Source organism: Talpa occidentalis, unplaced genomic scaffold (assembly GCF_014898055.3).
Source record: "Talpa occidentalis isolate TD23 unplaced genomic scaffold, MPIMG_talOcc4v2.1 talOcc4.16, whole genome shotgun sequence".
In the NCBI taxonomy this organism is placed as follows: Eukaryota; Metazoa; Chordata; class Mammalia; order Eulipotyphla; family Talpidae; genus Talpa; species Talpa occidentalis.
In genome coordinates, this window is record NW_023601653.1 from 16,214,751 (window position 1) to 16,271,202 (window position 56,452).

A 56,452-nucleotide genomic window follows, 5' to 3' on the forward strand; every position below is an offset into this window, starting at 1 on the left:
GGGGTTACTGTTTGTCATAGCATCTACTGGGTACCCAGAACGGTGCTGGAAAATGTGGGGTTTTCAGGCACCCCTGAGGCATGATCTGTAACCTTGAGATGAGTGCAACAAGACGAGTCTTGTTGGGAAGACAGGGCAATTTACCGAGCAAACAGTTGCACTTTCCTAGAGAGAGAGATTGTGAGCAGACGACACCTCTTCTCAAGAAAGACTTTTCACCCAGCACTTGCAAAACCTTGGCCTCTCCAGGAGTTCAGGCCAAATCTTCAAGATCTATGTCATCACCTCAGCAGCTGGTCTTGACCAGGGCTCTCATGGTGCCTGGATCGGTCCCCACGGTGTCACAAAGATGTACCTCACCTCAGTCCCTTAATTAATGACAAAACGCTCAGTTCAGAGTCAGGAGAGAGTAAATAATACATCTGATTGCCTAAAAGGAATTAGTGGGACCAGCGATGGTGGATCATGCTTTGTCACTTCCCTTCAGCTGCTCAAACACATTGCCACAAACTTGGTGGCTTAAAACAACAAACTCTTACTCCTTTACATTTCTGCAGGTCAGAAGTCTGAAATGGTTTTACAGGGCTAAATTGAGGTGCATTCCTTATGCAGCCTCTAGGGAGAGTCCCTTTCTTTGCCTTTCCAGCATGTAAAGGCTGACTGCATTGCTGTGGAGATGCATCACCCCACCTCTACTTCCTCATCACACCTGCTTTTCTGCCTTTAACGTTCCTGCCTCCCCCTTACAAGAATCCTTGAAATTACATTGGGCCCATCTGGATAATTCAGGATACTCTTGGTAGCTCAAGATCCTTAACCACATCTGCAAAGTTCTTTTTGCCATGTAAGGTAACACTGTGGCAGATCTGAGAGATGAGGACATGGAGATTTTAAGGGGCCATTATTTTGCTTAATGTAGGTATCAGACTCATGTGAGTCTATTTCTCCAAAAAAAAAAAAAAAAAAAATAAGAGAGACGTCCTCTCTAGCATTTACTTGATCTAGCTTACAAACAATTTGGGGATTTAACGCATTTTCGTAGAAGTATGTTTGTTGAACTTTAGTAAGAAAAAGATGCTGTGTTCTAGACATCACAAGAGAACAGCTGATGAAACCCTGGCTTTAAATACAACTGGTGGGGTACCATTTAACAAAATTTGAAAGTAGGACCTACACAGGGCAGTGTTCTGGCGTTCTTCACTCCAATGTTTGCCAAACAGTCATCACAGATACCAGGTCCTCTATCCTGTTTCTAACTTTTCTATAAATTGACTTTTGACACTGCATTTTTTTTTTTTTTTCGACATTTCAGTGACAGGCACAAATTACTTCACTGTTACTATGGTAATGAAGGGTCCTCAAAACTAAGGGGGAAAGTATGATTAAGGCAAAAGGAGGAGGGGCTAGTCCAAATGGGCTTTACTGAGTCACTGTCCAAGTGTAATGGGCTGCTGACTGGTCAAGCTTGGGGCCTGTTCTGTAAAGACCCTTCCTGACTCCGACGGCGGGGGAATGGCCTCTATGGATGAGAATATCAGTCCCCTGCTGGAAGCAGCGGTTCAAAGTTTATAGAATCTTCACTCTCCCTTACTCAGGCATCTCTTCTATTTGGATCGTCTCCTTTGTTTTTCATCTCCTCCTGCTTTTCCCCTTCTGAACACATTAGTTACTATGGAAACATTGGTGTGAATGTCAGAAGGCTCGGCTCAGAAATGCTTCATAAAGTCAATTTATAGAATGGTCTGACATTTATCTCATGTTTGGGAAATTTAAAGAATTTGTGATATTCATGACCATGGGCAGGGGTGGGTGGTAAACACAGTGCTGTAGATGGGTTTTAAAATTTCTCAGACACTGCCAAGACATCCGTTCTTGTCTTTTAGAGGAAGAATAGCAACACAAACATGAGTCTGGTTTGGGATTTGAAATTGGATTCATTTTCCATCAGTTCAGGAAAGATTTCCACTTTAAGTTTATAATACTAACTGGAATCTCTTGTGTCAAAATAAATGCTTTTTGAAAAAAGGATGGTTTATTTTTTTAAAACTTTAACCTGACAACAAGACAAATGGTATTATCCATAATAATGGACACAGGGCAGAAGCAATACTAGTTAAAGGCACAGAAAATGTTAATGCCCAGGCTGTAAAAATTCTTACTTCACTCTGGGGAATTTCAGTTATTGTTACCCTACAGAATAATAACAATCACAACAACAACAACTAACATTTATAATACACTTACTGTGGATCATGGTAAGCACTTCATATTGACAACTTCATGTGATCCTCAAAACCACCTGGTGAAGTAGGTATTATTGTGACAACCACAAACTGAGGCACAATGAAGTTAAGTAACTTACCTAAGCAAGTGGTAGAAGCAAGAATTCAAACCAAAGTAATTGAGCTCCAGAATTTATATTCTCAACAACTGTGGAAAATTTTCTGTGAAAAGTAAACTAATACGAACACCTTATCCAGACAGAGATCTTTGAGCTATCAGTTCAGGACAAAAAGGACAATCTAAACTATCAACCTTAAGTACTACTTTAGGGTGTCTATCTAGAGAATAGGAAAACACTAATTCAAAAGATACATGCACCCCTAAGTTCATCACAGCATTATTTACAAGAGCCAAGAGTTGGAAACAACCCAAGTGCCCACTGACAGAGAAGTGGATAAAGAAGATGTGGTATAAATGCACAATCGAATACTACTCAGCTACATTTTTAAAAGAGGTTGAAATCCTGCATTTTTAACAATATGGATGGAATTGGAGGGTATTATGTTTAGTGAAATAAGTCAGACATGGAAAGACAAACATATTTCACTCATGTGACGCATAAACAAAACAAGGCACGAACTGAATAAACTAAAAGCACGCTTTTAGACTATAACAACAAATTAGTGGTTACCAGAAAAGGAGGAGGTAAATTGGGTAGGTAAATTGGGTAAAAGGGATCAACCCTATGGTGATGAATGCAAACTAGAATTCTAATGATGAATATAAGATAGTATAGACATACTGATAAAACCCTGTAAAAATTATGTCATTGTGTTCTGTTTAGGCTGTTGTTTTCCTATTACTCTATTTTTCCATAAGTATTATTATTATTCTAGCCCATTTTCATCTTCACCCATTCATTTAAGTTTAATTTATGAAGTACTTACTACGTGCAGGCCCTGTACTGGAGATAAAAGAAGCCCTAGAGATATGGAAAAGAGTCAGCCATGATTCCTGATACAAAGAAAGCAAGGAACCAGGTCTATCAATAAATATCTACAAGCCCAGATAAAAGTTGATATGAAAAATATTTTTTAAAATAATCACAGGAATACAGAAAGTAATAGTTCTTCCTTAGAAATCATGTAAGCTCCACTACAAGAATGTGTAATGCAGCTAGGACTTAAAAGAGGAGTTGTAAAGGAAAGGTTTTCAGGGCTAAGCATGGTGAGTGCTTTGTACAATGAACGAGGGTGACTTATTTGGGAGTGGCAAGTCACCTACTTGTCTGACACAGAGGACCTGGACAGAAAATGAGATTGAAAGGCAAAGGTATCCAAACTAAAAGCCTATGCCGTTATATTTGGGACACAACTGACATCCACAACCTTTGGCAACTGTCCTTTTCCTTCACACTAAAAAAAATATTAACTATTGAATAAAACATTAATATGACAAGCGTGTTATAAAAGTCCCTGGTGGAATGATCCCAGGGCGACCCTAATGAACTCACTCCATAGTGTCACCCTGAATAACACATTCCCGTTGGGTGTGGGTAGAACCCACAGCTTACTTTGAACCAAAACAATATGATGAAGGTGAAACAATTTTGCCCATGTAATTAAGACCCTAAATTAGATAGCTTTGACAAATTAAAAGAGGAGTGATTTAGTTTGGGGGGAAGAAGCGACTGGCTTATTCAGGTGACATCGCTCAAATGAGACTGCTCTCTGAAGTGAGAAACTCCACTTGTGGGGATGATGAGGTAACCAAGCCACATTGGCAACATCAACAGGAGTGGCAGGCAGCCCGCACAGGACAGCCAGCAGAATGCTGGGACCTCAGTCATGCAGCCACAAGGAAATTAATCTTGCCAACAACCTAAATGACCTTGGGAAGGAAGCCTTCTCCAGATGAGAATGCAGCCTGGTCAATACCCTGTGAGATGTTGAGAAGAGGATCCATTGGTCCCTATCAGACCCCTGACCCAGGCAAACTATGTGATAATAAATGTGAGTTGTCTGAAGATGCTCAGTTTGTGGTCATTTGTTATGCAGAAATAGAAAACTTACATAGACTCTACGCAAGTGAAGATTTTGTTGCTGTTGCCGTTATCATGTGTTTTTTGTATTTTTGCCATAATAGTTTAAATGTCCAAAGGGACAACTGAAAAAATACACTGGCTAGAGCAACATTTAAATGCATTTCCAGCCAACTCACCCGAATAGGAAAAGACAATAGAATGTTTCAACTTGACATGCTCGACTGTTCAACAGGATATGTAAATCCCCTCTTTTTTGTTGGTGTGTTTTGTTATTGTTGGTTAGACTGATTCTTAGCAGGTATTTGACGTTTTTAATGAACCAGTTTCTCTCAGATGACGGGAAAAACAGATGCAGAAACATAGCAACTTTGAGGTTCAAAACACAACAATAAAGGAACAAATGGTAGAGCACATTTTCTACACAACACATAACAGCACATAAAACAGCTCACCGTCTCTCTCGGTGCAATGCAGTCCTTGTCTCTGCTACTTGAGTCAGTATCTTCCCATATGAATAATTTTATAATAGAGAATTGATGACCCGGTAGCAAATAAGTCATTGCAATGACTGATATGGTCAATTTACATATAATAAAAGCAAAGTAAGTATTCAGAGCTCCTATAATAATTTAAAATGAAAACATTATGCTTCAAGTTTTATAAAATAGGCATAAAAACTGTTCATCTTGATTATAAAATAAATTCAGAAGTAGCATAGCAAACATATATGGTATAAAATATAACTTTATGCCATCATTATTTAACTAATAATCTAGGCCACAGAAACATATCATTTAATTCAACATAATTTTGTTAAGAAGTTAAAATAGTCCCTGTACAAATGTCACAAAGATAATTAGAAACTACATTGCTTATAACGAGGGGTCTAAAATAGTTGAATTTAAACTCTAAAGTAAAATACAAGAGGAAAGATGCAACAGCAAATGAAAAAAAGTAAACTTCGCTGACCATGTAGAATGGGGTTATAGGTTAGTATTCAAAAATAAATCACAACTCACATCAATAAATAATAAAGGGGAAGATACGATATCAGAAACTATTGTATTTTTTTGGTATCTTTAATGTTTGAAACTTTGAACATTCGAGCTACTGAGATAATTACTAAATACAAACAGAGCCTTCTAGATGCATTTAATAAAATCTACCATCTTTGCTCAAGACCGCCTTCTAAATAGTTCAATATTTGATGGCTCAAATCTTCAGTGTCTTTTACATATATGACCGAAGTGCCCCCTAAATGACATCTGTATGGTCAGAAATTTTGTGTTCTCCCCAAATTCATGCACTGAAATTATACCCCTCAATATGATGGAGGTATAATCACTGGAGGTGATTAGCCCTAATGAATGGAATCAGTGTCATTATAAGAGGCCTCAAAGGGGCACTTGACCCCTTCCACCACATGTGGACAGTGAAAAAACAGTCATCAATAAGGAAGAGGACACGTGGAAGACACCAAATACTCCAGCACCCTGATCTTGGAGTTCCTAGTCTTCAGAATTGTGAAAATACACTTCTGTGGTTTCAAAGTCACAAGTCTTGGTATTTTGTTATAGCAAAATCACTGACAATATCACTGACCAGCTCTAATTCTTTTCAAAACCATTCTCTTTACTGTGGTAATAATCACCATCCTAAATTTGTTCATGCCACATTCCTCATTAGAATTCTTTATCCTTAAAAGAAGACCCTAGTTCCTTCGCATGCACCGAAGGCTTTTGGCAATCTGACCTGGCGCATCTCTACAACCCATATCCTGCCCCCAATACCTCGCCCTTGCAATCCTGCACGTGGTGTCTCCAGTCTCCTGACTGGGAGACACTCCTTCTTTCCTCTACACCTGGTATATTTCTACTTATCTTTAATCTTTATTTCAGGCATTTCACCTTGTTTTATTCCTGTGAACTCTAGGAAGCATTCTTTGACACTTCTCTACCTCTTCAGGTTGCAGTGAATGCCCATGTGTTGCCTCCATAATGTCCTGTGTGGATAACTACTCCAACACTTAGCCCATGGTTATTCAGTCCATAGATCTGCCTTTTCCTCTCAACGAGTGTGCTCTCCAATATTCTCCCCCTGGCTTAGCACATAGGAGGTGATTATTATTTGATGAATTGTTGAAAAAAAAAAAGAAGACAAAAGGAGAAAAAGTGAACCCTGTCAGATGGAACATGTCCACTGAAGCACAGGCTAGAATGGAATCTTTAGTAGGAGTTGACCAGACTAGGGGATAATACCTATGAGTACTATATTATCTAATATTCTTCTAAAATCTTGAGAGAAACCCAGGCAAAGTCAACCTTCCAAATCTTGTATATCTTACAGATCTGCCAAGATCACCTCATCTCCCCACTCACAGGATGTGCTGTTCCTCTTTCAAATTTATAAAATCAAATGTATATTACCTAACAGAGATAAAGATGGCCACATTTAAAGGTCTGCATACCTTCTAGTAAGAAGGGTAGGGACAGAGAATCATGTTCCTCATTCTGTAATGCAAATATTCCTCTATTCATTGGATGAAATCTAAACTCAGCTGTGTCTTTGTACCGGCTCCTTCCTATGGCCTATATTCCAGCATTTCCCTCCTATCAAATTCAGACAACTTTGTTCCTTGCCAACGTCAACTGCATTATTTAAAGAGTTCAATAACTATAGCAATATTTAGACATCCAGCTAATCTTCAGTCTCATTTTGGCAGATAAAGATTTAGTGTGTATAATCTTAAAAATGAGAAAATGTTTTCTCATTTCACTAGTATTCAAATAATAGAGTAGGTGTCTTTTGACATGTGTTTCAAATAAATTTTGAAAAGTTCAATTTGTCTGAATGCAAAATGAAGCATAATTGATTTTTGACATTTTAATTTTAAGTGAGTTGGTTGTCAGATTTCACTCAAAAAGAACCCACAATATCTACATCAAGGGCATGTCAACTAACTTCACCAATATTGTCAGTTTTCCTGTTCATAAATTTATCCTACAATCATAAATGCTATTATTTGAAATATGTGAAGGAAGAACTATAATCAAATTTCCAGTTTATTGCAAATATCACAAACACTATTTTGGGAATTAATAATTTATAACCATCTCTACATGTATTCCACATGAGAGGTTCAATATTCAGCAACTGGTAAAATTAGCAATGATATTGAACCTCTATAGAGGTCAAAGCATCGTGCTAAACATTGCATCAACAGAATTCACAAGTTGCCTATACCCAGTAGGGAGAGAGGTGGAGACAAATCATCCCAATTCATCAGAGGAAGTATACAGGAGGTAGGAAATTAAATTTTGGAAGCATAGAAGAGAGCATGAATACCTTTAGGACATGGTAAAAATACCACAAAGGAAGTGATATGTGAGAAATGTCCTGGAAGGATCTGTAGGCATTTGCCAGAAAAAAATGAAAGTGATGTCCGAGAGCCATGAAATGACACAATATTCTCAGGTTGACACATCTTATGTCAACCTGAGCTGGCAATTGCAGGTGCAGGCTGTGTAAAGTAATAGGAGACAAATCTTCAAGGACCAGGACACCACTCCTAAGACCATGGCCTTTCCATGGACAATGAGATTTGCCTTTGGGTCAGGTCAACTGTAGTAGAGGTGTATATAACAGATAAGAAGGGATAGAGGAAAACAGCTTAATAAGGAAGCCCTTCTAAAATCTGAGTAAGGTATGGTGAAGCTCTAAACCATAGTCATTGGAATATAGGTGAGTTAAAAAGTTTATCAGTAACCCCAGAGGGGGTGCATTTTAATCCCTGAAAAAAAGAAAAAATTAAGTATCATACAATGGAGAGCACTTCTGCTCACTGATCTGAAGTCCAAGGACCTGCAGTAGGCTGTTTGTTGCCAAAAGTGGGTCTGCTGCCTTCTCCTTTTGAGGAAAAAACATTTTTTACAGGTTACCTGGTAAGGTTCTCAAGTCAGTCTCCTTGAGAATGGGGTTTTAGCAAAATTAAGGGGTTGGGGGGAAAAGGAAGCTTTTTAAAAATGCAAGTTGGTTGAAATTAGATGGGTTGCTTTCTACTAAATCATAGCATAACTTGAACTTGGATCCTGAACTGCAACAGAACTGAGGACCCCTCACTTCTCAATGTTGAGATAAGCATATTTTACTATGTCTTATCTGAAATATTTTTGCCTGTATGTGCTGCATTAGCTGATTCCTACAAATTTCAACATTTGTTTTCAGTTGCATTCAGTTCAACAAATCTGATTTTAGTACTTACATAACCTTCAAAGTGGATTTAGTACACAGTTGGAGAAAAAAATGATCTGACAATCTCTACTTAATGTATTTATTGGTATTTAATCTATCATTTTACAGTTTCTTTTCTATTTGCTTCATCTATTTTTTGTTTGCCTTCTTTTCCTTCCTTATTTTGAACTGGGTATTTTTTATTGCTATATTTTATTATCTTTGTTGGTTTATCAGTTATAACTTTAAACCATTTGGCATTTTGTCAGTGTACTTTTGCATACTCAGAGTTTACTGTATACATTCCTAACTTGCAATAGTCTAGCTTCAGGTAATGAAACTACTTGTTAGCTTTAAGAGCCCTGGAGCAGTATACTTTCATTTCCCTCCTCTTACTCTTTGTATTGCCAGACATTTCACTTTACAAGTTAATTACACAGTATCTTATGTATTTTAAAACATTTATCCTTTAAGGATAATTTTTTTTAAAAAGTCATATATTTGTTCCCATATTTATCATTTTTTAATGCTCATTACCCCGCATAGAAGCAGATTTCTATCTGGTACAGTTTTCCTACTGATGAAACATTCTTTTCACACATTTCCTGAGCAACAAGTGTCCTTGTGATGAATTGCTTCAGCCTTTCTAGGTCTGAAAAACTTTATTTATTTATGCATACAAGAGCTGGGGTACAGGCCAGAGGTATGAGGGGTGAGAGGATTCACCAGAGACAGAGTAGGGAACAGAACAGGCAGACTGAACAAAATGGACTGCTGAGGGGAGCAGCTGGCAAGACAGGAGAGGTCTGCTGTGCATGTGGGCCACCTCCCTGGCAGGCTGGGGATCGAACTTGTGCTGCAGAGGCTGCATATAGCTTCACAGTGCTGTGCTTAACCCCTTGTGCCACCGGGGAGCCCCTTATTTCATTTTTGAAAGATATTTTTGCTGGGTATAGAATTCTAATTTGAGTTTTTCCCATTGCTTTAAAAGATGTTGTTCCATTCTTTCTGACATGATTATCTTTGTTCCTGTGTCTTCTGACTTCAGTTGCTTTAAGTTTTCCTTGTCACTGCCTTAAGGAATTTGACAATAATGTGCCTTGGTATAGTATATCTAATTCCTATTACTCCATCTTGCCCAGCAGTAAAAGTTTAATTTCAGGTTTCGCATTTTTTACCATATTAAAGTTTATTTTTGTGCTTACTTTACTTTAAATTCCATGACAAAATGTTTCATCTATACGCATAAAATTACAAAAACTGTTTTATTTATCCCACCTCTTTTAATATACTTTATGTACATTTATTTTTAAAAAGGCAACAGGAAAATGTTAATGAATTTAAATATAGCATGTAGGCAAAACACACTTGTCTTTTAAACCTGTTTGATAATGATATATAAGGAAACTTGTTACAAGTCATAGTTATGTTTTCATAATCTATCAGAAAAAAAAGTTCACATCAGCACCCCTTTATGCTTCAATAAAAATGTGTTCTCTGAGCCACACTGGAAAATAGTAGTATTTCTGTTTTTATTTCTTAAAGTAATTATTAGTATATTTACACATATTAAATATATCCTTAAAAATTTCCATTGTTTTGGAAAACCATAATATTAGTAAGCTAGCTAGATTTCTTGTTTTAGTAAATATTTTCATCTCAGAAGTCAAAATTGGACAGGAGTGCTGTATATATAAAGTACACAGTTTATATCTTTGGGACAAGAGACTACAAGTAGGTAAATGGGCCAGTAACCCTCCTAGTCGTACATCACTAAAACACAGTGGGGAGACGTACACATCCACCTACTGCCAAACAGGTATAAATTCGTTTGACATTTAACCTTTCTAAATTTAATGGTAAAGTCAATAATATAAAATTATTATACACAGCGCAGAGAGAATTAGAGAAAATTAATGATACAAAGCACAACACAAAATAATCCATACCTCATTTGGGAGGAAAAAAATGGCAATAATACTGTAATATTTAGTATTGAATTTAAACTTTTCATCAATTATAAGTTGAATCACATTGACTGAAATGTTACAGTATAATTTTACATGTTATTAATTTATGAGATAATCAGCATATATGCAGCTCTGGTTATATGCCAACTAACAGTAGAGATTTGTCAGAAGTATAACATAAATGCAAAGATATAAATGTCATCTGTGCAATTCAAAATTCCAAAATTTGTCTTATCAAATGTACAAATAAATAAGTCATACCTGACCTCATCAAGTTAACAAAATAATTACTAACCAACCTGTGTCTTATGAGTACATCGCTTAGAAACACCAATTGCCATTTAAAAGCTACTTTGTCCATAAAAATAGAAGGTATATCAAACTCTTTAATCCCCAAACATTTAAAAAAAATTTGGAAGGCAACTGTTAATCAAAATATATGTTTTAAAGTGATTAAAAAACACATGTAACCTATTTTTTTGCACAATTTTCTTATGAAAAAGGACACTTAGTGTATAGCTAAAGCTTTCAGAAAATAAAGATCCTATTGACTTTCCCTTGAGGCAGATGACCTTGTATAATTTTTAATATAAAAATATAAATATTTTTGATAGAGATGAAATAGTGGTTGGTGTAAAGCCCCATCACCCTGTACATGAAAAAAAAATTTTCGCTGAGGTCATAAAAACAATACTGATTCCATGCAGTTCTGTGTTGCGAGAAATGTCCCAAATTACAAAACCTTAAGGTATTCACAGAATCTTTAGAAGTGGGCCCGTAGTCTTTCATTTTCTTCTCGGAGTCTTTCAATTTCAGCCACTAAGCCTTCATTCACTGAGTATCTTTCCAGCAAAGAATGCATTTCATTCTAGAAAAGGGGAAAAATGCTTTTTAAATTATTGGTATTTCACATTTATTTGGCCAGTTTTACCTATCTTCAGCTATCATTTCTCTCATAATCACTGAGTATTTCTTGTAATTAACTACCTTTACTATTTTATTAATATTAATGAAAGAACACAGATGAAGTCTATATATTTGGGAAGTTTATATTTGCACATTACAAACTTCTTTGCTTACTTAGTGGATATAAAAAAGACTGTGAAAGGGGCCTCCCTGGTGACTCAGCGGTCGAGTGCTAGGCTGCGAAGCTGCCCGCGACCTCTGCAGCGCAGGTTCAATCCCCGGCCGCAGGCAAGGGTCCCACATGGCACGCAGACCTCGCCTACTGCGCCCGCTGCTCCCCTGAGCAGTGTATTTCATCAGTCTGACTGTTCTGTTCCCTGCTCTGGTGAATTCTCTCACCCTCCCGCACTTCTGACTGTACCCAGTGCTTGTATAAATAAATCAATCTTAAAAAAAAAAAAAAAAAAGACTGTGAAAGGTAGATTAACTATTACAGGTTATAAAGAAGGATGACTAACTAAAATCTGTTTTATTTACTAAATTTCCAAAACTACCTATTTGTTTTGTCTTAACAACTAGCTAAGAGTAAGTAAAAACAGGGCTTCCCCGGTGCGCAGCGGTTGAGCGCTGGGTTGCGAAGCTGCCTGTGGCCTCTGCGGCACCGGTTCGATGCCCGGCTGCTCCCCAGCCACCGGAGGAGGGTCCCACATGGCGCGCAGACCTCTCCTGCCGCCCGCTGTTCCCCTCAGCAGTGTACTTCGGTACTTCTGCCTGCTCTGCTCCCCGGTCTGGCTCTGGTGAATCCTCTCACCCTCCCGTGCTTCTGACTGTACCCAGTGCATGTATAAACAAACAAACAAAAAACAAACAAATAAAAAAAAAATGCCTCTTTAAAAAAAAAAAAAAAAGAGTAAGTAAAAACATATCACCCTTTATTGGACTTTTTAGATCTACAATTCCATACTCATTTAAAATATAATTTGTCATACATACCAATTGCATATGAAACTGTTTAATCATCTCCACTTGCAAATTCACAATGTCCCTATGGCATGCTTCTCTGGGGAAGAAAATACTTGTCAGAACTATAATAGTTCTTTTTATTATACTCAAATTTACTAACCTAATAATGCCATCAAATTTATCAATCAATTTTTATAGGTAATGTATTCCATTATATTTTCATAATTTCTCTATTCTGAAGTTATAAATCTTTTAACAATGTCCAAAACTTTGCCCTTTACATTTCAACTTTTATTCTATATAGAACTGATACTTTAATAGCATGGACTAGGGATCCATACTCATTTTTATATAAATAATCAAATGTCACAATACATTTTATTGATCACTTCATATTTTTATGCACAGACCTGCAATATTTTCTTTGTCATAATGATATTTCCATATATGCAAAAGGACAAAATGCCTTAAAGTGGGGAATAATCACAAAATAAGTATTTCCTAGCAGAGCACACAGCCAAATCAAGTTAAAAGGAAGGAAACAGGGGGCCTCCCCTGGTGGCGCAGCAGTTGAGCACTGGGCTGCGAGTCCACCCGCAGCCTCTGCAGTGCCAGTTTGTTCCCTGGCGAAGGTCCCACACACACACACACACACACACACAAAAAAAAAAGAAAAAAAGAAGGAAACAGGAAGAAATGAACACCAGACACTGACAGGTAGTTTGCTGCCTCCAGCTCTGTTCTTACACTCATTTTTAGTTGCTAATACATGAACCAACAAAATTTCCTCATCATATTATCACTGCCCTATTTGCCAATCACAAATGAATTAATTCACATTAAGGAAACAAACAGAGCAGGATACTTTGTACTTATCCTAATTACATTATCAGGTCTTTGTGAGCAGATCACTCATTTTTATATCCTTAGGATCAACTAATTAGGTCCACTGTAAATGTCAAAATGAAGGCTTTTATTTAAAATTGGATTTATTAACATTAAAAAATATATTTGCAATATTTTTAACATTAAAAAAAAGCAAGCAGCAGCAAAAACTGTACAACTCCAACATCCTTGCTCATGATAATCCAAATCTGAGCTACAATACTAAGTAACAAAGTTAAACAAGCAAAAAAAAAAAAAAAAAAAACGGCTAATACTTGAAAATAGCTCCCAAAATATATTGAGATGATATGTAAGGGTAAGCAGCATGCTTGCACACATTCTTACAATATTCAAAATTCAAAGAATGAGATGAAAAGGATAAATCTGGCCAAGATAACTTTTAATTATTACATTCTGATACATTCTATTTGAAAATACTCAGTTACTTTAAAAAATATCTTTCTTTACTACATTATCCTATGTGGCACACTTAATAGGAAATCTATAAATTCTGTTTACAGGGATCCTACTTGAGCTTAGCAGAATCTGTCCACATTTGACAATAAAAAAAAAAATCTACAATGGCATTCTGCCTGCTAGACTGTCCTGCCAAGTCATCTAATAATTACCGTGGGTAAATATGCCTTTTCCTAGCTGATATTCAAAAGATTCAGTACATCAAAACCAGTAATTCTCATCATGATTTCTATGGCTTTATGGACAAAAACAGCATAGTAGTAACCACCAAACCTACTTTAAATTCCAGTTTTACATCTAACAAAAAAAGCCAATTTAGGTAGAGAAAGAAAAAGGAATTTCTCAATTAATACCTAAAGTCATCCAATGTTTCCTGTATCATGTTCTGAATAAAACGGATTTGAATAGATGTCAATGGTGCATTTGGTAGATTATTTCCAATGGTATCAGCTATTTTTTCTGATAGTGAACTGGCAACTCCAGCAGTGACAGAGGATGCTATCTTTGGAACTAAAATAAAAAATGGAAAAATATTAATAGTCATCTTGGACAAAGAGACATCAAACCTTTCTAAATAAGATTTGGCAGGAGAAAACTTGAAATTCTAGTAAAGAACACGGTTCCTGTGACATTTAGAAAAATTCACTGGATACAAATCTCAGAAACTTTCTATGACATTATTTCTGATATTCATTTATCTGTATGTATAAACTGCCAAATATCTAATGTAATAACATATGACAGAGGGATTAATCTTGAAGAATCTCTGAACCACTGCCTTTTATAAAAGATGAATATGACAAGCTGCACCATAAACTAGATAAACCAAGACTATTAAAAACAAACAGAAGGCACATAGGAATAAAGCAGTGCTACAGGCAAAGTCCTAGAGTTTAAGCTAACGCAATATATCCACAGCAACTTTCAAGTAAAATATAGATTTCTGTATGAAAGAGTTGTTTCTATACAAAGAGTTGGTTTATATAGATAACTCTTACAGCAAAACCTAATAATCTTTTATATATGATCAAGTTTTTAGGTCTATGGCATGAACCCTGCAGAAAAAACTTTAATAAAGGGGAGAAAGACAATTTCAAGTAGTTATGAGTCATTTTCAAAGGGTTAAACATTATAATTCTATCTGTGCATTATTAGATCTAGAAACTTACGTAATAGATTGGAAATGAAACTGACACCAAGAGTCTTAATTCAAATTGGTTGAATTTAACTATTTGCATACATTTAAATGTCTTCCAATAAGAGAGTCACACTAAAGAAATGTCCATAAATTTCAAGCTCCCTGAACCAATTTTTCTAGTATGTAATCGCTCTGTTTATTCTTTTTTTTTGGCTTTTTGTATCTGGTTTATTTTACTAGGTACAGTATCTTTAAGGTTCATCCACATTGCAGCATGTCAGAATAGCCTTCCCTTTTTAAGGCTAAAATTCCATAATGTGTTTACGCCTAATTTTATTTATTCACTCATCTGTTGGTGGGCATTTGGATTCCTTCCACCTTTGCTTATTGTGAATAATGCTACTATAAACATGAATATACAAGTATCTATTTGAGTCTTCTTTTTCAATTCTTTTGGGTATATATGTAGAATAAAATTGCTCATTTGTAAATGCATTATTTTACATTTCTGGTGGTTTTCAAGTTAACACATGAAGAAATTTTATGTACGTACTTGGAGTTGAGGATCCATTGACTGGGGATTCATATATTACTTGTGTTTCAATTTCTTTCTCTGGTTTTTCAAATTTCTCAGGACTTCTTGTTTGGTTAGATGATGGAGAGGTGTTTAGATTTCCAGTTTCAGCACCGGAGATCAACTTTGAAAACTTCACATTTAAAATAAACAATACATGATTTCTGGTTTTACTCATCTTATTCATATACTTGTATCTACTTTCTCTTTTTTCTCAATAGATAGGATCAGGGAAAGGAAAATGAGGAAGGGATGGAGAAGGGAAAAACACCTGAACTACTGGCAAAAAAAAAAAAAAAATCAGGTTTACTAATCAAAAACAATCTTAATAACATGATTTAGGAAAAGATTATTAAGTATCTGTTGTTGAGTGGCACTTAAAATAGAAATCAGGGGCCAAAAAAAAAAACCCAAAAACAAAAACTTTCCCCTCAAATCTCATGTGGTAACTAGTCAGAAATTAAAAAATCAATCAGAAGACATTTTGGTACCTCTTGAACGGTGTCTTTTCAATATCATTCTAAAATACAAATATGGAAATGCAGATACATTGTACAAAAACTAGGCTTTCCTGCTTAACATTTGGTCATTTTAAACCTTTAGCACCATCAATTTCCTCTAGCACCATCAATTTCCTCATGACAGTGGATGCTGTGACCATCAACTGCCATGCTTGCTATTGCAATGGGAATATATATTAAAAGAATTCAGGGGAAAATTAATTTTTTACACACCATTAAATTGAGTACCTTGTCTTAGAAAACAGTATAAGTTCATGTTTGCTGTTTTTCAAAATATCCAAAGATAATAGCAAAAATATTCTCTAGTTTTTAACATGTGACATTAAGACTAAAGAACACTTTTCTACTAGGTAAGTACACAGCTCTGTCAATAATTAAGACACATCCGCTGGGAGCTGCCTGCCTTGTAGAGATGAGCTTCATTATGTTTGCTAGTGATAAATACACACAGGCAGTTCAGCTTTGTTTTCAGGCTGATACCTGTTTGAAGGAGTCTTTAGGTTCCTGTTTTCCCAAATACATTTTCTTAGATTCAGCTGTCAGATCATGATTTTCATTTTCTTCTTTCCCTGGAGATCCCATCAAGACATTAAGAGGACTAGAATGCAATACTGAAGTGCTTGAAGCTACTGGAGTTTTTCTTGGAGGAAACACTGAGTTCAACTGTGGTAGAAAGTCAAGGGCTGAAAAAGGAGAAAAAAAGCTTCATTTGCTCAAGATGTTGCCCAGTCGCGGATATTTAAGGAAAGCACTTAATACAACAGAGAGGTTAATATGGTAGAAAGACATGAGATTTGGATTCAGAAGACAGGTTCATTTATCAGCTCTACCCCTTACTTGATATGTATTATTGGAGGAAAATCACAAGACTCTGGTTCCTGATCTGTAAATGTGAGTGATGATATCCATGTCCCTTAAAGACTTAAAAGAGATTGTGTATAAAAATAGTTTAGAAACTGCAAAACATACTGTTAGTTGGTATTAGTTTTTGTCAACTAAAAATTGCAAATTTGGTACTTAACTATGGGGTTTCTTGGTAGGCAGATTCTCGGAAAGACTCCCAATGATACCTGTGCTCCAGCCTGGATCCAAGCCCTCAGGTAACCACCCTCCCATTGAATGTGGGTTGAACCGAGTAACTTGCTTCTAACAAGGAAAATACAGCAGAAGTAATGGGATGCCACTTCCAAGTATACTATATAAATCACTGTGACTTCCATGAGTTCCTTCTTTCACTCTTTTGTCCACCTGCTCTGAGGAAAGCCAGCAGCCATATTGTCAAGCTGCTCTGTGGAGAGGCCCACATGACAAGGAACATTTATGTTTGGTCAACAGCAACATGAATGACTTGGAAACAGACCCTTTCCCAATCAAGCTGACTGCAGTCCTACTGATGCCTGATTAATAGATCTGAAGCCAAAGGCACCCAGCTAAGCCATGCTCAGATTCTTAGCCCACAGTTTTGAGATAGTAAGTATTTGTTCTTTTAAACTTCAAAATGTTGGGATAATTTGTTACACAGCAAAATATCACACAATATCACTTTAAATTTTCTTAAAAGTAATTCAATAGCTCTTACCATCTCCTTTGCCTACAGACTCATCACCTCCCTTGTTAACTACTGCATCTAGAATAAAATTAGAAAATCAAATTTAAAAAATACGAAAAAGTCATGGCAACTTAGGCTTCCCATTCATTCCCCAAAAATGTTCTGAAACTAAGATTTTAAGAAAGAAAATATTGTGAAGTTAAAGTTAGTACTCATACAAGTTTCCCTTTCCATTCTTACAGTTTCAGGGACAGCAGCAAGTATGAAAAGATAATTCTAGGGTATACAGTCACTTAATGAGGCAAAAAGGTATAGTAGAAAAAGCACTAGGAAAGGCTCCTGAGAGCTATAATCTAGTTTTACCTATACCACTTAATAGCTTTGTGACTTTGGATAAAACTTTACTACAATTACATTTCAATTTCTATACCTACATAGTGAGGACAAGGTCCTCACCTCCGATTGTTTTGAAGATCATCTGAAATATTGGAAAAATATTTTGCAAGCAATGCAATGTTAGAAATAATATAAGGTCTTCTTAACATGCATTTCAATTTTAGAATAAGTATAAGCATATTAAAACACTGTAATACTCCTTACCATTTAATAAACTCAGTTTTAACAGATTAATAAATAGGCAAAGGTCATGAAACAATTCACCAGGACTTCAAATGGATAATATATTATCATACATGACTATCATTTTAGTAGGAATATCATCCATTCACCTATCCATCCATCCATCTCTTGGATGTATATATACCTAGTAACATAACTTTTAAAAGTTACTAGTATTCTCTTTAAAAAAGCAGAAACTTTCTTTTTTAAAAGATATACTGAGGCATAAGTCTTTTATCTAAATACTTTTATCTTGAGATTAAAACACAAATTGCTTGACAATGAAGACCAGTATTTTTTCTAGTATCCAAGTTTCTTATTAAAAACACTAAACTTTAATAAATGAAGAACATGTGACTCAATTTCTAATCATTTTTTAAAACATCAAAAGTAATTGAAGATGAATTTTTATCCTTTATTCATTTTCTCTTAAAAACCATGAAAGAGGACTACACTTATAACTTCAACACTTCTAAAAGGCTCTTCCTACATTCTACAATTTAAAAGTTATTCCAGGAGTTGTCATAAGCCAAAGCTCCCCACTGGGTACAGTGTTACCTGTATCATTATTGATATATAATGATACATGTTAACTATCATTAGCATAGACTGTAACAGGTATGTGGTACTTTAATACAGAGTTTAAAAGATGAGGCAATCTATAACCTAGTCATAGTTCTCCATGAAAACATTTAATAAATAATAATTACTTATAATCAAAGAAACTTTTTTTTAAGTGACGAAGATACGTTTTACCAATGAAAATATTCATGATTTTAAGATTTATGTAGAAAGAGAAATAGAAGTAAAAGATTGCCTACGGAGGTAAAACTTACTTTAAGAAACTTCTGTGGAAATTAAATGCTAGCTTGAGAGCTGTTTGCTGTTTCCCATGTGAAAATTACCAGAGTATATTTTGGAATAACATTGGAAATATCAGGGCAAAGGAAAAGATACCACTCCAGGGATTGAGAAAATTAGCGAACTGTCAGGAACACCATTAGACTGAAGCTATTACCCACATCTTTTAGCCAGAATAGAAATGTAATGACTAATAGCAAGGGAACATAATCCTCTGATCTGAACAGACTTACCATCTCTGATAGGTGAGAACATGTCACCTAAACTACTTTTTCTAGTATCATCAAAGCTGGAGAAATCCTGATTTTTTCCACTGTCTGTTTCCTTAGATAAAATATCTGTGTTTATATTTCGAGGCAAACCTTAAAACAATTAGATATAAAAATAAGTATTATATCTAAATAAATTTATCATCAGAAGTTAGGTTATAAAAACTAAGGCATTAACACATTGCTGGTAATATAACTGTGAGCATCAAGAAAAGAAAACAGAATGTAACAACAGCTCATTAACCATTATTTTCATGTAATGCAGGATTCTTAAAAAGCAAATAACTTATTCATACACCACCACTTTAATTTAGTGATTTTGATGGAAATTTTCTAAAATTATTTGTTTTAGATACCATAATTCCCTTTCACAGAACACAGTTTAACTTTTAGTATTATTTTTATTATATACTATGTAAAAAATATATAACATATATATGTAATAAATATATTACATATTATATAAAAGATATATATCACTCTTATCATCATCTACAAATAAAAAAAGAAGTCTGTAAGGTAAATAGCATGATTCAAGTAATGTTATTTTCTTTCCCCAACTTGCAGTGAATGGTTCTCTTTTCCCTATCTCCTATCTTTACGTTCACTAACTGTGAGGCTTAAAGTATCTCTCAGCCTTATACACCTCAAGGACTTCACTACCCTAACAGTAGTTTACCAAGAGGAAAGACATCAAAATACCAAACTCATAAAAAAATAGTATGGTAGACAACAATAAAGAGGCATGCAGGTCTACATTTGCCATGTCAGTATATAATGTGTGGCTTTAGGGCAGGAGCTCTGTGACACAAATTGAAGGCTCAGTAGCTTCTTGCTCATTTTAGCTAAGAATTAGTTCAAGAGATTCAAGAGCTTTAATGAAAGTCTGGCATTTGAATTGGTAGAATATTACTGTATTAAATTTTAAAGTGTTTTATTTGTTATCTTGGTCCCAAATGAAAATTAAAATGCAGGGATAGGAATAAAGAAGAGCTTAAATATCCAAAAATGTCCAAGTATGGCTAATGAAATAAACGTTGCTAACACCTGATAGAAAGTTATAATATAACCAAACATTTGCACCCCACCATCATATAAGTGACTGCTTACACAAAAAGTTAAACTGTGGTAAGAAGAAATCCCCTCTCCTTTATGGACACAGGTCCTCAACATTGTGATTACCTAATTCTAGCCTATAGAACTTTAAAAAACAGAAGCTTGGTATCATTTGAAAATGGGTATTTCTTACTGAAAATGAACACTAGCAACAAGTCTGTAGAGGTTCTTTTCAATAACTAAATCGGGATGCCTTCAATAGATCCAACATGAACTTTTTTCAAACCTGAGATTTATTTTCCAAGAAGCTTAAAATAACTTTGGTAATAGTAATAACGGTAGTGATGATAAAGGTATTAATAACATCATAATTTACTGAGTGGAACTCGGTATTTTTCTTGGATTTATACAATAACCTAAAAAGTTAAATATTACCTTTGGAAAAGGAAAATCTACAAGAGTCAGAGTAGTTAAAAAAACTGTCCAAATCACCCAGGTACTTAGCAGCAAGTGACAAACTTAAGTTTAACATACTTCCAATGTTTCAAAGGAGAAAAAGATGCCTGTGTCTGTATGTGTACTGGAGACAGAGGCAATGATGAAGCAAATGTGGCACAATTTATAAAATAGTGAATCTGCTAAGTGGTATACTAGAGCTCAGGAGTTCTATTATAGAAACTTTATAATCATTTCAAAATTAATAAACAAAAATTTCTAACTCTTTGTTACTAGCAATGGGTGTGTGTATGTGTGTGTGTTTGTTGTGTGTTGAACAAATATTCATTTTATAAGAAACTTTTCTAATGAGTCAAAAGTTATTAATTGGGACCCTACAGACCCAAGTCTTTCACTTCCTAATTAATGCTGTCATTCTTAAGCATGAGTCACCTTATTAAAAACTATGTAGCAATGAGACTTCAGAAAATTTACAGTAAATGAGAGAATAATTTGAGTATTATGAACAAACTAAATTTTTAAAATAGCAATTTTCATAATATAGTTAATTCAACATCTTAGCAAATATTCAAAAAGAGTATTACTATTCAAAAAGCTGTATTTCAAAAAGAATTTCTTCTAAGTAGATCATACTAGTGTTTATTCCAGCACTTCTTAAATAAGGACTAATAATATGGAGTGATTTTTATGTAAAGATGATATATAGGCAGAGAAAAATTTTAGTGACTATACTTTTTGAAAAAAAAATCATTCCATACTATCAAGTCCAACAAATTAAAGTTTTGATTCTACTGGAAAGAGTAGATCCATACTGAGAAGGCACCAGCAAATATTTCTGGCAAAGTCAAGAAGTTGTCCTGAAAATTAAAAAAGAGAGGGATACATCCATTTCTAATGAGAATATTTTAGAAACATACTGGTATATCACATAAATTGAAAAATATCTGCTGCAAGTTGACAATATAGCATAATTTCTTTAAATAAAAACAAGATTTTTTTTGGAATTTATGAAATGTGATCTTTACAAGGGACAAAGGATATCTTCCACAACATGTAAGGATAAGCTCATCGTATTATATCATCATAAAGTCTGAATGAATTCTTCCTCCAGAACCATTGTATCAATATGATTAGCAGTATAAAAGAAAGTATTTGAAAAACGCATACATTTTCACTTATTTTTATCTAACAAACTACCAATATACTGCTTAGTACGTGCCAAGTACTATTCAGCCCCTTAATGTATTCCTTTCAATACCTGACTTACACTCCATTCTGAAATGTGAAACAGAAGGAGCCATTCATTAATAGCTTTTTTTTTAACTCAGAGATCAAATCATAATGATAGCATCAAAGTCTCATATTCTCTACTGATTAATCTGAATTAATCTCAATAGTGAGTCATCTATTCTATAGTGGTAGTAAGGATAAATAATTTCTGAGTTGGCATTAATCTCTTTTTAGGATAATATTTCTTATAACAAAAATTTAGCTCAACAGAATAAGTGGTTTTCATTAATTTTTATAAAAATATTTAGCTTTAGTTAAAATTTTTACTTCTTCAATAATATCTGCTAAAAATTTTACCTAAGTATCAGGTGAATTTGATTTCTAGGTTCTTGATAAAGTGCTAATTGTATATATTTGGGGGTGGATAAGGAGGGAGATTTCAAATACTATCCATAAGCAACATTTACCTGTTTTGTCTTGAACAGCAGCTGTTCCTTTCCCACCAACTGTTGTCATGGGCTGTGGTAGAACTGTGGCTATGGAAGTGATGGCTGCTTCTCTGACAATTCCAGAATTCTGAACTCCTCCACCAGCAGTGCTCACATTAATGCTTCGTTTGTTCACAGTGGTGGGCTTGTTTGAACACCCTTTATTTAAACTTGACTGAAATATAATGGAATATTTAAGAGCTCAGGTTTCTAATGTTCCCTATTATATATTAATATTTTATGATTCCCTCTAAGATTAAAAAATACCTATATTTTTCCATGCAATCATAAGTTTGCTGGCATAAATGAATTTCCCTCTGAACAAAAAAAAAAAAAAAAAAAAAAAAAAAAACCCTTTTAAGATACTTTTGAAAAGAAACAAGAATTGAAATTGAATAAACAAAAGTTTTAAAACTAAATATTATGGCTTTGTGCTACAATTATTTACAATTCTTTTATATAAACATGATTATGAAGGAAACAATATGGTGCTTAATGACAACATATAATTTTCACAGTTTGATTTATTTAGTAAAATGAAAAATGTTGAAAAGAAAGAAAATATCTTACCTTAGAAAGAGAAGTGGAACACTGAAATGCTATACATTGCACAGATGTCTTGTGAGCACTGATGGTTTTAACTGGTGATTTCAACATTCTTAAATCATATTGATATATTTTCCCACGGGAAGATCCAATAGCCAAAGTGGCTCCATCAGACATGAAATCAACTGCAGTTAGAGGAGTGTCAGCCACTAAAGTTTTTACTAGTCTTTGGAAAGGAGAATAAAGTATATGTAAAGGAATAACCTTCTATGACACATAAAATACTATGTCAGAACTAAAGTTACTTGGAATCCAGCAAATATTACATATACATTGTAAATATTTGTTTAAAGCAGAAAAATTAGAATTAGACTTAGAGACATTTCTAATGTAATAGCATTTACAGGAGCTGAATACTCCATCCTATTTTTCTATTTATTTTTAATAGGTACATTCTACATATTCTAGAAGCAGCACCTACTTCTTTTAGTAATTATTACTTTGACAGTGAATGTGACAGAATTCCTGGGTATTACCCCACGAACAAGGGCTGTAGCCTCAGAGTGAAGGAGGCGCTCAGTATGCCCTTTCCATTTATTGACTGCTAAGGCCTCAAGAGGACTATGACCTTTCACAGGGGAGCAGCTGCTACTTTGTTCTTAGTTGTGCATCTCTTGACCAAAGAGCTAACAGAATAAATGTGTCTTGATCCTCAGGAAGCTAGTACAGGAATATGGAAACTGATGTGCTAATGCTGAGTGTTTTGCTGAGTGGCTTGGATAAAAGAGGACAGGTATATTGATTCTTAGGCCTCTCAGTAAATTATTTCCAAAAAGAAAAGAGTTTCAAAAAAAGAATTTAAACAAACAAAAAAAAAAAGATTCTGAAACAAGTACCAGTAAACTTTTAACAAGACTGATAGTAGGCCCTTCCTTAATAGTAACATAGTAACATTACCATTTCTACCATACATCCTTTAGGTATTAAGTGTATCAAATACACCTGTAACACTCTTGCAGTTTTCTTAAATTTTAGCTTAGCAAGCACATTTAGAACTGTAAGAAGGCACAATTGGACCCTGATACCTCAAAGATTGGTATTTTACCAATTTTACCTTTTACCTCTAGATTAGTGGTTCTCAACTGAGGGCAAATTTTGCCACAATTGAGGGTCGGCAGGGAGATGTGCTACTGGCTTCTAGTGGTTAGAGGCCAGGGATGTTGCTAAATATCCTATAATATCCAGGACAACCCCCCACAACCAAGAATGATTCAGTCCAAAATAAGAAACCCTGCTCTAGATAATGAATTGCTATAAAGCAAATTAATCAGAGTGCTTTAAAAAGACAGGTATTTAGCTGTATTTTGAAAAAAGAATAGTATGTGTTGAGGCAGTGCCTCAACATTCACCGTCTAGAAGCATGCTAAAGAATATATCCAAGCCTCACCATTTTTTTCAGCATGGGAAGGAAAAGAAAATTCTGTCTTACTACAAATAAAGTACACAAACTTGAGATCTCCTAAAGATTAATCACTGGTCTAGAAAAATAAAACAACATGCCTAATAGTAGTTATTTATTACAAAACTAAGAAATGGTCATGTCACACTTACTTCTTGCTTGAAGTGTCATAGAGAATGATTCTTTTGTCCAGGCCTATAGTTACAAACAGTAATTCATTGACAGGAGAAAAACAGATGCCTGAAGCTGGAGCTTTATGTGTACTGTCAAAGTTATGGTATGGACTCTGACTATTCACATCCCAGAGGGTTACTATTCCGTTATCTGTAACACTGCCCAGTAGCGATTTCTTAAACAAGGAGTACTTCAAGTGTCGAACAGACTATAAAAATAAAAGTACATTTTATGTAATTGCAAGCATTTGTAAAAACATTTTCTATAAACTATATAAGTAATAGTTAATCACACTACCACATGGCATTTAGAATTTCTGGCATATAGACCTATAGGTTTCAATTGTGACAACTGTAAAATCATTTACTGGGCAATAACATGACCCCCAATATTCTAGTAATTGAATATTTGCCATGATTTTATTACCCTGAAGGAGAACTACTTCAATTGCTTCTTTTTTTTTTTTTTTTAATTTTCTAGAGGCATGTCTTATTTATTTATTTATTTGTTTGTTTGTTTTGTTTTTTGGTTTATACATGCACTGGGTACAGTCAGAAGCGCGGGAGGGTGAGAGAATTCACCAGAGCCAGAGCGGGGAGCAGAGCAGGCAGAAGGACCGAAGTACACTGCTGAGGGGAGCAGCGGGCGGCAGGAGAGGTCTGCGCACCATGTGGGACCCTCCTCCGGTGGCCGGGGAGCAGCCGGGAATCGAACCAGCGCCGCAGAGGTCAAGGGCAGCTTTGCAACCCAGCGCTCAACCGCTGCGCCACTGGGGAGGCCCTCAATTGCTTCTTTGTCAGAGTAACTACACAATACATTGAGATTAATTATGTTAATACATCAGGATTAGAAAATTCACAGTAAATGTGCTAGTCACAGAAAAAAATCACAAAACAAATATAAGGAAATACTGGGGAGAGAATAACCAATAATATTTCATGATTATTTTTTAAATATAACTAAAATATCTGGTTATATTTGTTTGAACGTGAGTACCTGATGCCTTGGCAATTTAACAATTGCAGCCTAATTGAAATTAAACCAAAGGAGGTTTGGCAACACTCTAGACTGGGGATGGATTGTAACCATATTCTTTGAAAAGTATCAGCCTGAGGGCAAAGCTGTCCTTTCTCTAAACACCCTTCCCAGGGGGCTGTGGAGACATTCTCTCTTTCTAGTTTCTGCTGGACCGGAATAAACAAAGATCTAGTTTGAGTAAATAGGTTGTCGTATTGTGAAAACTAGCTGAAACTGATCTGCAGTTTTTTTCCTTGCAAAGCTGTTTTGACATTATCATTTCATATGATAGGAATTAAATATTTTGTATTTGACCTAATTTTTCTCTGTAAAGGAACAGCATTATAATTATTGAAATTAAGTAGGCGCCACAAGAGTGGGAAACTGAATGTGCCACTCTTTCAAACAGTTAAATTATATTCCTGAATCAAGCAATGAATCCGGCTCTAGTAGGTAGATATCAGCTCTCCATAAATCCCAGATAAAACTGGCATAAGTCAAAGAAGCCAAATCTTAGGAGGGTTTGTTTATTTTACTTAGTTCTTTCACACTCCAAAAGGATTTGAAACCACTAACTTTTGGATATTAAAATGTTAAACATTAAAAGTTCATTCTACTTTAAAGATATTTTCAAAGTAATATATATTAGCTATTAATAACATAATATTAGTATCTTTGCAGAAGGAAGCAAAGGGAAACAACAAGAAGTCTGAGACAGATGTGAACACAGGAGAAGTGCAAAATAGATAAAAGTTATTTACAGGAAAGCACTGTGGTCATTTTCACACATCAGCTGAAAACAGTAAACTCCCCTGCACTAGTGGAAGAAGTCTACAGAAAAGACTGAAGGGCTAGAGCAGTTTAGCCCCAGTAAACTCTCAAAATGGACCATCCAAAACTCCTCTCAGCAGGTCAGGGACTGACATCTAGGAGACAATGCTAGGAATAGAAACAAAGGTGAACAGGATGAGGCAACAAGGTGAGAAAAGCAAAGGTTCCATGCAAGCAAGGTAATGGAACAAAGCCAGTCCACCTTAGAAAGCAAGTCACCTTTTATTTTTAACTACCTGAAAACAAAAGGGAACTTGGTGACATTAGAAAAGACACTCTGAACAAGGAAAGTCTCTTCAACAAATGGTGCTGAGGAAACTGGACAGTAGCATGCAAAAGAATAAAACCAGACAATTATCTCAAGCCATATACAAAAATCAATTCAAAATGGATAAAAGACTTGTAGTTAAGACCTGAAACCATAAAATACATATAAGAAAACATAGGCAAAACACTTCATGACATAAGCTTCAGTGATTTCTTTGCAGATTCGTCTCCAACAGCAAGGAAAACATACACTGAACCATATTAAACTATACAAAAAGCTTCTGCAGTCAAATAAGCCATGACTAAAACAAGACACCCCACTCAATGGGAGAAAACATTTGCATATCATGCATCTGCCAAGGGACTGATACAGAAGATCTACAAAGAACTCATGCAACTCAATTAAAAGAAACCCTCTCCCCCAACAAAAATGGGCAGAAGAGCTAAATAGGCATTTGTCCAAAGAATACATATAGATGGCCAACAGGTAAATGAAAAAAAATATTCATTATTGCTTATTGTCAGGAAAATGCAAGTCAAGACCACATGAGATAACACCTCACACCTAAGCGCAAGGCCCATGTTAAAAAGACCAGAAGCAACAAGCGCTGGTGAGGGTGTGTGCTGGTGAGAATGAAATATGGTCCAGCCCCTAGGGAAAACAGTATTGGGGTTCCTCAAAAGATTAAAAATCGATCTACCATATGAGCCAGTAATTCAACTCCTAAGTACCTACCCCAAGAATCAAAAACATTAACTCAAAAGGAAAGCTGTACTCCTGTGCTTGCTGCAACACTGTTTACAATAGCCAAGCTATAGAAACAACTTAAATGCCCAAAAATAGATGAGTGGATTAAGGAGAAGTAGTATTACTCAACAGTAAAAAATAATAAATTTACGCTATTTGCAGCAACACAGACAAAACTGGAAGGGATTATGTTTAGTGAAATAAGTTAGAAGGAGAAAGATACCTATCACATTGTGCCAGTTATATTCGGAATATCAAGAAATCAAACAAAGGGTCAAATAAAGAAAAAAATTAACCCTTGAAAGCTGACTATAGAGCTGAGGCATACAGTGGGGGAGAAGGGGCAGGAGAGGGAGAGACAAGAACAAAGTGGGGAGGGAGCACAATGGACTATGGTGGTAAACTCTGGGTATCAAGGTGGTGGGAGCATTATAGCAACTACACCTGAAAGGAGGTAGGGCGAAAGAACCCTACACCACCAAAATACCAACAACAATGTAAACCAACATTGCCTCAATTAAAAAAAAAAATTAAAAGCAAAAAAAAAAAAAAAGAAAACCTAAAACCACAAGACACCCTGAATTCCATCTCTATCTAGATGTTATCTCTTCACATATAAATCCCATACAAAGTGATCATAAGAACAGAGAACAAGGAGAAAGACCTTCTCAACAGATGACCAAAGAAACAAAATGACACAAGACATTTAAAAACAACATAATTCAGAAGTAGAAACTTTGGAAATAAGATGTCAGAATTTGGAAAAGAAAAATTTTAATGTTTCAAAAATGAGTGCTAATTTAGAAGGAATACAAGAATGAATAAACACAACAGATAGTACCTTAAAGATAAGTATAAAGGAAATATTTTTTTTTTAAGATTTATTTATTTATACAAGCACTGGGTACAGTCAGAAGCGTGGGAGGGTAAGAGAATCTCCAGAGCCAGAGAGGGGAGCAGAACAGGCAGACCGACGAAGTATACTGGTGAGGGGAGCAGCGGGTGCAGCAGGAGAGGTCTGTGCGCCATATGGGACCCTTGCCGGCAGCTGGGGATCGAACTGGTGCTGCAGAGGCTGCGGGCAGCTTCATAGCCCAGCATTCAACCGCTGCGCCACCCGGGAGGCCCAGGAAAGAATTTTTGAAAATCAAAAGCAAGGAAAAAATTTGAAATGATTTCAGAGACAGTAGTAAACCACTGAAGATAAGCAATGATCCGACAAAGGAAAAAATAAACATAGGGAAAAGAACAAGGACTAAAAACTATTATACAAGAAAACTTCCCTGAAAAAAGAAAAGATGTGAAATGACATTAAATGAGCACACTATCTACCTATGAATAGCAATACAAAATACAATAACATAGTCTAGTAAAATTAATAGACATTAAAGAAGAAAAAAATATTCTTTGGATATCCAGGGAAAATGAACAAGGAAAAAAAAATATTTAAATTGTCATCAGGCACTAAGGACAAATATGATAGTCTAACATACTTAAGTGTCCCTAGGAAAGATGCCTGCTTATTCAGTTACATTGAAAGAAAACTTCTAACCTCAAAGAAAAAAAAGTCAAAAGCAGAAAACATATACTTAATGGAAACAATATTAACACATAGTATTTCTTACGATTATACAAGTTTGGAAAATGACTAAAACGATACAGAACTGTTTAGGTAAATTGTGGTATTTGAACAATGAAATATTATGTGGTCATTAAAAAACAGGCTTACAAAATCTATACTTAAAATAACAAAAATTTAAGAAAATGGATTTAACATATATCAAATATATCATACTTAAAACCTCATAGAAAGCCTACTACATTTACAGATCATTTTTAAATCTAAGGAATCAATAAAATAGATCCAGTTGTTAACTGCTTTGAAAATGGCAACCATATGAGAAATGCAGCACAAGTTAACCTATCTGTGAGCCTAAGTCGCTGAACTTGCCAAATAGTGACATGCAATTATAGTCTAAGAAGTCTTGTCAGCCCAGCAGTTCTGCAGAAAGAGGGGGCTCTTTTTCCCCTGCAGAAAGACACTGTGATCCACATAAAACTAATAGCTTCAATTCAGTTCAGACACTTCAAAGTAAGATTCTAAATATATTCAGGCAATCTCATTTCCAATATGAAATTCAGTATAATGCAGATTCAATGAGACTTCATGGTTCTGTCACTTTCACTAAGAAATCAATTTGATAAATTTTAAAGATTTCAAATTCTTGAGTATTAATAGAAATAAAACAGATGATTTCAATTTAATTGTCAGATGCAACCTAGCCACTACTTTTCTCAGTAATCTAGACCTTATCTAAAATAAAACTGATCAACATAGAAATTGGGCTAGTAACAGTTTATATTAATTCAATTAAATCTTATTTAATATATTTGAAATCTTAAATGAATTTTGAGGAATCTTTGTAAAATATTTTAAATGAATGCTTAAATAGCAATTCTATATTTTTGGTAACAATAGAAAAAAATAATGAAATCATTTCTAGGACAAACAGATTTAAAAAACAGTCCAAAGATTTCAATTATACCACTAACTTTAAAAGGGAAACAGAATATGTAGAATCATGAAAACTTACTTTCCTAAGAAAACTATGACAACATACTTACATACTCAGATAACAACTGGTATTTCCTAGCCCACACTCTGTTTTAATTGTAGAGAGGAAAATAAAACAGTATTAACAAATATATAGAACCATATGTTGCACGGAAAAGCAAAGTACACATACCAGTTCAATTTCCTCACTTTCTTTAATGCTCTCCTATTCTAAGTGGGTTTAAAGCACAAAATATGAGGTCAAGTTACAACTACCTGGTAAATCAGTGAGGATTTGCAAGGAAAACTCATTTGACCTAACCATGTTGAAACCAGTTTGGGGAAGTAAATCACAAAAAGTTATTTTAATGAATTAATTGATATGATTATCATTAAAAGCTCACATGAAGTTCACTTCTCTCTCACAAACTCTACTGAAAGTAAATTATCACTTACTTGACAAAAGGAAAAGAAGACTCAAGAGTTAAATAATTGGCCCAAGTTCACACAGCTAGCTCTCCAAATGTGCGACTGGCAAAGCAAAGCTGCACCAAAAGATCCTACAGAGATGTCAACTGCCCTAGCAGGAGGCAGCAGAAACATGAAAATTTCAGATTCTGCTTTATCTGACCTTGCAGAAGAGATAAGTTCTGAGCATTACTATTTTTCTTAACTAGATGATAAATTTAATTCAATTTTACTATGCAAAGTAATCAATGAAATCCTTTGAAAATTAATAATACAGCAATCTGCCACTTAGAACTTTAAAAGATAATTTTATTTAATGTGAAAAAAAAATGAGTAAATTTTGGACTCTTTCACAAAGTGACAAGAAAATACTACAAAGTTTCCAAAACCTCGGGTTCTCAAATCCTTCCATACCCAACTGTCCCTGAGCTAGAAAGATAATGCTGGTGTAATTACAAACCTCTATGAAAAGCTGAACCCTATCTCAAACCATAAAAACATTAATTTGAATGGGTCATAATAGGCATAAATAAGAAAGGTAAAACAACAATGCTTTGTCTATAAAAAAAACAGAAAACAGAACACTATCATTAAGAATTTGGGGCAAGCAAGAGTCTTCAAGTGGCACCCATAAAAGAATATATTAGACTAGATATCTTTGCATTTTAGAACTTTTCACTTTTTAAAATAGGCTAATAAGAAAGTAAAACAGCAAGCTGTAAGCTAAAAGAAGATATGCAGTCCCTCCCTGGTGGCACAAGGGGATAAGCACCGCACTATGGAGCAATTCACAGCCTCTGCAGCACAAGTTCCATCCCAGGCCGTCCAGGGAGCAACCCACAAGGCGAGGCAGACCTCTCCTGTCTTGCCCACTGCTCCCCTCAGCAGTGTATGTATTTCAGTCAGTCTGCCTGTTCTGTTCCCCGCTCTGTCTCTGGTGGATCTTCTCACCCCCGGCATCACTGGCCTGTACCCCAGCTCTTGTATGCATAAATAAATCTTACAAAAAATAAAAGACATGTAAACATGCATATACAAGAAATCTAGAATATATAATGGACTATAAATCTATTGGAAAAACATAAATGACCCAGAACAAAAATGAGGAACAGACTTGAACAGTCACTTCACAAAAGAAGGTGTATGAAAAAGTGTTCAACTCAAATAGTGAAATGCAATTTAAATCCAAATAAGATACCATATAACCATCAAAGTGGCTAAAATAAGATAGACAACACTTGGTACTGGCAAAACTGCAAAGAAACTGAATTGCACATAAACTGTTTGTGAAAGTATAAAAGAGTGTAAGATATTTTAGAAGTTTTGAAAACTCTTTGGCAATTTTTAATAAAATAAAACATTATACCTACCCTAAGACAAAGCAAATTCACTAGAGTATTTGCAAACAGACTTGTATAAGAATATTTATAGTAGTTTTATTGTAATAGCTAAAAACTAGAAATAACTCATGTCCACTAACAACAGAATGGATAAACTGGCACATTCATATAATGGGACCCTACACAGTATTAAAACAGCAGAAATTATCATTCAGTAAAACAAGGTAAACACAGTGAAGACTAAAGAAGTCAGATACACAACTCTTTTAAGAAAAATGAAAGACTAACTAAACATTAAGAGGGTTTCACTGATGTGCCAGGAATGTTCTGTATCTTGATTTTGGTAGTAGTTATGCAAGTATATGTATATATACAAATTCACTAAGCTCCTCACTTAAGATATACACACTTGATTTATGTGATATCTCCATTTTAAAAAATTAAATATTTTAGACATAGTGAGGCCAAGAACATTTCCAGGACTATTCTTTCATATCTGGTATTAATCAGAAAACTTTCCAGTAATATAAAATAAAAACTAAAATATAATACAGATAACCATATAGCAGTATCTGACCTAATTTTTATGTTATTGTAAAGTCAGTCCAGAATTTATAAATCTAAACTTGTCATGCTTCTGAGTTAAAAAAGAAATTATTTCACTAAAAAGCAAGACATTTGAACATTAGATTTTTCTAATGTTCACAATAGTTCCAGTATCTATGGACTTAGGATTTATGTTTTTGTTATCAAAATATAAATCACCAAAATAACAAAATATAAATTCCGACTTTTAGGACAATATTCTATATTTTCTATGGCAAACCATTTATCCTTAATAAAATGTAAAGAGCAAGATATCCTCCAAAAGACCTTTTTTCAATTCAAGGAATTTATGATTCGGACATTTAACTAATAAAAAACTGATTAGCTCCCTAAATGCCTTCCAAAATAAAAGCTCAATATTTGTGCTGGCATTCACAGTCCCACAAAACTATGCTCATATTTACCTTTCTAATTTTCTCTCACACTGTCCCTATTTTTGCATTTCTTTGTATGACATAAAATATGCCTCTCCCAAAGTTCTATATTAGCCTGTTAAAATTTTTGTAATGGGCAAAGAGACACCCTACTGATTGGGAGAAAATTTTTGCAAACAATACTACTGATAAGGGACTGATAACAAAGATCTACAAAGAGCTGACCTGACTCAACAAAGTAAATAACCCAGTCAAAAAATGGGCAGAAAAGCTAAAAAGACACTTCTTCAAAGAAATGCAAATGGCCAATAGGCATATGAAAAAATGTTCAACATCACTTGTAATCCAAGAAATACAAATCAAAACAACAATGAGATACCACCTTATACCAGCGAGAATGACTCATACTAAAAAAACAAGAAACAACAAATGTTGGTGAGGATGTGGAGAAAAAGGAAATCTCCTACACTGCTGGTAGGAGTGCAAACTGGTTCAACCACTATGGAAAGCTGTGTGGAGCTTCCCCAAACTACTAAAAATGGAGCTTCCATATAACCCAGCAATTCCACACCTAGGAATCTACCCAAAGGAAAAACATTAATTCAAAAGGATACCTGCATCCCTATGTTTACTGCAGCACTATTTACAACAGGCAAGCTATGGAAACAATCCAAATGCCCAAAAATAGATGACTGGAACAAGATGTGGAATATATACACAATGGAATATTACTCAGCAATCAAAAAAGATAAACTCATGCCATTTTCAGCAACATGGCTGGAGCTGTAAGAGATTATGCTCAGTGACATAAGCTAGAAAGAAAAAGAAAATATCGGATGGTTTCACCTACAGGAGGAATGCAAGGAAACAAAATAAGGGATAAGGAAAAAAATTATAATAAATTAAAAAACAAAATTTAATAGGCAACTACAAATCATTGACACTGCAGGGGAGGAGGAGGGACCAAAACAGGGGAGGGAAGATGGTACACAGGTGCATTGGTGATGGGAATTATACAGGGACTACACTTGAGAGGAGAAAGCATACATCACACAAAAATAAAAGAATGATGTAAAATATAATTAAAATAAAAAAATTTTTATGGGGCCTCCCTGGTGCCCTAGTGGTTAACTCTCAGCACTATCATCACTACGGCCCGGGTTCAATCCCCTACCAGGGAGCTAACCCATATATGGCCCAGCAGAACTCTCCTGACTCACTGGCTGCTCCCCTAGCAGTATTTCAGTAAATCTGCCTATTCTATTCCCCACTCTTCCCTGTTGAATCCTCTCATCCCCTGAACGTCTGGCCTACACCCCAGTTCTTCTATGCAAAAATAAAAAAAAAATGTTTAAAAATTTTATCACTAAATATATTCATCCATTCCCAGATTTATTGAGCATCTTTTCCATGTAACGCACAAAGATGGATAATGATTGAGGACAAAGTAATAAAAGACAGTTCCAACTACAGCCATAGATATGTGAAGAGTCCCCTGACACAAGTTAGAATCAAATAACTGACACAGAGAACAGTTTATATTACTGTAGTAAAAACAAATCAAAAAAATCTATTAAGCTTTAGACCCAGCTTTAATTCCCCCCTCCTTCAATTTTCCTATTTTATTCCCAATTACAGTGTTTTCTTTCACTGTTCTGAATCACAATAAAATTGCTTTACATCCATCACCTATATCATTTATATGTATATCAAATTTCCCCAATACTTGGGAAATTTGAGAAAAGACTTCTTTTCATATATTTCTAATAGCTATTAAATTAAAAAAAGTATTTCCTTAAACACTAAGTATATACTATTCAAATAGTAATTTAAAAAACTGCTTCTCAAAAGTAAAGAGCTCCCGTATTTTATATGTTAACAGCTATGGTCAAAGAAAGTTATTACAACAAAAAGGATTTAAAAAGTTGCACCTCATTGGATATTTCAATGGGCAATTTTATGAAAAGTTAGCCAAGTATTAGTTTTGTTTAAGAAACTAATTCTTTCCATAACTTTTAATAAACTACTTATTTATAAAGAAAAATATGTAATTGACTAACTTTCCTTCATGAAAAGTTTCCCTAAATACTCCTGGAATTAACCTGAAATACATGATACTTTATCATATACTTAAACAAAACTCGATTTACTCCGTGCCTACCCACACCCAACAATGCCATTGCCAGCAGCGTTATTTATGAACATAAATTTCTGTCTTATAAGTGACAGTTTGAACTATGCAACACTTCTGTTACTATATCATAGAAAGATTAATATTCATGTCTCAAGTTCAACTTACGAACAACTATTTATATTTTGTTATAATGGGATAAATGCCACAGTCATTTGAACACTTTTAAACACTGTCATGGAAAAAACAACTAGAAATTATGCTTTTCAAGCAAAGTAATGTAAACTTAAAATATTTAATTTTAAGACTTATTCATTGTTTCATGTAAGAATATTCAAAATTTAGTCAACTTTATTTTCAATAAACCCATACTTTACCTGGTTACTACCATGGCCAAAAGGTGTACTAGATAAATTAGTGGTTACACTGTGCAAAATAATTTCACCACTGAGAGATCCGGAAGCAATATAGCAATCATTCCAATTATATGTGACACATGTTACTTCATCTTTATGATCCTGAAAGAAATAAAGTAAGTACAGGGCAACATAAGCTACAAACAGTACATTTCATGTGTTTGTAAACTTCATGCTTTGTAAATAATCCACAATTGTCAACCCAATATTTGCATTAACGTATTTTTCAAATTACCTAAAAAAATTGTTCAAGAGAGTAAGAACTATCTGATCAACACCAACTCTTCTCAGGGAACAGGGATTTTTTTTTTTCATAACCATAGTAATGATTAGGCTCTGAAACAAGAGACAGAAAGGAAAGGTAATTTTCTAAATGGCATTATGTCTACCTTAAAAAATTCACTTCCACTGACAAGTAACATTTAGGGCAAGTTGACTATTAGGAGCATACCTGCCCTGGAGAGTATTACTGTTCAATTGAGAAGACAGGACACTTAAATTAACATGAAAATGGCAGAACGAATGCTAAATAAGTGGTGGAGGCAAAGTGTCAGGGCAAAGAGAAAGAGGCAGCACTGTGAACTCAGTTGACAGAGGAAGCTTTATGGAATTAATATAGCTTGAGTTCAACCTTAAAGAAAGGATAAGAAATAAATTAGGGTAAGGGGAAATAAACCCAACTATTGCAAAATGGAAGAGGGCAGAAAACAAAAGCCAGAATGAACAAGGCATGTTTGAGAGATGATAAGTGAAGTTTCTATTTGCTGAATATCTGTTAAAGATGGTACTTTATATGTTATCTTGAGAGGCAAAGTCATTTTTCCCACTTTATAAGCAAGTTAACTAGAAAGGCCAAGATATATTAAGAAACCTGTGCAAGCTCACATAACTCCTAGAAAGTAGGGCCAGGATTCAATTTCAAGTCAAGTTCCAAAGCCTTACTTTTCTCAAGCTGTACTAGGTTGTTTCCCAAATCCAATGGAGAATCTATTTTGTGGGAAAGAAACTGTTTGGTTTTAAACAACTGAGTTCACAGGGACTGTTTTATAATATCAAATTAGAGATATCTAGCAGAACACAAAATGGGATTAGAGTTGGGAGAATAGTTTTTGACAATTTGATGTCATAATAATATAACTGGACTAACCTTTTTATCTAATAGATAAGTAGAACTATAATATTCCATTGTAACTTTCAAATGGTCCCTCAAGCACTTTTAGAGGTTTCCTTACAATTTATTCCTTTTCTAAATCAAAGAAACAATTGTTATCCTTAGGAGCAAATGGCTGAGGAGAAGTAAAAAGAAAACAGTGGCCATTTAATGCATCCATCCCATTTGGGAAATTAAGACATGGGAGTCCAATACAACTTCAATGACTTTGTTAAGAGGCAGGTGCCTTCCTTATTTCAACTGTGGAAAATAAATCATCCAGTAAGCATGTACTAAATATCTACCACGTGCCAGAAATTGTGTTGTTACTAGGAAGACAACTGCAGAGAAGGGAACAAGCACAAAGATTAGATTTCCCCCTACCACAATTTGTCAAATACTTATTAAGTGAATGAGTGCAAAAATGAAGCATTCTCAGAGTTTCAAACTGCGAAGAAAAAAAAAAAACTATTTGGAATAAGTGGGAAAGTTGAAGAATAACTGAATATTTCAATCTGTATGTAAGAATAATACTACCTGCTCTGCACAGTTACTGAGATAAACAGAAAAAGCATGTTAAGTACAGTTGCTAGCACAGAACTGAATGAAAACTAACAACTTTCATTAACTATTCTCACTAGACTCCAATGTCTTAATTTCCCAAATGGGATTGATGCCCTGAATGACAACTCTTTATGCTTCTCCTCAGCCACTTTCAATTTTCCTCAAGACTTGTAAGTTTAGTTAATATCTAAAATAGTGAACTTTTAAGTTAATATATATTTTTTTAGATTTACTTATTTTTATTTATACAAGAACTGGGGTACAGGCCAGACGTGTGGGAGGGTGAGAGGATTCACCAGAGACAGAGGGGAACAGAACAGGCAGACTGATGAAATACGCTGCTGAGGGGAGCAGCGGGCGCAACAGGAGAGGTCAACAGGAGAGGTCATGCTGCACCATGTGGGATCCTCACCGGCTGGCCGGGATTGAAACCACGCTGCAGAGGCTGCGGACAGCTTCACAGCGCTGCACTCAACCGCCTGCGTCACCAGGGGAAGCCCTCAAGTTAATATTTTAAACAGCAATTATAAGTTTATATTTTAACCCAGCTAAGAGAAAAGGTTCTCTTCTATATGCCATTTCTCTTGTAAGAATTAACTCAGTGATATTAAGATATAAAATAAAACGATAATGATGTCTGTACTGGTTTCAAACATAGTGTGGGGTAAGGGCTAAAGAATAGATGAAAACAAAGACAAAATATCAGCCATGAGTTGATGGCTGTTAAAAGTGAGATAATGAATATATGGGTTCTGGGTTAAAGGAAGGTCTTTGTGTGTGTATAAATGTTTTAAAGTTTTCACATTAAAACATTTTAAAAAGACATAGCAACTGAAAGCAACATTAAAGGTGAACTTCCAAATACTAGGAGACAACAGTGAAAAGCAGAATTCCAAAAACTCATCATAATCTGAGGCTTTCATGGGGAGGGTTATTTTTATTTTTTAAAAATTGCAAAAAACTATTTAAAAATAAGAAAACACTAATTCTATTGTGTATATGAACTACATCTTCTTTATCCATTCATCTGTTTTTGGGCATTTAGGTTGTTTCTATATCTTGGTCATTGGAAATAGTGCTGCAATGAACATAGGGGTACAGGTTCCTTCAAACTAGTGCTTTTGTGTTCTTATTACTCAGTAATCAAAAAAGACAAACTCATGCCATTTTTCAGCAACATGGATGGAGCTGGAAGAAATAACGCTACATGAAATAAGTAAGAAGGAGAAAGATAAATGCTGGGTGGTGCCACTAATATATGGAACATAGAGAAACTAAACTAAAAAACAGAGAAAGAAAACCTTAAAAGCAAACCTTGAAAATTGAATATAGAACTGAAGCATCCAAAAAGAAGGTTGTGGGGGTTGCAGGGAGGAGTAGGAAAAAAGAAGGAAGGAAGCACAAAGGATTACAGTGTGGACTATGGGTGATTTGGTGGGTACCCGACGATGGTGACACCTGATGGGAAGAATTCTAATGTTATCACAATTAAAATAATAAATTAAAATTATGAAAAAATTTTAAAAACCACTAATCATAAACAGTAAATTATTTTAAAAACTACTCCATTACCAAGATGAAAACATACACACAAAAGTAACACAAACAGCTGCAGCCAAACATACTAAAGAACTAAATCCCCAAGTCTAACTACTAAAATGAATACTGTCAAAGCAAAACCACTCACTTTTTGAAAGTGTTTAAAAAATATTCTCTGTAGACAGAAAACCACAAGTAAAAAAAAATGAAGTGGTTCACTTAAACAAGAGTACAAGTAAGTGAAAAGATAAAGAAAAATGTCATTAATACACATTAATGACAGACATGAAAGAAAAAAATAAAACATTTAAGTTTTTGGCTAAACAGCATCTTTATTTTCTGCAATAAATCTCACTTTAATTCTAAAGCATCTTATTTTATCATAAAAACTCAAAATTCAGAAGAAAAATTTGGTAACTATCTTAAAGAAATTGTGACATACCTATTTCTGTGAAGCTTTTCTTTTAAAGTTGCTTACCTTCAGAGATCGGTGAACTCTTTTTGCCTTTAAATCCCAAATATTAACAGTGTTATTTAGGCCTCCGCTTACCAAATACATAGACGTGGAATTTAAACTAACACATGTCTGCTTTTGCTATTAAAGAAAAAAAAAAAGTTACTTTATTATTACCCATAGCAGACTTTCGAGTTCTAATACTGAGTAAGCATTTGATAAATACTTGCTCAATTAAATGCTATACACATGCTAATACTTATACTAAAGATTCACCTGTCATAATCTTCCACATGAATCCAATAGCTTGTAAAGGGGTCAACAAGGCTTCAAGGAAATCTGCGTTCTCTTGCAAAGAATGGATGTGACACAAGATTAGGAAACACCAGCAGTCTTGGCCTCCCATCAGGGTTTACTTGTTCTTACTATCTCCCTTTAGTAAAACCTGTTCTTGTACTTCTACAGAATATCTTAAGTTAAAATCAATTCACATCTGAAAAACACTACACTTTAAAGAAATCTAGCTTAACCCCTACATGGAGGAAGTTTGGGTACTGCCGAATTTAGAACTCATTACAGAGGGTGAAAGTTTCATGAAAAGGAAGATACTTGCCTACAGCCTTCCAGCAAACCTCCTCTTATGAAGCCCACACTCATACATGAAGTTATCAAAATCTCACTTATACTCGTTCCCATGTCTGTAAAGATACTATCCATTTTCTCAAGACAAAAATCTGGAAATATCCTGAGTCCTTTCTCCCTTCCTCCTTCCTGTATATTAGTAAGTTTTCCAAACTCCAACCCTAAATTAAACCCCATGTGCCTCCCCCAACCCCACCTTTACCTATCAACATACCTAACAATCTAATGTAAACCCTGAACTACACCAGCAGCCTCCTAACTGGTTGTCTTGTTTCTACTCCAGAACATTCCAGGTTCCAGAAGCAGGGGGACTTTAAAAAAAGGAAAGTAGACGATGTTTCTCCCATTTAAAAGTCATCAGTGGCTTTCAAGCACACATAGAATAAATTTCAAGCTAATTAACTTGGGAGTCAAAGTCCTTTTTGCCTGGTCCCTATGTCACTTCTCACCATTTTCTTCACTCATTAATTCTCCACCCACAATGACCTTCTTCCTTCCGATCCTTGCACAGAACACCCCTGTTTGCCTCAAAGCTTGTACATAGCTATTCTCCTTTGCCTGAAAAGTTAAGTTCCCTGAATTTGGGCTGAATGGCTTCTCTTGGCCAATAGTACCAACTTAAATGCTTCCTCTTAGAGACCTCCCTTGACCACTTAATGTAACTTGCTATCTCCATGTATTGTTTTAGGTTTCTGCACAACAATTTAGCACTATTTGTGTATTCTGTTTACTAATTTATGTGACCCCCACTAGCATATCAGTTTCATTAAAGCAAAGACCACATCTATACTCAAATATTTATAGGATAAATGAGTAAAAATAAAGAGGCTATCAAGTTTTTCTTATGAGTATTGTGAGTATCCTCTACCAGGTGGCACCATCAGTAACTATGCTACACAGAACACAATGGTACATATTTTTCCCTATTTAATTTATAGGTACACCATACAACTACATGGGGGTGGGACAGAGAAATGAATTCCAAAGGGGACAGTTTTGTGACTCGGCCAAAGGTAGGGCTAGGCAGGTTTAGACATATCAATTCACCTTTCTAAGCCTGTTTCCTCACTCAAGAAGTGAGAGGTGAGAAGTAGGTCTACTACTCTTACTTTGAGAGTAAATGCATCTCAAAAACATTCTCTGCTCAATAGCAGCAGAGTCTGAAAAAGGGGAAGATAGCCCCCTTCCTTTCCCTCTAGATTCAATCCAGCCCTGAAATTCTGACAAAATTACTAACAAACATAGAAACAGCAGGAGCACACTGCATCAAAGTTGCAGTGACGCTGCTGTAACTCTCTTAGAGGCACCATTCCAGGAGGTGACTTCAGTCTAAACAGTCTAGTAAGATTTAGAATTTAATTATCACTACAAATCAGGAGCGTTAGCTACTAACTATTAAAATAATCTTTAAAAGACTAAAATGGCATCCCTCAAAGTTTGATATACTAGGATTTTAACTGTCAAAACCAAATTATTCCTAAGGACTCGAACAAAACCTACCTTTATTAATGGCTTACCATGATGATAGATCTTTTTTATGTTAATGTATTATTAATACAGTTAGTGAACTTAAATAATTAATGAAAATTGTGTGGTTATTATAAGAATCCTGTGCTCCACAACACAAGCAAAATGTGCAATTTTTAAAATCAGAAAATAAGATCTGCTCAATTTCTAGATTATGTAAGTCTACCCTACCCATTATAATCCTATGAATACCAATCTGTTAACTGTAAAGCGGTCAAACATAAAATCAAAAAAATACGAATTTAATTTCCTCTTTTAAAATGTTAACATAAGTAGGACACAAATTGATTTTGCTAAATAGGAAATGTCTAGTATCTCAAAGGGCACATGAGTAATAGGACTTGGAGCCTATGAAGCAAATATTATCAACACACTAATGTTACAAGAAATTACTAATAAAGGCTATAGTATCAAAATTCACAGAATACTTTCATAAGCAAATAAAAATAATTGAAAGTAGATTCAAATTGTAACTAAATGACCTCACCTCCATCCACCTGCATTCTGATGTGAATTCTTAAATGTAGGAAAGAGAACTATAGCAACTAAATGTGAGATATTCACAAAATCCTTAGAATTGTGTCATACTTGTAAATACCATCTGCTATTTTTATACTTTAACAACAAAAAAGGTCCCAAACTGACTGGTACTAAGGCATAATGTAAAAAAAAATAGTACCAATATAAATATACGCACATACATACATATATATATATATAAACACACGTGTGGTAAAAGTAGAAATAAAATTGCTCCGTTGTTGATTTTTAATTCAGGAAATGTTTATTGATCACTTTGACAAGCTCTGAAAACCCAAAGGTGGCTAAGATGTTTTCCCTGCTCTTTTTTTTTTTTAAGATTTATTTATGCATACAAGAACTGGGGTACAGGCTACAGGTATGGCGGGGTGGGAGGTTCCACCAGGACAGAGTGGGGAACAGAACAAGCAGATTGAAATACACTGCTGAGGGGAGCAGCAGGAGAGTCAGGAGAGGTCTGCTGTGCTTTGTGGGTAGCTCCCTGGCCGGGGATCAAACTCGTGCTGCAGTGACTGTGAATTGCTCATAGGTTGTGTCTTAACCCCTTGCGCCACCAGGGAGGCCCTTTTCTTGCTCTTAATAGTTTATCGTTTATCAACCAGGGATGCTCTCTGCCTCAATTTTACTTATCTGAATTTGAAAGGCAGAATGTCTCAAACAACATTTCTACCCTTAATGGAGAATCTCTCTGACCCTGTCTCCATCTGTGAGTGGGAACTGATGTTCAGATCAATCCCATGACATACCTTTAGGAAAGAATTGATAAAAATCCTAATTCCTTGGGCCTCCCCAGTGGCGCAGCGGTTGAGCGCTGGGTTGCAAAGCTGCCCGCAGCCTCTGCAGCGCCAGTTCCATCCCCGGCTGCTCCCTGGCCACCCGAGGAGGGTCCCACATGGCGCGCAGACCTCTCCTGCTGTCCACTGCTCCCCTCAGCAGTGTACTTCGGTCCTTCTGCCTGCTCTGCTCCCCGCTCTGGCTCTGGTGAATTCTCTCACCCTCCCGCGCTTCTGACTGTACCCAGTGCTTATATAAATAAATAAATATTCAAAAAAAAAATTCCTAACTCCTTTTAAAATTAGATGTGCTTCTAGTCCACTGCCCTGCTGTTTTCTTTCTAATTGGGCTACATTACCTATTCCAGTGTGTAAAACTATGACAATTCATAATGATTTAGGGTCTTCTATGAAAACTACTACCAGTTGTACTTTTTTATTTAGACCTTATTTTAAAAAGAAATAGCTTTCAAGGAGGATGCCAGCACTATCTTGAATCAGAAGAATTAACTTATAAAACAAAAAGATAATGAAGCAATCAACAGTGAGAGCTGTATTAAATGATCTGAGCCCAAGTTTCATTTTGACAAAAGTATTCCATCCCAAAGAGTTTGGGGAGACTCAGGCAGACCCCTCAGTATAGGGTAAATAGAAACTAAAGCAGATGGTTACCATTAGCTAGGGGTCTGAAGCTTAGTCCTGAGTCCAAGGTCAGTGAGGATCACTGGGGCTACATCATTAGGGCTCTTAAGGTCAAGACAATCTAGAGACTTAGAGAGTTCTTAAAAAAAAAAAAGGGGGCGAACAGCAATATTAAGGCTGGCGAAACAGAGAAAGCAAGTTTCTAGTTGACAAAATCTAAGTTCCAATTGTTCCCCTTGGACCTACTATTATCTCATCTAAAGATGTTTCAGTGCCTATCTCAACTTTCGGTGTCACTGCATTAGTCTGACTTTAGGTTAGAAATAATGCTTTTAAACACCTTTATATTTAGTTGTGAGCCCCACAGGAGATAAGCAATTACCACCCAAAGATTTTTAAAGTTTTATTAAGAAGTCACTTACCCCTTCACCGAGTTCTAAAAGTGGAACAGGTTTACATTTGCAACTTGAAACAACAATTTTGTCACCACTGGAAGATGCTGTCACTAGAAAGTTATCTAGATGAAGAGTTAGGGAGCATCAAATAATCCACGAGTATCTCTAGTACTAGATTATCATTATAAGAATTGTGATAATAAAAGTACATTAAACTAAGAAAACAAGCAAATGAGTATAGCTTACACATTAGCTTTCAAAAATAGCTCAAGTTACTAATTACTGAGCCTAATTCTCCCTTCTGCTGTCACAGGGAAAGACTGTCCTGTTTGCTACCACTTGAAAGCTATTTAACCCATGTGAAATACTACTCCATTTTCAAAGAGTAAGCCAGAAGGTCTAATTTTATCCTTCAAGAATGAGAGCATGATAAAAGCAACATCAGCAAATATTAATCAGCCTTTTTCATCTACAAAAACTCTCCAAGATAGTTAATAGAATGCTTGGCACCAATATAAGCTAGGAAGCAAATATCATTTGTCTCCTATTTTTCTACTAAAAATATAAAACCTGTTATTTTTCATAATTGGAATTTTTGTGAAAGAATGTTTTAATCCTCAATGTATTAAGATTGAATAGTACAGCAAAATGAGCAAATACAAATAGTAAATGTGGTCAAATAGCAACTATTTGTACTATGAAAGAGCTTAAACTTTATTTCAATTAAATTTAAAATTTAGTTTTAAATTACTAAATTTAATTACTTTAAAAATTAAATATACCTTATTTACGTAAATTATTAGTGGAAAATGAAAACAAAACAATGTTTTTTAAAAATAAGCACAGTAACCACAAACAAGAGCTTGATTTTGAGTAATAACAAATTAAAATATCAGAAGTTTAAATCTATGCTTATCAGCACTCTATTCTAACCAAGATAACTAACCAATCACTTTCACAAAGTGCTAAATGGATTACTTTTGTATGATTCGAATAACATTTGGTTATTTTGTAAATAGAGCATGGATTTTAAATTTACTACTGCATATGACTCAAACAAAATCATTCCCATCTAGATATTACAGCACTGAGAAATCATTTCCCTTTCTCTGATTCCTCCCTCCATTTATCACTATTCTTCTCAGAATATAAAAAATGAAAGAATATAAAACAAGAGTGAACCTATTTATCCCTTTATCTTGTAGTTTTAGAAGTCATGAGAAAGTTAAGAACACTACGAAAAGGACCCCAAAAAACAGAAAACCAACTGCCTTGACAAGAACCGTGGTCTTGAAATCCATGCTAAGTGAATTTACCTCTTCATCATTCTTTGATTACAAAATAAATTATGAAGAAATTTAATTCAATAAAATTTATTTTTGTTATATACTTGCAAAATTAGGTTGGCATGAAAAGTTAGAATTATTTTTATTCATGAATCAGTCATATTAAGACTATTAATAATTTGGTATTGATAGGATCAGACACATTTGTTAAAACTTAATTTATTAAGAAATACTGTAGAGTTCCATAAAAGAATAATTTCTAGTATACAAATTATATAGAACATTTTCACACAAAAGGTGTACCGAGTACTTTATTTACACAGTGGTTCTCAAGTGGTGTTGATTCTGTACCCCAGGTGACATTTAGAAATTCTGGGAACATTTTTCACTGTCAGAACTGGGAGCTCCTGACATCTGGTAAGCAGAGGTCAGAAAGGCTTTGAAATACCCTACAAGTCACAGGTCAGCTCCCATAACAAAGTATAATCTGGCCTACACTGTCACTAGTTTAAGGTTGAGAAGCTGATTTTCTGGTTTCACCCTCTCATTTATTTTATCCATGCTTTAGTAAGCTTACAAGCTTACTAAAACAGGGAGGGTATGAATCAGAAACGTAAAAAGCTTAGGAAAATACAATCTAGACCATTTGTTCAGGAAATGAGGCTATTTCCATCACAGAAAGGAAGAAAAATACAGGGAGTACATCAATAAAGTGGGAATGTTGGATAATTTTTATCTCCTCCCCAACTTTTTGCTTCTCTTTCTGAGCTCTATCTTTAATTTGCAGACCTGCTCCACAAATATCCAAATGTAAATGCAAAAACTCACTCCAAAACCTTTCAAAAATTAAATATACTATATTATATAGAAGAGCAGTCTTTTCCATTGTAATGGGATGCAACTGAAATTTTTCTAATGAAATCAACAGAGGATATCAGTGTACACTGCCATCATTGTGTATTAAACTGTTTCACATTATCTTTCAGAACTATATAAAATATATTTCTCATTATGGTTCACATACAAAACTTTCATGGATACTTTCATGGATACCAGCCATTTAACCTAAGTTGATTGACATTAAAAAAAAAAAAAAAAGGATACTATTGCTGCTCCAACACATTGAGCTGATTCCATGAGGTGATGTGTGTGGGTTGAATTTATCCACCAGTGTCATAGATGAAGCATCCCATATTTTAATATCATCTCCTGATGAGGCAAATCTGAGGTTTTCCTGCATGACTGCGCCTACAAATAGTTTAAGACAGTATATTTTTAAAACACTGAAGGACAGGCAAAAACAAAAAAACAAAAACAAAAAACAGTGAAGCGGATCACATTTAAAACAAGCAGCTCTACTTTGCACTTGTGTCCCAGCGTTCTCACCACAAAATAACTGAAGGGATCTTTCTAAAACATAAACCAGATTTAATCTTTTTGTTGACCCTTGCAATGGCTCTCCACAGCAATTATAATGAAATCCAAGTTCATTAGCATGCTTCATATGACCTGGCCAAGTTTTTCCAAATAACTCCAAAATTAGCAAATATAACCAAAGGAGATGTCACTAGTCCCTAAACCAACACTTGGCCTACATTATGCCCTTGTTTGTTTTATTCATTCACAGTATATATTTCAAAAATAAAATTCTAACAAAGTGATTTCACAAACCAAGGCGACCTAAGAAAACACTAGGCACTTTAAAAAGACGCTAGTAATGCATAATGGGTCAGAAAAAAATGTTCAAAATACATGGTAGAAAGGAAAAAGGAAAGGGCCTAGAAATACCCCTTCCATACCCTCCTGGTGGGCACAGGAGTGCACCAGGGCATTAGTGATGTCACAGACTGGTTCCCCAGTCATCAACAAGACATCACATTTATGTCCAGTGTACCCTATTTCAGAGGGCAAGTTAAAGGTATAATAAATTACAGGGCTCTTTGATTCTCAAGAGACCAAAACACTTTTCATGTGTTGATTTTAAAAAGCTAAAACTTGTTTAATTTATTTGCTCCTTTATGCTTCATTCATCACATAAACACAATGTTACCAAATGCCCTTACAGCCCACCTGTTGACAACGTAGACAGTGTTGGGATGTGGTGTCTTAAACATGTACCCTCTCGTTCACCTGCTCAAACAACGAAGCGCTGCAAAAGCGATCTCTACACCCAATACACACAACCAAAAGGTGTCTTTAGGTACTCTTCCACCATCACTCTTGAGCGGTGTGGTAGAGTCTGAACCTGACTTAAGCCAGGTTCTGAAAAAGCAGGTTCAAACGAACTGCCACCAGAGTTTAGCTACACTGACTTTGGCCAATCCATTGTCTTCTTTCTCTGCAAGTGAAGGGGGCAGGGGACCACCTACCTGTCTTCAGAGAACTGCGCACCTGTAAGAGTCACACCATCACCCTGACAGCGAGGGGGCCCCATAGACAGTGAGCTGTCAGGACGCCCAAGATCGGGGCTAGCGGGCTCCATAGAACAGTTACCCTACAACACTCAGAGTAAACAAATACAAATTCTCCAGCTTTCATGGACCAAAAATGCATTTTACTTGCAGGATGACTGCCCGACAGGGCTTACCTGACACACTGCATGTGAGGGCCTGCCTCGCGAGTTGTTTGGAAGGTTTCCCCACACGGTGACGGGCTTATGGAGAAACTTTCCAGAACACCCCGCCCCCACTGCCCCCCAAGAGCTGCCACCAACCTACCCGGCCGACCCCGGGGCCACCTCTCCGGCCGGGTCCGAGGCGTCGCAGGCTCAGGTGCGCGACCCCGGCCCGCGGCCCCCGGGCTCTTCCGCGCCCAACGCGCCGCCGCGCCCCTGCCCGGCAACCGCCTCGAGCGCCAGGCGGGGCGCGCGGAGCCCAGGGGCTCCCGGGCAGCCCGCAAAGGCGGCGGGAGGGCGGGCGGAGGTGAGAACGTGCCGGAACGCCGCGGGCGGCGGGCCGCTGACCCCGGGCCCCCCGGAACCTCACCTCCGAGCCGCGGGACGCCGGGGGCCACGGCGCAGCGCTACTCCTGCGCGGGCTTCCGGCTCCCGCCTGCACTGTTAAACTTCGGCGGCCGGAAGTCCCGCCTTCCCATGGCGTCACCAGGGGAGGCGCTGCCGGATGCGGCCGCGTGGGTCACCCCAGTAGGGGCAGGACCTGGCTAGTTGCTGGGTGTCCACCCAAGTCTTGTCTCAGCGTCAGGGCGAGAATTCCATGCTGGGATGACTCCATCCCGGCGAGGGCTCTGGGCACTGGTTTTTGGGTTTTTTCCCATTCGTTTGTGTCTTGTTTTTGTTTATGAGAATTTAGTTTTCACTACTTTTTTCCTTCTTACTACCATTGTTAATTTGGGGGTTGTATTTGACGTCTCCCCTCAGGGGTAGGCCCGGTAGTTTTCCCACGACCATAGCACCCATGATCCATCACCAAAGTCCCTTGTGCGCTTCCCTGCCCTGTTTTGATCCCTCTCCCAAGCCTGGCGTGTGCCTCACATCTATGGTCAGCTTGCAAGTTTTGTGTTTCTCCTAACCCTTTGGTTTCTCTGTATTCTGCATGTAAGTGACAGTATGGGGTATTTATCTTTCTCCTTCTGAATTATTTCAGGAAGCATAAGTCCTTCCAGCTCCATCCACAGTTTCACAAATGGCAGTTTATTATTTTTGACTGTTGTGTAATGTTCCATTGTATGTATGTATATATGTATGTGTGTGTGTATATATATATATATATATATACACATATATATAATTTATTTGTCTTCAAAACACATGCATATTCATCAGGGAACTCTTCTGTAATTTTCTTTGTGTGTGTGTGATGTCTTTGGCCTAAACTCATTTATCAAGAACAATATTATTATGTCACTAAAACAGGTAAAGCTATTGCAAACAAACTATATATAACATATATGTGCAAATTATGTGTGTAAGTTATATATCACATCTTCTTAATCCACGCATCTGTTTGGGATAACTTAGGTTGTTTCCATCACTTGGCTATTGTAAATAGTGTTGTAGTGAACATGGGAATGCAGGTTTCCTCTTTGAATTAGTGTTTTTGTATTCTCTGGATAGAGACCTAAGAGTGAAATTACTGACTTATATGATAGATCAATTTTTAGTCTTTTGAGGAACCTTCACACAGCTTCCATAGTGGCTGGAAGAGTTTGCATTCCACATGAATTTCAGCAATGTTTACTCTAATTTTTTGATGAATGCCATTGTAGTGTTGATAGGGATTGTGTTGACTCTGTATATTGCTTTGGGTAAGATGGCTATTTTAATAATGCTAATTCTTCTATGAACAGGGAATATCTTTCATTTTTGTGTGTGTCTTCTATTTCTTTTAACAATGCCTTAGGTTTTCATTGTATAGGTCCTTTACTACCTTTTTAAAGTTTTCTTCTAGGTATTTAATTCTTTTTGATGCCATTGTAAATAGGATCGTTTTCTCGATGTCTTTCTCTTCTCACTTGTTATTTGCATATAGAAATGCAACTAATTTTTTAATTGGTTTTGTAACCTACCTCTTTACTGTATTTTATCAATTACTTTTTAGTGGTCTTTAGTGTTCCTATGTACATTATGTCATCTACAAATAGTGATCATTTTGCTTCATCTTTCCCAACTTGGATTCCTTTTATATATTTCCCTTGTCTAATTGCTCTAGGTAGGACTTCTAACATTGTTTTGAATAGTAGTGATGAAAGTGGACATCCTTATACCTTAGAGGAAAAACTTTCAGTCATTCATCTTGAAGTATGATGTTAATTATGGGTTTGTAGTAATAACCTTTATTATATTGAGGTATGTTCCATCTATCCCCAGTTTTTAGGGTTTCTTTCATAAATGGAAGTTGAATCTTATCAGATGCCTTCTCTGCATCTATTGATATGAATGTATGATTTTTATCTTTTCCTTTTTTGATGTGGTGTATTACAGTGACTGATTTTTCAGCTACTGCACTATCCTGGTGGCCCTGGAATAAATCCCACTTGTTCATGATGTTTTACTGAATTCAGTTTGCTAAGATTTTTCTGAGGATTTTTGCATGTATATTCATCAGGGATCTCTTCTGTAATTTTCTTTTTTTGTGTATGATGTCTTTGTCTGGCCTAAACTCATTTATCAAGAACAGTATTATTATGTCACTAAAACAGGCAAAGATATTGCAAACAAACTATAGATAACATATATGTGTGAATTATATATGTAAGTTAATCCAGTAACAAAAAAACTATAGAACATGACTAAATGGTGTTTATTCCAGAAATGCAAAAATCAATTAATGTCATTTACCATGTTTACAAAATAAAGAATACCCATATAAATATGTCAAGCAAAAGATGAAGTAAAAGCATATAGAAAAAAATCAATATTCATTCATGATTAATGACTCTCAGTAAAGTAGGCAAAAGGAGAAGAAACATCTTCAAATACATCTCTGAAAGATGCATAGGTAGCACCATACTTAATAGAGAAAGGCTGAATTCTTTCATCCTACCAGTTGAGAACAATACAAAAATATCCAGTTTCATTAATTTTGTTTTGGAAGTCCTAGCTAGAGGAATAAGACTAAAAAAGAAAGAAAAAAAGCATATAAAATTTAATTTGTATACAATATGATTATATACTAAAAAAAATCATAAGGAATACAGAAAAAAGCACCTAGAACCAATAAGTGAATTTAGCAAGGCTATTATGCAAAGACAATATACAAAAGCTGAGTAGCACTTCTATGTACAAGCAATAAACAAAAAAAAGTGAAATAAAAATTACAATTCCATTTCCATTGTCATTCAAAACCGTGAAATATTTAGTTAATTTAATAAAATATGTACAACAATTCATTTAAAACTATGAAACAGAGAATTAAAGATATAAATAATTATGTCACATTACATCAATGAGATAGAAAACAATATCATTAGAATGTCTTTTTTTTTCAGATTAATGTCTACATTCATCTTAATCTTCACAAAATTCCAGCAGATTTATTTTGTGTTTGTGCAAATTGACAGGCTAATTCAACCATTTATACTGAAATGCAGATGCCTAGTCAAAAAAAAATTTTAAAGAAAGTCAGAGTACCTATACCTGATGTCAATATAGATTTACTGCAGATTAACCCACAGTGACAGAAAGCAATGTAGCACTTTCCTGGGTAGGAGAAGAGTGGGTGGATGATAGAGTAGTCAAGGCACAGTTTGTGGTCATGGAAAATTTCCTTCTCTTAAGATTATCAGGTACCAGCAGGCGTCTTCTTAGGTCAGCCTTGATATCCCTTCTCCTCTTCCAGTCTTTCCCCACAGCTGCCACCACCCCCATACAAACCCACTGTCCCTTATGGTTCTTCCTTGCATTCTCTTCCCTTTAACTCTTCCGTGACTCCCAGCACTTCCACCAAGTGCGTGCTCCAATGTCACCTCTTTCCAATGTGCTGTTCTCTGGACTACCTTGTCGAAACTCTTCCCCCAACTCTCACTGTGCTCTGCCTTCTTACATGAATTTGTCTTCAAAACACATCCCTAGCTGACATTTTACGGTGTTATACACTTATTTAATTACTTGTTTGATTTATTTAGTCTTTTTACTGGAATGAAATATGCCATAAGCACAGGATCTTCATTCTGTTTCTTTGCCACTCTATTCCTGGTGCTTAGTAGACAGTATCTGGCACACAGTGGGGACTCCAGGCTTATTTGGTGAATGAGTAAATAGATGAAGAATGAATGTCTGCAGGCTAAATCTCTCACCTCAGTGCAGACCAATATACTCAACTGCTACCATCTTTATCAGATCACACAACTGCTTCTATGACAAATCATTCCCTCTCCCTCTTCCTCCTCATGGCACCCAAGTGCATGAACCAGACATTGCAGGTCAATTCTGATTTCCCTGTTCCTTCCCTCCTTCCCACAAACATTCAAATAGGTAATCACTAATCCAGTCTGCTTTACTAATGAATACTTCTCAAATCTGTCTAGTTCCCATCCCTACTTCTATTATTTCAATTTGGATCATCCTTGACTCTTACTAGATTATTGAAACAATCTCCTAATTTGATTTCCTGAGTCCAGTCTATTATCACTCCACTACCCTTCAGACTTCTCATAAAATGTTCTTCATAAAATGTAAATCACTGCTTACATTTGACTGCTCTGCTTAAAACCTAGGCACTTAGAATAAAGTCCAGAATTTTAAAGAGCCCCCTAGGCTCTTCCCCCTGCCTCAGACTGATGTCCCCAGCTCTTCTCTGGCCACCTGTCAGGCCTTACTGACCTGATATGCCAGACACCACTGTAGCCTGTAACCCTGCTCCTGCCTCTGCATAAAGTGTGGCCCTTGGTCTCTCTCCAATTTAATCAGGTGGTAGGGTTGGAGAAACTGCCCCTCCTTCCTGATTGCTGCCACAGCATCCTGTACCCACTCCCCATGGACTGTAAATCATGTGTGTGCTCATTGGCTCCTGCCCTAGACTTGAAGCTCAAGAGCACAGTGCCAACTTATGAAAAGTATGTCTTTGTGATCCCTGCTCCTAGCATGGTGCCTGACACAAAGAGGATAATGAGTATTTGATGAATTAATGAATGAATGAGCGAATGAATGAATCTGATTTTCAGAATCTGTTTTTAGAATTTAGCAGTGAAGTGGAAAATGGATTGCTGGGGTGGAGTCTGAGAGCATGCCTAAGGGTTAAGAACTAATTGACATATTCCAGGCAAGATAAAGAGGCTCTGGATTTATGCAAAGTCAATAGGAATGGAAATAAGGAGTCTGAGTCAAGACATTTGTTCAAAAAGAAAAAAAAAAGATATTTTATGAACAAATGCAATTGATTGAGCACTGCATATTTTCTGAAATACAGTGCTAGTGTTTTAAATTTAGACAAAGGGCTGGAAAGTCAGATGTACCCCATGAGAAGCAATCAATCAACAAACTTCATGAAAGTGAGAAGAGGTGATTGAAGTAGACAAAGAGGTTAGCGAAGCACAGAGAGTTTCTGATACAGAAATAAAGGAGAATGTTTTAACTGACGAAGAATCAAGAAACTGACAAAGAAAGTGAGATTTTAGTACAGAGGATAAAATAGCTAGAAAAGTTCACTTCAACCCTAAATATAGTAATAAAATGCGCAGCCAGCTTATAATACTCTACTGACTGCAAAGTTATTCACTATAGAAGCTGAATATCATCTATTTTGGTGAGCGGGGTATGAAAGTAAGCAAGCAAGGTTCTGGGATTTATTGTAGGGAAATTAATTTCTAGGTATGTCATAGATCAGTGTGACCTCATCTCATCTACACTTGACATCCCAAGAGCCATATTTTGAAGGTAACATTGACGGTATTCCTGAAACAGGGAAAGGTTCTGTCATGTCATCTGTGCTATTAGCCAAAGTGTGGGGAATGAAAAGGAATAGATAAATCATAGGCGTGTACTATGTACAAGGCATGGTGGTTTATGTATATCTGTCTCCCACCCTCACTTTTAAAAAATGTACATAAATTGCTATGTTATCATCAACTGACTTCAGGAAATTCTTTGCAGCGCTTGGTTACTTCAAAGGCAATGAAAACCTATAAATACATTTTTTCTGAATAAGTAATGAATATACATTGTAAACCATTTAATCTGTATAAATAGGTTTAGTTAAAAAATCTTCTATCTCTGAACCTGAACCATAATTTCTTCTTTCTAGGACAATTAAAAGGAATTTCTTGTGTACCTTCCAAAAATAGTTTATGTATATGTACAATTGATATAATTTCCTTCAACATTGATTTAATATTCACCAAACACAAGCAATCTGTTCCATACTTCATTTATTTTTTGCTTAACAATACATACTGGGAAGTACCCAGTCTTGCTACACAAAGATCTTATTCCTTTTTCTTATCACATAATATTCCACTGTATGGGTATGTCATTTTTTATTTAGAGAAGCCTCTGTCAGTGACAATTATGAATGCTCCCAGATATTCTTTAAACATACATAATTTCTTTTACATGCAAGTGGAATGTATGTACTAGCACTGTTGAATAGTAATATATTATGTATATGTGCAATTTCAAATGTTCTAGCATTCACATTAAGAAAAATCAAAGGAAATGAGTGAATTAATATACAAAAAATGTTTAACCCACAATGTCCCAATACTATCATTTCAACTTGTAAATCAGTGTAAAATTTTGCAGTACGATACTTTACTTTTTTCCTTGTACAGGGTCTTTGAAACCCAATGTATATTTTATACTTAATATATATCTCAATTCAGATAAGGCACATTTCAAGTGCTCAATAACCAGATGGAGACAGAGCCACTGAATTGGACAACACAGGTATACGCATTCCTAGAAGAGGCATTACTCAGAAAATTATGTTCTTTGATTTTCATGACCAAAGAAGTACCTGTTTATATTCCCCTCAGCTAGGCAAGAAGTAGTATGTCACTGAGTTTTAATTGGCACTTACAAGTGAGGCTGAACATCATTTTATGTGCTTAAAACTATTTCTATTTCCTTTTCCATGGTTATTTCTATATCCTTTGTTCAAACTTTTTTAACTAGAAAAAGACCAATTATTTTCATCATTGACATGTAAGAAAATAAAAATAATCCCTTTATCTGTCATAAATGTTGCAAATATTTTTCCAGTTTACCTTTCTTTGGCCTTGGTAATAATATTACTTTGCCATGTAAAAATGTTTACATTTTCTGTAGTCAAAATATAAAACTTAGACTTTCCTGGCAGGGGAAATACCATAATTATAAAGGTTTTCCCTTCATGAGACTTATCTATTGCACTCTGTCTATGCAGACCCCAGTGATTTTATCAATCATTAGAACATACATATTTAACTTTCCCAGTATCCTTCAAATCTATCCCTACTTTAACATAACCTACCTTAGTTCAAACCATCTAGTATGGGATATTATTGTTCCCTCCCAGTGAGTCATCTTGGTTCCAGGTCTGTTCCTTTGTAATACGTGATCCACACTATTGCAAGAAGGATCTTCCTGTAAAGCAAGTAAGATAATCTCACTCCTCTCCTGAACATGCTTCAGGATATGGATAAAGTTATAACTCCTTAGTTTAGTAAGCACAGCTTTTCATCAGTCACCAAATAGCTATTAAATACTTACCCTGTTCCATCTATCACCTCAGCATGGAAGTAGATGTCATAGTGACAGAACACAAAGCAAAAACATGGTTTCTGGCTAAGAAAATCACTAGTTTTGCTCATATGCAAGGACGTTTCCAGTTCTTTGGAAAGTCACCAAGCAACAGAGACTTGATTGAAATTTACAACACAAATGCAATGATTTGGCTTTTCTTCAAACTTTCTAATTCTATGAAAAAATAACATCAAATAGATGACCTGAGAGACCTCAACCTGAGTTATTTACCTGTTACAGACCCACTCTTACTTTTAGCCCTTTTGTATGAACTGTGATAAGACTCTACAAGAAAAGATTAAAGGAAGGGACGATTCAAGCCAAAGAGTGACTTTGGCATTTGTTGACTCAAACACCCTTGCCCTGTGCTCTCATACCTTGGGGGGAGAGTGTTTTGTCTGTCTGTATCTACGCAGATTCACCTTTGGGTCGGATACCTATCCTGTGCTTTCTAGACACAAAATAAAAGATGCTCTGTATCCCTTGGTTTCTAATAACATGCCACAGACTTTGAAGCAACATTATGAGGTTATAGTATCTAATTGGTTTGGTGCATGCTTCCCGTCTACTCCTATAATAAAGGATACATTAAGTTTGCTTTATGTGTATGGCTTGACTTTGAATAAAAACAGCTGCTCTTATCTAACGCTAGAGAGAAAACTAGGAATTATATCAGAGGGAACAATCCTTCACCTCATGACCTAATGGATTTTTTTCCTTCTAATTTCCATGAGTCTAGACACATCTTTTGTGAAGAAAAAAATGCTTTCTGCTTGCTAATTTGACAGCTGGAAATTTTTGCTCTGGTTCACCTGGACTTTCATCATTGATTTTAGTTTGCAAGGAGGGGAGAGTTGTCTCATAGAAACTATTTTTGAAGGCTGACTAATAACGGTCTGAGGGTGACTCACCATGTAGGAGGGTATGCATTAAGCAGGTTGTGAATAGAAAGAAAGTTGTTTGATATATTTCCTTTCCCCTCCTGAAGCATCGACCAGAAAAGGGCATCTTGGGTGCTAGTGAAATTCTATTTTTTTTTTTTTATCTGGGTGCTGGTTACTAGCTGAGCGTGGTTACTTAGTATGTTCAATTTGAATAAATTCATTGAGCTATCTAGTTCAGATTTACAATTTCAGCATACACATTATATCAATTAAAAGTTTAAAAAAAAACCTGCAATATCCCTTCTCATAAATAGATGCATAAATGGATATGAATTTGTTTCATCATGTGTGCTTTCAAACACACACACACACACACACACACACACTTCCTCTTCATGCAAAGGGATTATTTTCCTAACAGCATCTCTTCCCTCTCTATTAGGCTATGAATTGTCTTTCTTCTTTATTAGAGTCTAAATTCCTTGAGGGA

The 56,452-nt window shown here is 35.6% G+C and overlaps 1 protein-coding gene across 3 annotated transcripts; it reads right to left on the reverse strand.

The window, feature by feature from the left end:
• Nucleotides 1-9,134: 9,134 nt before the first annotated feature.
• NEDD1 (NEDD1 gamma-tubulin ring complex targeting factor) lies at nt 9,135-47,942 on the reverse strand. Of its 3 annotated transcripts, none has more exons than XM_037513822.2 (15): nt 47,886-47,942; nt 46,006-46,149; nt 43,643-43,737; nt 39,121-39,237; nt 35,351-35,491; nt 24,616-24,845; nt 23,029-23,230; nt 22,438-22,633; nt 19,193-19,321; nt 17,511-17,558; nt 16,412-16,614; nt 15,390-15,543; nt 14,052-14,208; nt 12,367-12,433; nt 9,135-11,335 (listed from the first exon to the last, which is right to left on the reverse strand). In XM_037513822.2, the coding sequence occupies exons 2-15, from the start codon at nt 46,139-46,141 to the stop codon at nt 11,231-11,233; spliced, it is 1,980 nt and encodes a 659-aa protein (XP_037369719.1). In that variant the 5' UTR covers nt 46,142-46,149; nt 47,886-47,942; the 3' UTR covers nt 9,135-11,230. The 3 variants fall into 3 exon arrangements, with proteins under 3 accessions (XP_037369719.1, XP_037369722.1, XP_037369721.1); XM_037513825.2 differs by lacking the exon at nt 47,886-47,942 and adding an exon at nt 47,619-47,674; XM_037513824.2 differs by lacking the exons at nt 46,006-46,149; nt 47,886-47,942 and adding an exon at nt 45,943-45,986.
• Nucleotides 47,943-56,452: the final 8,510 nt, after the last annotated feature.

Coding starts and splice junctions, on each gene's coding strand:
- NEDD1 (XM_037513822.2), bottom strand. CDS start 46,141: ATGCAGGAAAACCTCAGATTTGCCTCATCAGGAGATGATATTAAAATA. Junction 39,238..43,642: donor TTTTAGAACTCGGTGAAGGG/GTAAGTGACTTC, acceptor TTTCTTTAATAG/CAAAAGCAGACATGTGTTAG. Junction 16,615..17,510: donor GTCTGTAGGCAAAGGAGATG/GTAAGAGCTATT, acceptor CTCCTTTTTCAG/CCCTTGACTTTCTACCACAG.